Source organism: Rattus norvegicus, chromosome 20 (assembly GCF_036323735.1).
Source record: "Rattus norvegicus strain BN/NHsdMcwi chromosome 20, GRCr8, whole genome shotgun sequence".
Lineage (NCBI taxonomy): Eukaryota > Metazoa > Chordata > Mammalia > Rodentia > Muridae > Rattus > Rattus norvegicus.
This window is the reverse complement of record NC_086038.1, coordinates 25,887,417-25,959,505: the sequence shown is the minus strand read 5'-3', so window position 1 is coordinate 25,959,505 and position 72,089 is coordinate 25,887,417.

Here is a 72,089-nt window from a genome sequence, read left to right as displayed (position 1 = left end):
ATGGGTACGTAAGATTTTCCGCAATTGTAGCTGCAGTTTCTAAGAGAATTCTCTTCCTTCCAAGACAGACTCGACTGTAACAGGTGAAGGAGTTTTGATACAGGCATCGAAATTTTTCACGAACGGAGCTATAGTTTCTAAGCGAATTCTCTTCGTTCTGAGTGGGAAACACTTGTAGTGGCGTATTTTTCATGATATAGCCAGGGAAAGTTTTCCTTTACGGAGCTGCGATTTCTAAGCGAATTCTCTTCATTCCAAGCGGGACTCAATTGTACGAAGTGTAGATTTCAAAATACAGGCAGCGGAAATTTTCGCGATTGGAACTGCACTTTTTAAGGGAATTCTCTTCCTTCCAAGGGGGACTCACTTGCATGAAGCGTAGTTTTTAAGATATAGAGTGTGAAACTTTTCGGATATGGAGCTGTTGTTTCTAAGCGAATACACTACGTTCCAAGGCGGACTCACTTGTATCAGGCATAGTTCACTATATATACCCAGGGAAAATTTTCGCGAATGGAGATGCAGTTTCTAAGCAAATTGTCTTCGTTCGAAGTCGGACTCACTTGTATAAAGTATGGTTTTCAAGATATATTCAGGCCATTTTTTCACAATTGGAGCTGCAGTCTCTAAGCGAATTCTTTTTGTTCCAAGCGGGACTCTATTATAGCAGGCATAGTTTTCTTTATATAGGCAGGGAAGATTTTCGCAATTATGGCTGCATTTTCTAAGAGAATTCTCTTCTTTCCAAGAGGGACTCTTTTGTAACAGGTGTAGTTTTCTTGGTACAGGCAGGGAAATTTTTCACGGATGGAGGTATAATTTCTAAGCGAATTCTCTTCGTTCCAAGTGGGAACCCCTTCTAGCAGGCGTATATTTCATAATATAGGCAGGGAAAGATTTCCCTTATGGAGCTGCAATTTCTAAGGGCATTCTCTTCGTTCCAAGCGGGAGTCACTTGTAGGAAGCATAGATGTCAAGAAATACGCAGGGCAAATTTTCGCGATGGAGACTGCACTGTTTAAGTGAGTTTTCTTGGTTCCAAGCGCGACTCTATTGGAGCAGGAGTAGTTTTCAAGATTTAGGTCAGTGCAGGTTTTCAGGAATGGAGCTGCATATTCTAAGCGAATTCTCTTCCTTTCTAGCGGGATTCACTTGTAGGAAATGTAAGATTACAAGATATGGGAAAGGGAAATTTTCGCGATTGGAAGTGCACTTTTTAAGCGAATTCTCTTCCTTCCAAGTGGGACTCACTTGCAAGAGGCATAGTTTTTAAGATATAGAAGGGGAAACTTTTTGGATATGGAGCTGTTGTTTCTAAGCGAATTCACTACGTTCCAAGGCGGACTCACTTGTATCAGGCATAGTTCACTATATATACCCAGGGAAAAGTTTCGCGAATGGAGATGCAGTTTCTAAGCAAATTGTCTTTGTTGGAAGCGGGCCTCACTTGTATGAGGCATGGTTTTTCAAGATACACTCTGGGCAGTTTTTCACAGTTGGAGCTGCAGTCTCTAAGCGAATTCTCTTCGTTCCAAGCGGGACCCACTTGCAGGAAGCATAGATTTCAAGATATAGTCAGGGGAAATTTTTGCTGTTGGAGCCACACTTTTAAAGCGAATTCTCTTCTTTCCAAGCAGGACTCACTTGCTTGAAGCGTAGTTTTCAAGATATAGAGTGTGAAATCGTCGGAAATGGAGGTATACTTTCTAAGCGAAATCTCTTCGTTTCAGGGGTTACGTTCAAAGGCGGACTCCCTTGTATCAGGCATAGTTCTCTATATATAGCCAGGGAAAATTTTCGCGAATGGAGATGCAGTTTCTAAGTAAATTGTCTTCGTTCGAAGCGGGACTCACTTGTATGAGGCATGGTTTTCAAGATATACTCTGGGCAGTTTTTCACATTTGGAGCTGCAGTCTGTAAGCGAATTCTCTTCATTCCAAGTGGGACTCTATGGCATAGTTTTGTTGATATGGGTACGTAAGATTTTCCGCAATTGTAGCTGCAGTTTCTAAGAGAATTCTCTTCCTTCCAAGACGGACTCGACTGTAACAGGTGAAGGAGTTTTGATACAGGCATCGAAATTTTTCACGAACGGAGCTATAGTTTCTAAGCGAATTCTCTTCGTTCTGAGTGGGAAACACTTGTAGTGGCGTATTTTTCATGCTATAGCCAGGGAAAGTTTTCCTTTACGGAGCTGCGATTTCTAAGCGAATTCTCTTCGTTCCAAGCGGGACTCACTTGTACGAAGTGTAGATTTCAAAATACAGGCAGCGGAAATTTTCGCGATTGGAACTGCACTTTTTAAGGGAATTCTCTTCCTTCCAAGGGGGACTCACTTGCATGAAGCGTAGTTTTTAAGATATAGAGTGTGAAACTTTTCGGATATGGAGCTGTTGTTTCTAAGCGAATACACTACGTTCCAAGGCGGACTCACTTGTATCAGGCATAGTTCACTATATATACCCAGGGAAAATTTTCGCGAATGGAGATGCAGTTTCTAAGCAAATTGTCTTCGTTCGAAGTCGGACTCACTTGTATAAAGTATGGTTTTCAAGATATATTCAGGGCATTTTTTCACAATTGGAGCTGCAGTCTCTAAGCGAATTCTTTTTGTTCCAAGCTGGACTCTATATAGCAGGCATAGTTTTCTTTATATAGGCAGGGAAGATTTTCGCAATTATGGCTGCATTTTCTAAGAGAATTCTCTTCTTTCCAAGAGGGACTCTTTTGTAACAGGCGTAGTTTTCTCGGTACAGGCAGGGAAATTTTTCCCGGATGGAGGTATAATTTCTAAGCGAATTCTCTTCGTTCCAAGTGGGAACCCCTTCTAGCAGGCGTATATTTCATAATATAGGCAGGGAAAGATTTCCCTTATGGAGCTGCAATTTCTAAGGGAATTCTCTTCGTTCCAAGCGGGAGTCACTTGTAGGAAGCATAGATGTCAAGAAATACGCAGGGCAAATTTTCGCGATGGAGACTGCACTGTTTAAGTGAGTTTTCTTGGTTCCAAGCGCGACTCTATTGGAGCAGGAGTAGTTTTCAAGATTTAGGTCAGTGCAGGTTTTCAGGAATGGAGCTGCATATTCTAAGCGAATTCTCTTCCTTTCTAGCGGGATTCACTTGTAGGAAATGTAAGATTACAAGATATGGGCAGGGGAAATTTTCGCGATTGGAAGTGCACTTTTTAAGCGAATTCTCTTCCTTCCAAGTGGGACTCACTTGCAAGAGGCGTAGTTTTTAAGATATAGAGTGGGAAACTTTTCGGATATGGAGCTGTTGTTTCTAAGCGAATTCACTACGTTCCAAAGCGGACTCACTTGTATCAGGCATAGTTCTCTATATATAGCCAGGGAAAATTTTCGCGAATGGAGATGCAGTTTCTAAGTAAATTGTCTTCGTTCGAAGCGGGACTCACTTGTATGAGGCATGGTTTTCAAGATATACTCTGGGCAGTTTTTCACAATTGGAGCTGCAGTCTGTAAGCGAATTCTCTTCATTCCAAGTGGGACTCTATGGCATAGTTTTGTTGATATGGGTAGGTAAGATTTTCCGCAATTGTAGCTGCAGTTTCTAAGAGAATTCTCTTCCTTCCAAGACGGACTCGACTGTAACAGGTGTAGGAGTTTTGATACAGGCATCGAAATTTTTCACGAACGGAGCTATAGTTTCTCAGCGAATTCTCTTCGTTCTGAGTGGGAAACACTTGTAGTGGCGTATTTTTCATGCTATAGCCAGGGAAAGTTTTCCTTTACGGAGCTGCGATTTCTAAGCGAATTCTCTTCGTTCCAAGCGGGACTCACTTGTACGAAGCGTAGATTTCAAAATACAGGCAGCGGAAATTTTCGCGATTGGAACTGCACTTTTTAAGGGAATTCTCTTCCTTCCAAGGGGGACTCACTTGCATGAAGCGTAGTTTTTAAGATATAGAGTGTGAAACTTTTCGGATATGGAGCTGTTGTTTCTAAGCGAATTCACTACGTTCCAAGGCGGACTCACTTGTATCAGGCATAGTTCACTATATATACCCAGGGAAAATTTTCGCGAATGGAGATGCAGTTTCTAAGCAAATTGTCTTCGTTCGAAGTCGGACTCACTTGTATAAAGTATGGTTTTCAAGATATATTCAGGGCATTTTTTCACAATTGGAGCTGCAGTCTCTAAGCGAATTCTCTTTGTTCCAAGCGGGACTCTATTATAGCAGGCATAGTTTTCTTTATATAGGCAGGGAAGATTTTCGCAATTATGGCTGCATTTTCTAAGAGAATTCTCTTCTTTCCAAGAGGGACTCTTTTGTAACAGGCGTAGTTTTCTTGGTACTCTATTGTAGCAGGAGTAGTTTTCAAGATTTAGGTCAGTGCAGGTTTTCAGGAATGGAGCTGCATATTCTAAGCGAATTCTCTTCCTTTCTAGCGGGATTCACTTGTAGGAAATGTAAGATTACAAGATATGGGCAGGGAAATTTTTCACGGATGGAGGTATAATTTCTGAGCGAATTCTCTTCGTTCCAAGTGGGAACCCCTTCTAGCAGGCGTATATTTCATAATATAGGCAGGGAAAGATTTCCCTTATGGAGCTGCAATTTCTAAGGGAATTCTCTTCGTTCCAAGCGGGAGTCACTTGTAGGAAGCATAGATGTCAAGAAATACGCAGGGCAAATTTTCGCGATGGAGACTGCACTGTTTAAGATGAGTTTTCTTGGTTCCAAGCGCGACTCTATTGGAGCAGGAGTAGTTTTCAAGATTTAGGTCAGTGCAGGTTTTCAGGAATGGAGCTGCATATTCTAAGCGAATTCTCTTCCTTTCTAGCGGGATTCACTTGTAGGAAATGTAAGATTACAAGATATGGGCAGGGGAAATTTTCGCGATTGGAAGTGCACTTTTTAAGCGAATTCTCTTCCTTCCAAGTGGGACTCACTTGCAAGAGGCATAGTTTTTAAGATATAGAAGGGGAAACTTTTTGGATATGGAGCTGTTGTTTCTAAGCGAATACACTACGTTCCAAGGCGGACTCACTTGTATCAGGCATAGTTCACTATATATACCCAGGGAAAAGTTTCGCGAATGGAGATGCAGTTTCTAAGCAAATTGTCTTCGTTGGAAGCGGGCCTCACTTGTATGAGGCATGGTTTTTCAAGATACACTCTGGGCAGTTTTTCACAGTTGGAGCTGCAGTCTCTGAGCGAATTCTCTTCGTTCCAAGCGGGACACACTTGCAGGAAGCATAGATTTCAAGATATAGTCAGGGGAAATTTTTGCTGTTGGAGCCGCACTTTTAAAGCGAATTCTCTTCTTTCCAAGCAGGACTCACTTGCTTGAAGCGTAGTTTTCAAGATATAGAGTGTGAAATCGTCGTAAATGGAGGTATACTTTCTAAGCGAAATCTCTTCGTTTCATGGGTTACGTTCAAAGGCGGACTCACTTGTATCAGGCATAGTTCTCTATATATAGCCAGGGAAAATTTTCGCGAATGGAGATGCAGTTTCTAAGTAAATTGTCTTCGTTCGAAGCGGGACTCACTTGTATGAGGCATGGTTTTCAAGATATACTCTGGGCAGTTTTTCACAATTGGAGCTGCAGTCTGTAAGCGAATTCTCTTCATTCCAAGTGGGACTCTATGGCATAGTTTTGTTGATATGGGTAGGGAAGATTTTCCGCAATTGTAGCTGCAGTTTCTAAGAGAATTCTCTTCCTTCCAAGACGGACTCGACTGTAACAGGTGTAGGAGTTTTGATACAGGCATCGAAATTTTTGATGAACGGAGCTATAGTTTCTAAGCGAATTCTCTTCGTTCTGAGTGGGAAACACTTGTAGTGGCGTATTTTTCATGCTATAGCCAGGGAAAGTTTTCCTTTACGGAGCTGCGATTTCTAAGCGAATTCTCTTCGTTCCAAGCGGGACTCACTTGTACGAAGCGTAGATTTCAAAATACAGGCAGCGGAAATTTTCGCGATTGGAACTGCACTTTTTAAGGGAATTCTCTTCCTTCCAAGGGGGACGCACTTGCATGAAGCGTAGTTTTTAAGATATAGAGTGTGAAACTTTTCGGATATGGAGCTGTTGTTTCTAAGCGAGTACACTACGTTCCAAGGCGGACTCACTTGTATCAGGCATAGTTCACTATATATACCCAGGGAAAATTTTCGCGAATGGAGATGCAGTTTCTAAGCAAATTGTCTTCGTTCGAAGTCGGACTCACTTGTATAAAGTATGGTTTTCAAGATATATTCAGGCCATTTTTTCACAATTGGAGCTGCAGTCTCTAAGCGAATTCTCTTTGTTCCAAGCGGGACTCTATTATAGCAGGCATAGTTTTCTTTATATAGGCAGGGAAGATTTTCGCAATTATGGCTGCATTTTCTAAGAGAATTCTCTTCTTTCCAAGAGGGACTCTTTTCTAACAGGCGTAGTTTTCTTGGTACAGGCAGGGAAATTTTTCACGGATGGAGGTATAATTTCTGAGCGAATTCTCTTCGTTCCAAGTGGGAACCCCTTCTAGCAGGCGTATATTTCATAATATAGGCAGGGAAAGATTTCCCTTATGGAGCTGCAATTTCTAACGGAATTCTCTTCGTTCCAAGCGGGAGTCACTTGTAGGAAGCATAGATGTCAAGAAATATGCAGGGCAAATTTCCCGATGGAGACTGCACTGTTTAAGTGAGTTTTCTTGGTTCCAAGCGCGACTCTATTGTAGCAGGATTAGTTTTCAAGATTTAGGTCAGTGCAGGTTTTCAGGAATGCATATTCTAAGCGAATTCTCTTCCTTTCTAGCGGGATTCACTTGTAGGAAATGTAAGATTACAAGATATGGGCAGGGGAAATTTTCGCGATTGGAAGTGCACTTTTTAAGCGAATTCTCTTCCTTCCAAGTGGGACTCACTTGCAAGAAGCATAGTTTTTAAGATATAGAAGGGGAAACTTTTTGGATATGGAGCTGTTGTTTCTAAGCGAATTCACTACGTTCCAAGGCGGACTCACTTGTATCAGGCATAGTTCACTATATATACCCAGGGAAAAGTTTCGCGAATGGACATGCAGTTTCTAAGCAAATTGTCTTCGTTGGAAGCGGGCCTCACTTGTATGAGGCATGGTTTTTCAAGATACACTCTGGGCAGTTTTTCACAGTTGGAGCTGCAGTCTCTAAGCGAATTCTCTTCGTTCCAAGCGGGACTCACTTGCAGGAAGCATAGATTTCAAGATATAGTCAGGGGAAATTTTTGCTGTTGGAGCCGCACTTTTAAAACGAATTCTCTTCTTTCCAAGCAGGACTCACTTGCTTGAAGCGTAGTTTTCAAGATATAGAGTGTGAAATCGTCGGAAATGGAGGTATACTTTCTAAGCGAAATCTCTTCGTTTCATGGGTTACGTTCAAAGTTGGACTCCCTTGTATCAGGCATAGTTCTCTATATATAGCCAGGGAAAATTTTCGCGAATGGAGATGCAGTTTCTAAGTAAATTGTCTTCGTTCGAAGCGGGACTCACTTGTATGAGGCATGGTTTTCAAGATATACTCTGGGCAGTTTTTCACAATTGGAGCTGCAGTCTGTAAGCGAATTCTCTTCATTCCAAGTGGGACTCTATGGCATAGTTTTGTTGATATGGGTAGGTAAGATTTTCCGCAATTGTAGCTGCAGTTTCTAAGAGAATTCTCTTCCTTCCAAGACGGACTCGACTGTAACAGGTGTAGGAGTTTTGATACAGGCATCGAAATTTTTGATGAACCGAGCTATAGTTTCTAAGCGAATTCTCTTCGTTCTGAGTGGGAAACACTTGTAGTGGCGTATTTTTCATGCTATAGCCAGGGAAAGTTTTCCTTTACGGAGCTGCGATTTCTAAGCGAATTCTCTTCGTTCCAAGCGGGACTCACTTGTACGAAGCGTAGATTTCAAAATACAGGCAGCGGAAATGTTCGCGATTGGAACTGCACTTTTTAAGGGAATTCTCTTCCTTCCAAGGGGGACGCACTTGCATGAAGCGTAGTTTTTAAGATATAGAGTGTGAAACTTTTCGGATATGGAGCTGTTGTTTCTAAGCGAATTCACTACGTTCCAAGGCGGACTCACTTGTATCAGGCATAGTTCACTATATATACCCAGGGAAAATTTTCGCGAATGGAGATGCAGTTTCTAAGCAAATTGTCTTCGTTCGAAGTCGGACTCACTTGTATAAAGTATGGTTTTCAAGATATATTCAGGGCATTTTTTCACAATTGGAGCTGCAGTCTCTAAGCGAATTCTCTTTGTTCCAAGCGGGACTCTATTATAGCAGGCATAGTTTTCTTTATATAGGCAGGGAAGATTTTCGCAATTATGGCTGCATTTTCTAAGAGAATTCTCTTCTTTCCAAGAGGGACTCTTTTGTAACAGGCGTAGTTTTCTTGGTACAGGCAGGGAAATTTTTCACGGATGGAGGTATAATTTCTGAGCGAATTCTCTTCGTTCCAAGTGGGAACCCCTTCTAGCAGGCGTATATTTCATAATATAGGCAGGGAAAGATTTCCCTTATGGAGCTGCAATTTCTAAGGGAATTCTCTTCGTTCCAAGCGGGAGTCACTTGTAGGAAGCATAGATGTCAAGAAATACGCAGGGCAAATTTTCGCGATGGAGACTGCACTGTTTAAGTGAGTTTTCTTGGTTCCAAGCGCAACTCTATTGTAGCAGGAGTAGTTTTCAAGATTTAGGTCAGTGCAGGTTTTCAGGAATGGAGCTGCATATTCTAAGCGAATTCTCTTCCTTTCTAGCGGGATTCACTTGTAGGAAATGTAAGATTACAAGATATGGGCAGGGGAAATTTTCGCGATTGGAAGTGCACTTTTTAAGCGAATTCTCTTCCTTCCAAGTGGGACTCACTTGCAAGAGGCATAGTTTTTAAGATATAGAAGGGGAAACTTTTTGGATATGGAGCTGTTGTTTCTAAGCGAATTCACTACGTTCCAAGGCGGACTCACTTGTATCAGGCATAGTTCACTATATATACCCAGGGAAAAGTTTCGCGAATGGAGATGCAGTTTCTAAGCAAATTGTCTTCGTTGGAAGCGGGCCTCACTTGTATGAGGCATGGTTTTTCAAGATACACTCTGGGCAGTTTTTCACAGTTGGAGCTGCAGTCTCTAAGCGAATTCTCTTCGTTCCAAGCGGGACTCACTTGCAGGAAGCATAGATTTCAAGATATAGTCAGGGGAAATTTTTGCTGTTGGAGCCACACTTTTAAAGCGAATTCTCTTCTTTCCAAGCAGGACTCACTTGCTTGAAGCGTAGTTTTCAAGATATAGAGTGTGAAATCGTCGGAAATGGAGGTATTCTTTCTAAGCGAAATCTCTTCGTTTCATGGGTTACGTTCAAAGGCGGACTCCCTTGTATCAGGCATAGTTCTCTATATATAGCCAGGGAAAATTTTCGCGAATGGAGATGCAGTTTCTAAGTAAATTGTCTTCGTTCGAAGCGGGACTCACTTGTATGAGGCATGGTTTTCAAGATATACTCTGGGCAGTTTTTCACAATTGGAGCTGCAGTCTGTAAGCGAATTCTCTTCATTCCAAGTGGGACTCTATGGCATAGTTTTGTTGATATGGGTAGGTAAGATTTTCCGCAATTGTAGCTGCAGTTTCTAAGAGAATTCTCTTCCTTCCAAGACGGACTCGACTGTAACAGGTGTAGGAGTTTTGATACAGGCATCGAAATTTTTGATGAACGGAGCTATAGTTTCTAAGCGAATTCTCTTCGTTCTGAGTGGGAAACACTTGTAGTGGCGTATTTTTCATGATATAGCCAGGGAAAGTTTTCCTTTACGGAGCTGCGATTTCTAAGCGAATTCTCTTCGTTCCAAGCGGGACTCACTTGTACGAAGTGTAGATTTCAAAATACAGGCAGCGGAAATTTTCGCGATTGGAACTGCACTTTTTAAGGGAATTCTCTTCCTTCCAAGGGGGACTCACTTGCATGAAGCGTAGTTTTTAAGATATAGAGTGTGAAACTTTTCGGATATGGAGCTGTTGTTTCTAAGCGAATACACTACGTTCCAAGGCGGACTCACTTGTATCAGGCATAGTTCACTATATATACCCAGGGAAAATTTTCGCGAATGGAGATGCAGTTTCTAAGCAAATTGTCTTCGTTCGAAGTCGGACTCACTTGTATAAAGTATGGTTTTCAAGATATATTCAGGGCATTTTTTCACAATTGGAGCTGCAGTCTCTAAGCGAATTCTCTTTGTTCCAAGCGGGACTCTATTATAGCAGCCATAGTTTTCTTTATATAGACAGGGAAGATTTTCGCAATTATGGCTGCATTTTCTAAGAGAATTCTCTTCTTTCCAAGAGGGACTCTTTTATAACAGGCGTAGTTTTCTTGGTACAGGCAGGGAAATTTTTCCCGGATGGAGGTATAATTTCTAAGCGAATTCTCTTCGTTCCAAGTGGGAACCCCTTCTAGCAGGCGTATATTTCATAATATAGGCAGGGAAAGATTTCCCTTATGGAGCTGCAATTTCTAAGGGCATTCTCTTCGTTCCAAGCGGGAGTCACTTGTAGGAAGCATAGATGTCAAGAAATACGCAGGGCAAATTTTCGCGATGGAGACTGCACTGTTTAAGTGAATTTTCTTGGTTACAAGCGCGACTCTATTGGAGCAGGAGTAGTTTTCAAGATTTAGGTCAGTGCAGGTTTTCAGGAATGGAGCTGCATATTCTAAGCGAATTCTCTTCCTTTCTAGCGGGATTCACTTGTAGGAAATGTAAGATTACAAGATATGGGCAGGGGAAATTTTCGCGATTGGAAGTGCACTTTTTAAGCGAATTCTCTTCCTTCCAAGTGGGACTCACTTGCAAGAGGCATAGTTTTTAAGATATAGAGTGTGAAACTTTTCGGATATGGAGCTGTTGTTTCTAAGCGAATACACTACGTTCCAACGCGGACTCACTTGTATCAGGCATAGTTCACTATATATACCCAGGGAAAATTTTCGCGAATGGAGATGCAGTTTCTAAGCAAATAGTCTTCGTTCGAAGTCGGACTAACTTGTATAAAGTATGGTTTTCAAGATATATTAAGGGCATTTTTTCACAATTGGAGCTGCAGTCTCTAAGCGAATTCTCTTCGTTCCAAGCGGGACTCACTTGCAGGAAGCATAGATTTCAAGATATAGTCAGGGGAAATTTTTGCTATTGGAGCCGCACTTTTAAAGCGAATTCTCTTCTTTCCAAGCAGGACTCACTTGCTTGAAGCGTAGTTTTCAAGATATAGAGTGTGAAATCGTCGGAAATGGAGGTATACTTTCTAAGCGAAATCTCTTCGTTTCATGGGTTACGTTCAAAGGCGGACTCCCTTGTATCAGGCATAGTTCTCTATATATAGCCAGGGAAAATTTTCGCGAATGGAGATGCAGTTTCTAAGTAAATTGTATTCGTTCGAAGCGGGACTCACTTGTATGAGGCATGGTTTTCAAGATATACTCTGGGCAGTTTTTCACAATTGGAGCTGCAGTCTGCAAGCGAATTCTCTTCATTCCAAGTGGGACTCTATGGCATAGTTTTGTTGATATGGGTACGTAAGATTTTCCGCAATTGTAGCTGCAGTTTCTAAGAGAATTCTCTTCCTTCCAAGACGGACTCGACTGTAACAGGTGTAGGAGTTTTGATACAGGCATCGAAATTTTTCACGAACGGAGCTATAGTTTCTAAGCGAATTCTCTTCGTTCTGAGTGGGAAACACTTGTAGTGGCGTATTTTTCATGATATAGCCAGGGAAAGTTTTCCTTTACGGAGCTGCGATTTCTAAGCGAATTCTCTTCGTTCCAAGCGGGACTCACTTGTACGAAGTGTAGATTTCAAAATACAGGCAGCGGAAATTTTCGCGATTGGAACTGCACTTTTTAAGGGAATTCTCTTCCTTCCAAGGGGGACTCACTTGCATGAAGCGTAGTTTTTAAGATATAGAGTGTGAAACTTTTCGGATATGGAGCTGTTGTTTCTAAGCGAATACACTACGTTCCAAGGCGGACTCACTTGTATCAGGCATAGTTCACTATATATACCCAGGGAAAATTTTCGCGAATGGAGATGCAGTTTCTAAGCAAATTGTCTTCGTTCGAAGTCGGACTCACTTGTATAAAGTATGGTTTTCAAGATATATTCAGGGCATTTTTTCACAATTGGAGCTGCAGTCTCTAAGCGAATTCTCTTTGTTCCAAGCGGGACTCTATTATAGCAGCCATAGTTTTCTTTATATAGACAGGGAAGATTTTCGCAATTATGGCTGCATTTTCTAAGAGAATTCTCTTCTTTCCAAGAGGGACTCTTTTATAACAGGCGTAGTTTTCTTGGTACAGGCAGGGAAATTTTTCCCGGATGGAGGTATAATTTCTAAGCGAATTCTCTTCGTTCCAAGTGGGAACCCCTTCTAGCAGGCGTATATTTCATAATATAGGCAGGGAAAGATTTCCCTTATGGAGCTGCAATTTCTAAGGGCATTCTCTTCGTTCCAAGCGGGAGTCACTTGTAGGAAGCATAGATGTCAAGAAATACGCAGGGCAAATTTTCGCGATGGAGACTGCACTGTTTAAGTGAATTTTCTTGGTTCCAAGCGCGACTCTATTGGAGCAGGAGTAGTTTTCAAGATTTAGGTCAGTGCAGGTTTTCAGGAATGGAGCTGCATATTCTAAGCGAATTCTCTTCCTTTCTAGCGGGATTCACTTGTAGGAAATGTAAGATTACAAGATATGGGCAGGGGAAATTTTCGCGATTGGAAGTGCACTTTTTAAGCGAATTCTCTTCCTTCCAAGTGGGACTCACTTGCAAGAGGCATAGTTTTTAAGATATAGAGTGTGAAACTTTTCGGATATGGAGCTGTTGTTTCTAAGCGAATACACTACGTTCCAACGCGGACTCACTTGTATCAGGCATAGTTCACTATATATACCCAGGGAAAATTTTCGCGAATGGAGATGCAGTTTCTAAGCAAATAGTCTTCGTTCGAAGTCGGACTAACTTGTATAAAGTATGGTTTTCAAGATATATTAAGGGCATTTTTTCACAATTGGAGCTGCAGTCTCTAAGCGAATTCTCTTCGTTCCAAGCGGGACTCACTTGCAGGAAGCATAGATTTCAAGATATAGTCAGGGGAAATTTTTGCTATTGGAGCCGCACTTTTAAAGCGAATTCTCTTCTTTCCAAGCAGGACTCACTTGCTTGAAGCGTAGTTTTCAAGATATAGAGTGTGAAATCGTCGGAAATGGAGGTATACTTTCTAAGCGAAATCTCTTCGTTTCATGGGTTACGTTCAAAGGCGGACTCCCTTGTATCAGGCATAGTTCTCTATATATAGCCAGGGAAAATTTTCGCGAATGGAGATGCAGTTTCTAAGTAAATTGTATTCGTTCGAAGCGGGACTCACTTGTATGAGGCATGGTTTTCAAGATATACTCTGGGCAGTTTTTCACAATTGGAGCTGCAGTCTGCAAGCGAATTCTCTTCATTCCAAGTGGGACTCTATGGCATAGTTTTGTTGATATGGGTACGTAAGATTTTCCGCAATTGTAGCTGCAGTTTCTAAGAGAATTCTCTTCCTTCCAAGACGGACTCGACTGTAACAGGTGTAGGAGTTTTGATACAGGCATCGAAATTTTTCACGAACGGAGCTATAGTTTCTAAGCGAATTCTCTTCGTTCTGAGTGGGAAACACTTGTAGTGGCGTATTTTTCATGATATAGCCAGGGAAAGTTTTCCTTTACGGAGCTGCGATTTCTAAGCGAATTCTCTTCGTTCCAAGCGGGACTCACTTGTACGAAGTGTAGATTTCAAAATACAGGCAGCGGAAATTTTCGCGATTGGAACTGCACTTTTTAAGGGAATTCTCTTCCTTCCAAGGGGGACTCACTTGCATGAAGCGTAGTTTTTAAGATATAGAGTGTGAAACTTTTCGGATATGGAGCTGTTGTTTCTAAGCGAATACACTACGTTCCAAGGCGGACTCACTTGTATCAGGCATAGTTCACTATATATACCCAGGGAAAATTTTCGCGAATGGAGATGCAGTTTCTAAGCAAATTGTCTTCGTTCGAAGTCGGACTCACTTGTATAAAGTATGGTTTTCAAGATATATTCAGGCCATTTTTTCACAATTGGAGCTGCAGTCTCTAAGCGAATTCTTTTTGTTCCAAGAGGGACTCTATTATAGCAGGCATAGTTTTCTTTATATAGGCAGGGAAGATTTTCGCAATTATGGCTGCATTTTCTAAGAGAATTCTCTTCTTTCCAAGAGGGACTCTTTTGTAACAGGCGTAGTGTTCTTGGTACAGGCAGGGAAATTTTTCACGGATGGAGGTATAATTTCTAAGCGAATTCTCTTCGTTCCAAGTGGGAACCCCTTCTAGCAGGCGTATATTTCATAATATAGGCAGGGAAAGATTTCCCTTATGGAGCTGCAATTTCTAAGGGCATTCTCTTCGTTCCAAGCGGGAGTCACTTGTAGGAAGCATAGATGTCAAGAAATACGCAGGGCAAATTTTCGCGATGGAGACTGCACTGTTTAAGTGAATTTTCTTGGTTCCAAGCGCGACTCTATTGGAGCAGGAGTAGTTTTCAAGATTTAGGTCAGTGCAGGTTTTCAGGAATGGAGCTGCATATTCTAAGCGAATTCTCTTCCTTTCTAGCGGGATTCACTTGTAGGAAATGTAAGATTACAAGATATGGGCAGGGGAAATTTTCGCGATTGGAAGTGCACTTTTTAAGCGAATTCTCTTCCTTCCAAGTGGGACTCACTTGCAAGAGGCATAGTTTTTAAGATATAGAGTGTGAAACTTTTCGGATATGGAGCTGTTGTTTCTAAGCGAATACACTACGTTCCAACGCGGACTCACTTGTATCAGGCATAGTTCACTATATATACCCAGGGAAAATTTTCGCGAATGGAGATGCAGTTTCTAAGCAAATAGTCTTCGTTCGAAGTCGGACTAACTTGTATAAAGTATGGTTTTCAAGATATATTAAGGGCACTTTTTCACAATTGGAGCTGCAGTCTCTAAGCGAATTCTCTTCGTTCCAAGCGGGACTCACTTGCAGGAAGCATAGATTTCAAGATATAGTCAGGGGAAATTTTTGCTATTGGAGCCGCACTTTTAAAGCGAATTCTCTTCTTTCCAAGCAGGACTCACTTGCTTGAAGCGTAGTTTTCAAGATATAGAGTGTGAAATCGTCGGAAATGGAGGTATACTTTCTAAGCGAAATCTCTTCGTTTCATGGGTTACGTTCAAAGGCGGACTCCCTTGTATCAGGCATAGTTCTCTATATATAGCCAGGGAAAATTTTCGCGAATGGAGATGCAGTTTCTAAGTAAATTGTATTCGTTCGAAGCGGGACTCACTTGTATGAGGCATGGTTTTCAAGATATACTCTGGGCAGTTTTTCACAATTGGAGCTGCAGTCTGCAAGCGAATTCTCTTCATTCCAAGTGGGACTCTATGGCATAGTTTTGTTGATATGGGTACGTAAGATTTTCCGCAATTGTAGCTGCAGTTTCTAAGAGAATTCTCTTCCTTCCAAGACGGACTCGACTGTAACAGGTGTAGGAGTTTTGATACAGGCATCGAAATTTTTCACGAACGGAGCTATAGTTTCTAAGCGAATTCTCTTCGTTCTGAGTGGGAAACACTTGTAGTGGCGTATTTTTCATGATATAGCCAGGGAAAGTTTTCCTTTACGGAGCTGCGATTTCTAAGCGAATTCTCTTCATTCCAAGCGGGACTCAATTGTACGAAGTGTAGATTTCAAAATACAGGCAGCGGAAATTTTCGCGATTGGAACTGCACTTTTTAAGGGAATTCTCTTCCTTCCAAGGGGGACTCACTTGCATGAAGCGTAGTTTTTAAGATATAGAGTGTGAAACTTTTCGGATATGGAGCTGTTGTTTCTAAGCGAATACACTACGTTCCAAGGCGGACTCACTTGTATCAGGCATAGTTCACTATATATACCCAGGGAAAATTTTCGCGAATGGAGATGCAGTTTCTAAGCAAATTGTCTTCGTTCGAAGTCGGACTCACTTGTATAAAGTATGGTTTTCAAGATATATTCAGGGCATTTTTTCACAATTGGAGCTGCAGTCTCTAAGCGAATTCTCTTTGTTCCAAGCGGGACTCTATTATAGCAGGCATAGTTTTCTTTATATAGGCAGGGAAGATTTTCGCAATTATGGCTGCATTTTCTAAGAGAATTCTCTTCTTTCCAAGAGGGACTCTTTTGTAACAGGCGTAGTGTTCTTGGTACAGGCAGGGAAATTTTTCACGGATGGAGGTATAATTTCTAAGCGAATTCTCTTCGTTCCAAGTGGGAACCCCTTCTAGCAGGCGTATATTTCATAATATAGGCAGGGAAAGATTTCCCTTATGGAGCTGCAATTTCTAAGGGCATTCTCTTCGTTCCAAGCGGGAGTCACTTGTAGGAAGCATAGATGTCAAGAAATACGCAGGGCAAATTTTCGCGATGGAGACTGCACTGTTTAAGTGAGTTTTCTTGGTTCCAAGCGCGACTCTATTGGAGCAGGAGTAGTTTTCAAGATTTAGGTCAGTGCAGGTTTTCAGGAATGGAGCTGCATATTCTAAGCGAATTCTCTTCCTTTCTAGCGGGATTCACTTGTAGGAAATGTAAGATTACAAGATATGGGCAGGGGAAATTTTCGCGATTGGAAGTGCACTTTTTAAGCGAATTCTCTTCCTTCCAAGTGGGACTCACTTGCAAGAGGCATAGTTTTTAAGATATAGAAGGGGAAACTTTTTGGATATGGAGCTGTTGTTTCTAAGCGAATACACTACGTTCCAAGGCGGACTCACTTGTATCAGGCATAGTTCACTATATATACCCAGGGAAAAGTTTCGCGAATGGAGATGCAGTTTCTAAGCAAATTGTCTTTGTTGGAAGCGGGCCTCACTTGTATGAGGCATGGTTTTTCAAGATACACTCTGGGCAGTTTTTCACAGTTGGAGCTGCAGTCTCTAAGCGAATTCTCTTCGTTCCAAGCGGGACCCACTTGCAGGAAGCATAGATTTCAAGATATAGTCAGGGGAAATTTTTGCTGTTGGAGCCACACTTTTAAAGCGAATTCTCTTCTTTCCAAGCAGGACTCACTTGCTTGAAGCGTAGTTTTCAAGATATAGAGTGTGAAATCGTCGGAAATGGAGGTATACTTTCTAAGCGAAATCTCTTCGTTTCATGGGTTACGTTCAAAGGCGGACTCCCTTGTATCAGGCATAGTTCTCTATATATAGCCAGGGAAAATTTTCGCGAATGGAGATGCAGTTTCTAAGTAAATTGTCTTCGTTCGAAGCGGGACTCACTTGTATGAGGCATGGTTTTCAAGATATACTCTGGGCAGTTTTTCACAATTGGAGCTGCAGTCTGTAAGCGAATTCTCTTCATTCCAAGTGGGACTCTATGGCATAGTTTTGTTGATATGGGTAGGTAAGATTTTCCGCAATTGTAGCTGCAGTTTCTAAGAGAATTCTCTTCCTTCCAAGACGGACTCGACTGTAACAGGTGTAGGAGTTTTGATACAGGCATCGAAATTTTTCACGAACGGAGCTATAGTTTCTAAGCGAACCCCTTCTAGCAGGCGTATATTTCATAATATAGGCAGGGAAAGATTTCCCTTATGGAGCTGCAATTTCTAAGGGCATTCTCTTCGTTCCAAGCGGGAGTCACTTGTAGGAAGCATAGATGTCAAGAAATACGCAGGGCAAATTTTCGCGATGGAGACTGCACTGTTTAAGTGAGTTTTCTTGGTTCCAAGCGCGACTCTATTGGAGCAGGAGTAGTTTTCAAGATTTAGGTCAGTGCAGGTTTTCAGGAATGGAGCTGCATATTCTAAGCGAATTCTCTTCCTTTCTAGCGGGATTCACTTGTAGGAAATGTAAGATTACAAGATATGGGCAGGGGAAATTTTCGCGATTGGAAGTGCACTTTTTAAGCGAATTCTCTTCCTTCCAAGTGGGACTCACTTGCAAGAGGCATAGTTTTTAAGATATAGAAGGGGAAACTTTTTGGATATGGAGCTGTTGTTTCTAAGCGAATACACTACGTTCCAAGGCGGACTCACTTGTATCAGGCATAGTTCACTATATATACCCAGGGAAAAGTTTCGCGAATGGAGATGCAGTTTCTAAGCAAATTGTCTTTGTTGGAAGCGGGCCTCACTTGTATGAGGCATGGTTTTTCAAGATACACTCTGGGCAGTTTTTCACAGTTGGAGCTGCAGTCTCTAAGCGAATTCTCTTCGTTCCAAGCGGGACCCACTTGCAGGAAGCATAGATTTCAAGATATAGTCAGGGGAAATTTTTGCTGTTGGAGCCACACTTTTAAAGCGAATTCTCTTCTTTCCAAGCAGGACTCACTTGCTTGAAGCGTAGTTTTCAAGATATAGAGTGTGAAATCGTCGGAAATGGAGGTATACTTTCTAAGCGAAATCTCTTCGTTTCATGGGTTACGTTCAAAGGCGGACTCCCTTGTATCAGGCATAGTTCTCTATATATAGCCAGGGAAAATTTTCGCGAATGGAGATGCAGTTTCTAAGTAAATTGTCTTCGTTCGAAGCGGGACTCACTTGTATGAGGCATGGTTTTCAAGATATACTCTGGGCAGTTTTTCACAATTGGAGCTGCAGTCTGTAAGCGAATTCTCTTCATTCCAAGTGGGACTCTATGGCATAGTTTTGTTGATATGGGTAGGTAAGATTTTCCGCAATTGTAGCTGCAGTTTCTAAGAGAATTCTCTTCCTTCCAAGACGGACTCGACTGTAACAGGTGTAGGAGTTTTGATACAGGCATCGAAATTTTTCACGAACGGAGCTATAGTTTCTAAGCGAATTCTCTTCGTTCTGAGTGGGAAACACTTGTAGTGGCGTATTTTTCATGATATAGCCAGGGAAAGTTTTCCTTTACGGAGCTGCGATTTCTAAGCGAATTCTCTTCGTTCCAAGCGGGACTCACTTGTACGAAGCGTAGATTTCAAAATACAGGCAGCGGAAATTTTCGCGATTGGAACTGCACTTTTTAAGGGAATTCTCTTCCTTCCAAGGGGGACTCACTTGCATGAAGCGTAGTTTTTAAGATATAGAGTGTGAAACTTTTCGGATATGGAGCTGTTGTTTCTAAGCGAATACACTACGTTCCAAGGCGGACTCACTTGTATCAGGCATAGTTCACTATATATACCCAGGGAACATTTTCGCGAATGGAGATGCAGTTTCTAAGCAAATTGTCTTCGTTCGAAGTCGGACTCACTTGTATAAAGTATGGTTTTCAAGATATATTCAGGGCATTTTTTCACAATTGGAGCTGCAGTCTCTAAGCGAATTCTCTTTGTTCCAAGCGGGACTCTATTATAGCAGGCATAGTTTTCTTTATATAGGCAGGGAAGATTGTCGCAATTATGGCTGCATTTTCTAAGAGAATTCTCTTCTTTCCAAGAGGGACTCTTTTGTAACAGGCGTAGTTTTCTTGGTACAGGCAGGGAAATTTTTCACGGATGGAGGTATAATTTCTGAGCGAATTCTCTTCGTTCCAAGTGGGAACCCCTTCTAGCAGGCGTATATTTCATAATATAGGCAGGGAAAGATTTCCCTTATGGAGCTGCAATTTCTAAGGGAATTCTCTTCGTTCCAAGCGGGAGTCACTTGTAGGAAGCATAGATGTCAAGAAATACGCAGGGCAAATTTTCGCGATGGAGACTGCACTGTTTAAGTGAGTTTTCTTGGTTCCAAGCGCGACTCTATTGTAGCAGGAGTAGTTTTCAAGATTTAGGTCAGTGCAGGTTTTCAGGAATGGAGCTGCATATTCTAAGCGAATTCTCTTCCTTTCTAGCGGGATTCACTTGTAGGAAATGTAAGATTACAAGATATGGGCAGGGGAAATTTTCGCGATTGGAAGTGCACTTTTTAAGCGAATTCTCTTCCTTCCAAGTGGGACTCACTTGCAAGAGGCATAGTTTTTAAGATATAGAAGGGGAAACTTTTTGGATATGGAGCTGTTGTTTCTAAGCGAATTCACTACGTTCCAAGGCGGACTCACTTGTATCAGGCATAGTTCACTATATATACCCAGGGAAAAGTTTCGCGAATGGAGATGCAGTTTCTAAGCAAATTGTCTTCGTTGGAAGCGGGCCTCACTTGTATGAGGCATGGTTTTTCAAGATACACTCTGGGCAGTTTTTCACAGTTGGAGCTGCAGTCTCTAAGCGAATTCTCTTCGTTGCAAGCGGGACTCACTTGCAGGAAGCATAGATTTCAAGATATAGTCAGGGGAAATTTTTGCTATTGGAGCCGCACTTTTAAAGCGAATTCTCTTCTTTCCAAGCAGGACTCACTTGCTTGAAGCGTAGTTTTCAAGATATAGAGTGTGAAATCGTCGGAAATGGAGGTATACTTTCTAAGCGAAATCTCTTCGTTTCATGGGTTACGTTCAAAGGCAGACTCACTTGTATCAGGCATAGTTCTCTATATAGAGCCAGGGAAAATTTTCGCGAATGGAGATGCAGTTTCTTAGTAAATTGTTTTCGTTCGAAGCGGGACTCACTTGTATGAGGCATGGTTTTCAAGATATACTCTGAGCAGTTTTTCACAATTGGAGCTGCAGTCTGTAAGCGAATTCTCTTCATTCCAAGTGGGACTCTATGGCATAGTTTTGTTGATATGGGTACGTAAGATTTTCCGCAATTGTAGCTGCAGTTTCTAAGAGAATTCTCTTCCTTCCAAGACGGACTCGACTGTAACAGGTGTAGGAGTTTTGATACAGGCATCGAAATTTTTCACGAACGGAGCTATAGTTTCTAAGCGAATTCTCTTCGTTCTGAGTGGGAAACACTTGTAGTGGCGTATTTTTCATGATATAGCCAGGGAAAGTTTTCCTTTACGGAGCTGCGATTTCTAAGCGAATTCTCTTCGTTCCAAGCGGGACTCACTTGTACGAAGCGTAGATTTCAAAATACAGGCAGCGGAAATTTTCGCGATTGGAACTGCATTTTTTAAGGGAATTCTCTTCCTTCCAAGGGGGACTCACTTGCATGAAGCGTAGTTTTTAAGATATAGAGTGTGAAACTTTTCGGATATGGAGCTGTTGTTTCTAAGCGAATACACTACGTTCCAAGGCGGACTCACTTGTATCAGGCATAGTTCACTATATATACCCAGGGAAAATTTTCGCGAATGGAGATGCAGTTTCTAAGCAAATTGTCTTCGTTCGAAGTCGGACTCACTTGTATAAAGTATGGTTTTCAAGATATATTCAGGGCATTTTTTCACAATTGGAGCTGCAGTCTCTAAGCGAATTCTCTTTGTTCCAAGCGGGACTCTATTATAGCAGGCATAGTTTTCTTTATATAGGCAGGGAAGATTTTCGCAATTATGGCTGCATTTTCTAAGAGAATTCTCTTCTTTCCAAGAGGGACTCTTTTATAACAGGCGTAGTTTTCTTGGTACAGGCAGGGAAATTTTTCCCGGATGGAGGTATAATTTCTAAGCGAATTCTCTTCGTTCCAAGTGGGAACCCCTTCTAGCAGGCGTATATTTCATAATATAGGCAGGGAAAGATTTCCCTTATGGAGCTGCAATTTCTAAGGGCATTCTCTTCGTTCCAAGCGGGAGTCACTTGTAGGAAGCATAGATGTCAAGAAATACGCAGGGCAAATTTTCGCGATGGAGACTGCACTGTTTAAGTGAATTTTCTTGGTTCCAAGCGCGACTCTATTGGAGCAGGAGTAGTTTTCAAGATTTAGGTCAGTGCAGGTTTTCAGGAATGGAGCTGCATATTCTAAGCGAATTCTCTTCCTTTCTAGCGGGATTCACTTGTAGGAAATGTAAGATTACAAGATATGGGCAGGGGAAATTTTCGCGATTGGAAGTGCACTTTTTAAGCGAATTCTCTTCCTTCCAAGTGGGACTCACTTGCAAGAGGCATAGTTTTTAAGATATAGAGTGTGAAACTTTTCGGATATGGAGCTGTTGTTTCTAAGCGAATACACTACGTTCCAACGCGGACTCACTTGTATCAGGCATAGTTCACTATATATACCCAGGGAAAATTTTCGCGAATGGAGATGCAGTTTCTAAGCAAATAGTCTTCGTTCGAAGTCGGACTAACTTGTATAAAGTATGGTTTTCAAGATATATTAAGGGCATTTTTTCACAATTGGAGCTGCAGTCTCTAAGCGAATTCTCTTCGTTCCAAGCGGGACTCACTTGCAGGAAGCATAGATTTCAAGATATAGTCAGGGGAAATTTTTGCTATTGGAGCCGCACTTTTAAAGCGAATTCTCTTCTTTCCAAGCAGGACTCACTTGCTTGAAGCGTAGTTTTCAAGATATAGAGTGTGAAATCGTCGGAAATGGAGGTATACTTTCTAAGCGAAATCTCTTCGTTTCATGGGTTACGTTCAAAGGCGGACTCCCTTGTATCAGGCATAGTTCTCTATATATAGCCAGGGAAAATTTTCGCGAATGGAGATGCAGTTTCTAAGTAAATTGTATTCGTTCGAAGCGGGACTCACTTGTATGAGGCATGGTTTTCAAGATATACTCTGGGCAGTTTTTCACAATTGGAGCTGCAGTCTGCAAGCGAATTCTCTTCATTCCAAGTGGGACTCTATGGCATAGTTTTGTTGATATGGGTACGTAAGATTTTCCGCAATTGTAGCTGCAGTTTCTAAGAGAATTCTCTTCCTTCCAAGACGGACTCGACTGTAACAGGTGTAGGAGTTTTGATACAGGCATCGAAATTTTTCACGAACGGAGCTATAGTTTCTAAGCGAATTCTCTTCGTTCTGAGTGGGAAACACTTGTAGTGGCGTATTTTTCATGATATAGCCAGGGAAAGTTTTCCTTTACGGAGCTGCGATTTCTAAGCGAATTCTCTTCATTCCAAGCGGGACTCAATTGTACGAAGTGTAGATTTCAAAATACAGGCAGCGGAAATTTTCGCGATTGGAACTGCACTTTTTAAGGGAATTCTCTTCCTTCCAAGGGGGACTCACTTGCATGAAGCGTAGTTTTTAAGATATAGAGTGTGAAACTTTTCGGATATGGAGCTGTTGTTTCTAAGCGAATACACTACGTTCCAAGGCGGACTCACTTGTATCAGGCATAGTTCACTATATATACCCAGGGAAAATTTTCGCGAATGGAGATGCAGTTTCTAAGCAAATTGTCTTCGTTCGAAGTCGGACTCACTTGTATAAAGTATGGTTTTCAAGATATATTCAGGCCATTTTTTCACAATTGGAGCTGCAGTCTCTAAGCGAATTCTTTTTGTTCCAAGAGGGACTCTATTATAGCAGGCATAGTTTTCTTTATATAGGCAGGGAAGATTTTCGCAATTATGGCTGCATTTTCTAAGAGAATTCTCTTCTTTCCAAGAGGGACTCTTTTGTAACAGGCGTAGTGTTCTTGGTACAGGCAGGGAAATTTTTCACGGATGGAGGTATAATTTCTAAGCGAATTCTCTTCGTTCCAAGTGGGAACCCCTTCTAGCAGGCGTATATTTCATAATATAGGCAGGGAAAGATTTCCCTTATGGAGCTGCAATTTCTAAGGGCATTCTCTTCGTTCCAAGCGGGAGTCACTTGTAGGAAGCATAGATGTCAAGAAATACGCAGGGCAAATTTTCGCGATGGAGACTGCACTGTTTAAGTGAATTTTCTTGGTTCCAAGCGCGACTCTATTGGAGCAGGAGTAGTTTTCAAGATTTAGGTCAGTGCAGGTTTTCAGGAATGGAGCTGCATATTCTAAGCGAATTCTCTTCCTTTCTAGCGGGATTCACTTGTAGGAAATGTAAGATTACAAGATATGGGCAGGGGAAATTTTCGCGATTGGAAGTGCACTTTTTAAGCGAATTCTCTTCCTTCCAAGTGGGACTCACTTGCAAGAGGCATAGTTTTTAAGATATAGAGTGTGAAACTTTTCGGATATGGAGCTGTTGTTTCTAAGCGAATACACTACGTTCCAACGCGGACTCACTTGTATCAGGCATAGTTCACTATATATACCCAGGGAAAATTTTCGCGAATGGAGATGCAGTTTCTAAGCAAATAGTCTTCGTTCGAAGTCGGACTAACTTGTATAAAGTATGGTTTTCAAGATATATTAAGGGCATTTTTTCACAATTGGAGCTGCAGTCTCTAAGCGAATTCTCTTCGTTCCAAGCGGGACTCACTTGCAGGAAGCATAGATTTCAAGATATAGTCAGGGGAAATTTTTGCTATTGGAGCCGCACTTTTAAAGCGAATTCTCTTCTTTCCAAGCAGGACTCACTTGCTTGAAGCGTAGTTTTCAAGATATAGAGTGTGAAATCGTCGGAAATGGAGGTATACTTTCTAAGCGAAATCTCTTCGTTTCATGGGTTACGTTCAAAGGCGGACTCCCTTGTATCAGGCATAGTTCTCTATATATAGCCAGGGAAAATTTTCGCGAATGGAGATGCAGTTTCTAAGTAAATTGTATTCGTTCGAAGCGGGACTCACTTGTATGAGGCATGGTTTTCAAGATATACTCTGGGCAGTTTTTCACAATTGGAGCTGCAGTCTGCAAGCGAATTCTCTTCATTCCAAGTGGGACTCTATGGCATAGTTTTGTTGATATGGGTACGTAAGATTTTCCGCAATTGTAGCTGCAGTTTCTAAGAGAATTCTCTTCCTTCCAAGACGGACTCGACTGTAACAGGTGTAGGAGTTTTGATACAGGCATCGAAATTTTTCACGAACGGAGCTATAGTTTCTAAGCGAATTCTCTTCGTTCTGAGTGGGAAACACTTGTAGTGGCGTATTTTTCATGATATAGCCAGGGAAAGTTTTCCTTTACGGAGCTGCGATTTCTAAGCGAATTCTCTTCATTCCAAGCGGGACTCAATTGTACGAAGTGTAGATTTCAAAATACAGGCAGCGGAAATTTTCGCGATTGGAACTGCACTTTTTAAGGGAATTCTCTTCCTTCCAAGGGGGACTCACTTGCATGAAGCGTAGTTTTTAAGATATAGAGTGTGAAACTTTTCGGATATGGAGCTGTTGTTTCTAAGCGAATACACTACGTTCCAAGGCGGACTCACTTGTATCAGGCATAGTTCACTATATATACCCAGGGAAAATTTTCGCGAATGGAGATGCAGTTTCTAAGCAAATTGTCTTCGTTCGAAGTCGGACTCACTTGTATAAAGTATGGTTTTCAAGATATATTCAGGCCATTTTTTCACAATTGGAGCTGCAGTCTCTAAGCGAATTCTTTTTGTTCCAAGAGGGACTCTATTATAGCAGGCATAGTTTTCTTTATATAGGCAGGGAAGATTTTCGCAATTATGGCTGCATTTTCTAAGAGAATTCTCTTCTTTCCAAGAGGGACTCTTTTGTAACAGGCGTAGTGTTCTTGGTACAGGCAGGGAAATTTTTCACGGATGGAGGTATAATTTCTAAGCGAATTCTCTTCGTTCCAAGTGGGAACCCCTTCTAGCAGGCGTATATTTCATAATATAGGCAGGGAAAGATTTCCCTTATGGAGCTGCAATTTCTAAGGGCATTCTCTTCGTTCCAAGCGGGAGTCACTTGTAGGAAGCATAGATGTCAAGAAATACGCAGGGCAAATTTTCGCGATGGAGACTGCACTGTTTAAGTGAATTTTCTTGGTTCCAAGCGCGACTCTATTGGAGCAGGAGTAGTTTTCAAGATTTAGGTCAGTGCAGGTTTTCAGGAATGGAGCTGCATATTCTAAGCGAATTCTCTTCCTTTCTAGCGGGATTCACTTGTAGGAAATGTAAGATTACAAGATATGGGCAGGGGAAATTTTCGCGATTGGAAGTGCACTTTTTAAGCGAATTCTCTTCCTTCCAAGTGGGACTCACTTGCAAGAGGCATAGTTTTTAAGATATAGAGTGTGAAACTTTTCGGATATGGAGCTGTTGTTTCTAAGCGAATACACTACGTTCCAACGCGGACTCACTTGTATCAGGCATAGTTCACTATATATACCCAGGGAAAATTTTCGCGAATGGAGATGCAGTTTCTAAGCAAATTGTCTTTGTTGGAAGCGGGCCTCACTTGTATGAGGCATGGTTTTTCAAGATACACTCTGGGCAGTTTTTCACAGTTGGAGCTGCAGTCTCTAAGCGAATTCTCTTCGTTCCAAGCGGGACCCACTTGCAGGAAGCATAGATTTCAAGATATAGTCAGGGGAAATTTTTGCTGTTGGAGCCACACTTTTAAAGCGAATTCTCTTCTTTCCAAGCAGGACTCACTTGCTTGAAGCGTAGTTTTCAAGATATAGAGTGTGAAATCGTCGGAAATGGAGGTATACTTTCTAAGCGAAATCTCTTCGTTTCATGGGTTACGTTCAAAGGCGGACTCCCTTGTATCAGGCATAGTTCTCTATATATAGCCAGGGAAAATTTTCGCGAATGGAGATGCAGTTTCTAAGTAAATTGTCTTCGTTCGAAGCGGGACTCACTTGTATGAGGCATGGTTTTCAAGATATACTCTGGGCAGTTTTTCACAATTGGAGCTGCAGTCTGTAAGCGAATTCTCTTCATTCCAAGTGGGACTCTATGGCATAGTTTTGTTGATATGGGTAGGTAAGATTTTCCGCAATTGTAGCTGCAGTTTCTAAGAGAATTCTCTTCCTTCCAAGACGGACTCGACTGTAACAGGTGTAGGAGTTTTGATACAGGCATCGAAATTTTTCACGAACGGAGCTATAGTTTCTAAGCGAATTCTCTTCGTTCTGAGTGGGAAACACTTGTAGTGGCGTATTTTTCATGATATAGCCAGGGAAAGTTTTCCTTTACGGAGCTGCGATTTCTAAGCGAATTCTCTTCGTTCCAAGCGGGACTCACTTGTACGAAGCGTAGATTTCAAAATACAGGCAGCGGAAATTTTCGCGATTGGAACTGCACTTTTTAAGGGAATTCTCTTCCTTCCAAGGGGGACTCACTTGCATGAAGCGTAGTTTTTAAGATATAGAGTGTGAAACTTTTCGGATATGGAGCTGTTGTTTCTAAGCGAATACACTACGTTCCAAGGCGGACTCACTTGTATCAGGCATAGTTCACTATATATACCCAGGGAACATTTTCGCGAATGGAGATGCAGTTTCTAAGCAAATTGTCTTCGTTCGAAGTCGGACTCACTTGTATAAAGTATGGTTTTCAAGATATATTCAGGGCATTTTTTCACAATTGGAGCTGCAGTCTCTAAGCGAATTCTCTTTGTTCCAAGCGGGACTCTATTATAGCAGGCATAGTTTTCTTTATATAGGCAGGGAAGATTGTCGCAATTATGGCTGCATTTTCTAAGAGAATTCTCTTCTTTCCAAGAGGGACTCTTTTGTAACAGGCGTAGTTTTCTTGGTACAGGCAGGGAAATTTTTCACGGATGGAGGTATAATTTCTGAGCGAATTCTCTTCGTTCCAAGTGGGAACCCCTTCTAGCAGGCGTATATTTCATAATATAGGCAGGGAAAGATTTCCCTTATGGAGCTGCAATTTCTAAGGGAATTCTCTTCGTTCCAAGCGGGAGTCACTTGTAGGAAGCATAGATGTCAAGAAATACGCAGGGCAAATTTTCGCGATGGAGACTGCACTGTTTAAGTGAGTTTTCTTGGTTCCAAGCGCGACTCTATTGTAGCAGGAGTAGTTTTCAAGATTTAGGTCAGTGCAGGTTTTCAGGAATGGAGCTGCATATTCTAAGCGAATTCTCTTCCTTTCTAGCGGGATTCACTTGTAGGAAATGTAAGATTACAAGATATGGGCAGGGGAAATTTTCGCGATTGGAAGTGCACTTTTTAAGCGAATTCTCTTCCTTCCAAGTGGGACTCACTTGCAAGAGGCATAGTTTTTAAGATATAGAAGGGGAAACTTTTTGGATATGGAGCTGTTGTTTCTAAGCGAATTCACTACGTTCCAAGGCGGACTCACTTGTATCAGGCATAGTTCACTATATATACCCAGGGAAAAGTTTCGCGAATGGAGATGCAGTTTCTAAGCAAATTGTCTTCGTTGGAAGCGGGCCTCACTTGTATGAGGCATGGTTTTTCAAGATACACTCTGGGCAGTTTTTCACAGTTGGAGCTGCAGTCTCTAAGCGAATTCTCTTCGTTGCAAGCGGGACTCACTTGCAGGAAGCATAGATTTCAAGATATAGTCAGGGGAAATTTTTGCTATTGGAGCCGCACTTTTAAAGCGAATTCTCTTCTTTCCAAGCAGGACTCACTTGCTTGAAGCGTAGTTTTCAAGATATAGAGTGTGAAATCGTCGGAAATGGAGGTATACTTTCTAAGCGAAATCTCTTCGTTTCATGGGTTACGTTCAAAGGCAGACTCACTTGTATCAGGCATAGTTCTCTATATAGAGCCAGGGAAAATTTTCGCGAATGGAGATGCAGTTTCTTAGTAAATTGTTTTCGTTCGAAGCGGGACTCACTTGTATGAGGCATGGTTTTCAAGATATACTCTGAGCAGTTTTTCACAATTGGAGCTGCAGTCTGTAAGCGAATTCTCTTCATTCCAAGTGGGACTCTATGGCATAGTTTTGTTGATATGGGTACGTAAGATTTTCCGCAATTGTAGCTGCAGTTTCTAAGAGAATTCTCTTCCTTCCAAGACGGACTCGACTGTAACAGGTGTAGGAGTTTTGATACAGGCATCGAAATTTTTCACGAACGGAGCTATAGTTTCTAAGCGAATTCTCTTCGTTCTGAGTGGGAAACACTTGTAGTGGCGTATTTTTCATGATATAGCCAGGGAAAGTTTTCCTTTACGGAGCTGCGATTTCTAAGCGAATTCTCTTCGTTCCAAGCGGGACTCACTTGTACGAAGCGTAGATTTCAAAATACAGGCAGCGGAAATTTTCGCGATTGGAACTGCATTTTTTAAGGGAATTCTCTTCCTTCCAAGGGGGACTCACTTGCATGAAGCGTAGTTTTTAAGATATAGAGTGTGAAACTTTTCGGATATGGAGCTGTTGTTTCTAAGCGAATACACTACGTTCCAAGGCGGACTCACTTGTATCAGGCATAGTTCACTATATATACCCAGGGAAAATTTTCGCGAATGGAGATGCAGTTTCTAAGCAAATTGTCTTCGTTCGAAGTCGGACTCACTTGTATAAAGTATGGTTTTCAAGATATATTCAGGGCATTTTTTCACAATTGGAGCTGCAGTCTCTAAGCGAATTCTCTTTGTTCCAAGCGGGACTCTATTATAGCAGGCATAGTTTTCTTTATATAGGCAGGGAAGATTTTCGCAATTATGGCTGCATTTTCTAAGAGAATTCTCTTCTTTCCAAGAGGGACTCTTTTATAACAGGCGTAGTTTTCTTGGTACAGGCAGGGAAATTTTTCCCGGATGGAGGTATAATTTCTAAGCGAATTCTCTTCGTTCCAAGTGGGAACCCCTTCTAGCAGGCGTATATTTCATAATATAGGCAGGGAAAGATTTCCCTTATGGAGCTGCAATTTCTAAGGGCATTCTCTTCGTTCCAAGCGGGAGTCACTTGTAGGAAGCATAGATGTCAAGAAATACGCAGGGCAAATTTTCGCGATGGAGACTGCACTGTTTAAGTGAATTTTCTTGGTTCCAAGCGCGACTCTATTGGAGCAGGAGTAGTTTTCAAGATTTAGGTCAGTGCAGGTTTTCAGGAATGGAGCTGCATATTCTAAGCGAATTCTCTTCCTTTCTAGCGGGATTCACTTGTAGGAAATGTAAGATTACAAGATATGGGCAGGGGAAATTTTCGCGATTGGAAGTGCACTTTTTAAGCGAATTCTCTTCCTTCCAAGTGGGACTCACTTGCAAGAGGCATAGTTTTTAAGATATAGAGTGTGAAACTTTTCGGATATGGAGCTGTTGTTTCTAAGCGAATACACTACGTTCCAACGCGGACTCACTTGTATCAGGCATAGTTCACTATATATACCCAGGGAAAATTTTCGCGAATGGAGATGCAGTTTCTAAGCAAATAGTCTTCGTTCGAAGTCGGACTAACTTGTATAAAGTATGGTTTTCAAGATATATTAAGGGCATTTTTTCACAATTGGAGCTGCAGTCTCTAAGCGAATTCTCTTCGTTCCAAGCGGGACTCACTTGCAGGAAGCATAGATTTCAAGATATAGTCAGGGGAAATTTTTGCTATTGGAGCCGCACTTTTAAAGCGAATTCTCTTCTTTCCAAGCAGGACTCACTTGCTTGAAGCGTAGTTTTCAAGATATAGAGTGTGAAATCGTCGGAAATGGAGGTATACTTTCTAAGCGAAATCTCTTCGTTTCATGGGTTACGTTCAAAGGCGGACTCCCTTGTATCAGGCATAGTTCTCTATATATAGCCAGGGAAAATTTTCGCGAATGGAGATGCAGTTTCTAAGTAAATTGTATTCGTTCGAAGCGGGACTCACTTGTATGAGGCATGGTTTTCAAGATATACTCTGGGCAGTTTTTCACAATTGGAGCTGCAGTCTGCAAGCGAATTCTCTTCATTCCAAGTGGGACTCTATGGCATAGTTTTGTTGATATGGGTACGTAAGATTTTCCGCAATTGTAGCTGCAGTTTCTAAGAGAATTCTCTTCCTTCCAAGACGGACTCGACTGTAACAGGTGTAGGAGTTTTGATACAGGCATCGAAATTTTTCACGAACGGAGCTATAGTTTCTAAGCGAATTCTCTTCGTTCTGAGTGGGAAACACTTGTAGTGGCGTATTTTTCATGATATAGCCAGGGAAAGTTTTCCTTTACGGAGCTGCGATTTCTAAGCGAATTCTCTTCATTCCAAGCGGGACTCAATTGTACGAAGTGTAGATTTCAAAATACAGGCAGCGGAAATTTTCGCGATTGGAACTGCACTTTTTAAGGGAATTCTCTTCCTTCCAAGGGGGACTCACTTGCATGAAGCGTAGTTTTTAAGATATAGAGTGTGAAACTTTTCGGATATGGAGCTGTTGTTTCTAAGCGAATACACTACGTTCCAAGGCGGACTCACTTGTATCAGGCATAGTTCACTATATATACCCAGGGAAAATTTTCGCGAATGGAGATGCAGTTTCTAAGCAAATTGTCTTCGTTCGAAGTCGGACTCACTTGTATAAAGTATGGTTTTCAAGATATATTCAGGCCATTTTTTCACAATTGGAGCTGCAGTCTCTAAGCGAATTCTTTTTGTTCCAAGAGGGACTCTATTATAGCAGGCATAGTTTTCTTTATATAGGCAGGGAAGATTTTCGCAATTATGGCTGCATTTTCTAAGAGAATTCTCTTCTTTCCAAGAGGGACTCTTTTGTAACAGGCGTAGTGTTCTTGGTACAGGCAGGGAAATTTTTCACGGATGGAGGTATAATTTCTAAGCGAATTCTCTTCGTTCCAAGTGGGAACCCCTTCTAGCAGGCGTATATTTCATAATATAGGCAGGGAAAGATTTCCCTTATGGAGCTGCAATTTCTAAGGGCATTCTCTTCGTTCCAAGCGGGAGTCACTTGTAGGAAGCATAGATGTCAAGAAATACGCAGGGCAAATTTTCGCGATGGAGACTGCACTGTTTAAGTGAATTTTCTTGGTTCCAAGCGCGACTCTATTGGAGCAGGAGTAGTTTTCAAGATTTAGGTCAGTGCAGGTTTTCAGGAATGGAGCTGCATATTCTAAGCGAATTCTCTTCCTTTCTAGCGGGATTCACTTGTAGGAAATGTAAGATTACAAGATATGGGCAGGGGAAATTTTCGCGATTGGAAGTGCACTTTTTAAGCGAATTCTCTTCCTTCCAAGTGGGACTCACTTGCAAGAGGCATAGTTTTTAAGATATAGAGTGTGAAACTTTTCGGATATGGAGCTGTTGTTTCTAAGCGAATACACTACGTTCCAACGCGGACTCACTTGTATCAGGCATAGTTCACTATATATACCCAGGGAAAATTTTCGCGAATGGAGATGCAGTTTCTAAGCAAATAGTCTTCGTTCGAAGTCGGACTAACTTGTATAAAGTATGGTTTTCAAGATATATTAAGGGCATTTTTTCACAATTGGAGCTGCAGTCTCTAAGCGAATTCTCTTCGTTCCAAGCGGGACTCACTTGCAGGAAGCATAGATTTCAAGATATAGTCAGGGGAAATTTTTGCTATTGGAGCCGCACTTTTAAAGCGAATTCTCTTCTTTCCAAGCAGGACTCACTTGCTTGAAGCGTAGTTTTCAAGATATAGAGTGTGAAATCGTCGGAAATGGAGGTATACTTTCTAAGCGAAATCTCTTCGTTTCATGGGTTACGTTCAAAGGCGGACTCCCTTGTATCAGGCATAGTTCTCTATATATAGCCAGGGAAAATTTTCGCGAATGGAGATGCAGTTTCTAAGTAAATTGTATTCGTTCGAAGCGGGACTCACTTGTATGAGGCATGGTTTTCAAGATATACTCTGGGCAGTTTTTCACAATTGGAGCTGCAGTCTGCAAGCGAATTCTCTTCATTCCAAGTGGGACTCTATGGCATAGTTTTGTTGATATGGGTACGTAAGATTTTCCGCAATTGTAGCTGCAGTTTCTAAGAGAATTCTCTTCCTTCCAAGACGGACTCGACTGTAACAGGTGTAGGAGTTTTGATACAGGCATCGAAATTTTTCACGAACGGAGCTATAGTTTCTAAGCGAATTCTCTTCGTTCTGAGTGGGAAACACTTGTAGTGGCGTATTTTTCATGATATAGCCAGGGAAAGTTTTCCTTTACGGAGCTGCGATTTCTAAGCGAATTCTCTTCATTCCAAGCGGGACTCAATTGTACGAAGTGTAGATTTCAAAATACAGGCAGCGGAAATTTTCGCGATTGGAACTGCACTTTTTAAGGGAATTCTCTTCCTTCCAAGGGGGACTCACTTGCATGAAGCGTAGTTTTTAAGATATAGAGTGTGAAACTTTTCGGATATGGAGCTGTTGTTTCTAAGCGAATACACTACGTTCCAAGGCGGACTCACTTGTATCAGGCATAGTTCACTATATATACCCAGGGAAAATTTTCGCGAATGGAGATGCAGTTTCTAAGCAAATTGTCTTCGTTCGAAGTCGGACTCACTTGTATAAAGTATGGTTTTCAAGATATATTCAGGCCATTTTTTCACAATTGGAGCTGCAGTCTCTAAGCGAATTCTTTTTGTTCCAAGAGGGACTCTATTATAGCAGGCATAGTTTTCTTTATATAGGCAGGGAAGATTTTCGCAATTATGGCTGCATTTTCTAAGAGAATTCTCTTCTTTCCAAGAGGGACTCTTTTGTAACAGGCGTAGTGTTCTTGGTACAGGCAGGGAAATTTTTCACGGATGGAGGTATAATTTCTAAGCGAATTCTCTTCGTTCCAAGTGGGAACCCCTTCTAGCAGGCGTATATTTCATAATATAGGCAGGGAAAGATTTCCCTTATGGAGCTGCAATTTCTAAGGGCATTCTCTTCGTTCCAAGCGGGAGTCACTTGTAGGAAGCATAGATGTCAAGAAATACGCAGGGCAAATTTTCGCGATGGAGACTGCACTGTTTAAGTGAATTTTCTTGGTTCCAAGCGCGACTCTATTGGAGCAGGAGTAGTTTTCAAGATTTAGGTCAGTGCAGGTTTTCAGGAATGGAGCTGCATATTCTAAGCGAATTCTCTTCCTTTCTAGCGGGATTCACTTGTAGGAAATGTAAGATTACAAGATATGGGCAGGGGAAATTTTCGCGATTGGAAGTGCACTTTTTAAGCGAATTCTCTTCCTTCCAAGTGGGACTCACTTGCAAGAGGCATAGTTTTTAAGATATAGAGTGTGAAACTTTTCGGATATGGAGCTGTTGTTTCTAAGCGAATACACTACGTTCCAACGCGGACTCACTTGTATCAGGCATAGTTCACTATATATACCCAGGGAAAATTTTCGCGAATGGAGATGCAGTTTCTAAGCAAAGAGTCTTCGTTCGAAGTCGGACTAACTTGTATAAAGTATGGTTTTCAAGATATATTAAGGGCATTTTTTCACAATTGGAGCTGCAGTCTCTAAGCGAATTCTCTTCGTTCCAAGCGGGACTCACTTGCAGGAAGCATAGATTTCAAGATATAGTCAGGGGAAATTTTTGCTATTGGAGCCGCACTTTTAAAGCGAATTCTCTTCTTTCCAAGCAGGACTCACTTGCTTGAAGCGTAGTTTTCAAGATATAGAGTGTGAAATCGTCGGAAATGGAGGTATACTTTCTAAGCGAAATCTCTTCGTTTCATGGGTTACGTTCAAAGGCGGACTCCCTTGTATCAGGCATAGTTCTCTATATATAGCCAGGGAAAATTTTCGCGAATGGAGATGCAGTTTCTAAGTAAATTGTATTCGTTCGAAGCGGGACTCACTTGTATGAGGCATGGTTTTCAAGATATACTCTGGGCAGTTTTTCACAATTGGAGCTGCAGTCTGCAAGCGAATTCTCTTCATTCCAAGTGGGACTCTATGGCATAGTTTTGTTGATATGGGTACGTAAGATTTTCCGCAATTGTAGCTGCAGTTTCTAAGAGAATTCTCTTCCTTCCAAGACGGACTCGACTGTAACAGGTGTAGGAGTTTTGATACAGGCATCGAAATTTTTCACGAACGGAGCTATAGTTTCTAAGCGAATTCTCTTCGTTCTGAGTGGGAAACACTTGTAGTGGCGTATTTTTCATGATATAGCCAGGGAAAGTTTTCCTTTACGGAGCTGCGATTTCTAAGCGAATTCTCTTCATTCCAAGCGGGACTCAATTGTACGAAGTGTAGATTTCAAAATACAGGCAGCGGAAATTTTCGCGATTGGAACTGCACTTTTTAAGGGAATTCTCTTCCTTCCAAGGGGGACTCACTTGCATGAAGCGTAGTTTTTAAGATATAGAGTGTGAAACTTTTCGGATATGGAGCTGTTGTTTCTAAGCGAATACACTACGTTCCAAGGCGGACTCACTTGTATCAGGCATAGTTCACTATATATACCCAGGGAAAATTTTCGCGAATGGAGATGCAGTTTCTAAGCAAATTGTCTTCGTTCGAAGTCGGACTCACTTGTATAAAGTATGGTTTTCAAGATATATTCAGGCCATTTTTTCACAATTGGAGCTGCAGTCTCTAAGCGAATTCTTTTTGTTCCAAGAGGGACTCTATTATAGCAGGCATAGTTTTCTTTATATAGGCAGGGAAGATTTTCGCAATTATGGCTGCATTTTCTAAGAGAATTCTCTTCTTTCCAAGAGGGACTCTTTTGTAACAGGCGTAGTGTTCTTGGTACAGGCAGGGAAATTTTTCACGGATGGAGGTATAATTTCTAAGCGAATTCTCTTCGTTCCAAGTGGGAACCCCTTCTAGCAGGCGTATATTTCATAATATAGGCAGGGAAAGATTTCCCTTATGGAGCTGCAATTTCTAAGGGCATTCTCTTCGTTCCAAGCGGGAGTCACTTGTAGGAAGCATAGATGTCAAGAAATACGCAGGGCAAATTTTCGCGATGGAGACTGCACTGTTTAAGTGAATTTTCTTGGTTCCAAGCGCGACTCTATTGGAGCAGGAGTAGTTTTCAAGATTTAGGTCAGTGCAGGTTTTCAGGAATGGAGCTGCATATTCTAAGCGAATTCTCTTCCTTTCTAGCGGGATTCACTTGTAGGAAATGTAAGATTACAAGATATGGGCAGGGGAAATTTTCGCGATTGGAAGTACACTTTTTAAGCGAATTCTCTTCCTTCCAAGTGGGACTCACTTGCAAGAGGCATAGTTTTTAAGATATAGAGTGTGAAACTTTTCGGATATGGAGCTGTTGTTTCTAAGCGAATACACTACGTTCCAACGCGGACTCACTTGTATCAGGCATAGTTCACTATATATACCCAGGGAAAATTTTCGCGAATGGAGATGCAGTTTCTAAGCAAATAGTCTTCGTTCGAAGTCGGACTAACTTGTATAAAGTATGGTTTTCAAGATATATTAAGGGCACTTTTTCACAATTGGAGCTGCAGTCTCTAAGCGAATTCTCTTCGTTCCAAGCGGGACTCACTTGCAGGAAGCATAGATTTCAAGATATAGTCAGGGGAAATTTTTGCTATGGAGCCGCACTTTTAAAGCGAATTCTCTTCTTTCCAAGCAGGACTCACTTGCTTGAAGCGTAGTTTTCAAGATATAGAGTGTGAAATCGTCGGAAATGGAGGTATACTTTCTAAGCGAAATCTCTTCGTTTCATGGGTTACGTTCAAAGGCGGACTCCCTTGTATCAGGCATAGTTCTCTATATATAGCCAGGGAAAATTTTCGCGAATGGAGATGCAGTTTCTAAGTAAATTGTATTCGTTCGAAGCGGGACTCACTTGTATGAGGCATGGTTTTCAAGATATACTCTGGGCAGTTTTTCACAATTGGAGCTGCAGTCTGCAAGCGAATTCTCTTCATTCCAAGTGGGACTCTATGGCATAGTTTTGTTGATATGGGTACGTAAGATTTTCCGCAATTGTAGCTGCAGTTTCTAAGAGAATTCTCTTCCTTCCAAGACGGACTCGACTGTAACAGGTGTAGGAGTTTTGATACAGGCATCGAAATTTTTCACGAACGGAGCTATAGTTTCTAAGCGAATTCTCTTCGTTCTGAGTGGGAAACACTTGTAGTGGCGTATTTTTCATGATATAGCCAGGGAAAGTTTTCCTTTACGGAGCTGCGATTTCTAAGCGAATTCTCTTCGTTCCAAGCGGGACTCACTTGTACGAAGTGTAGATTTCAAAATACAGGCAGCGGAAATTTTCGCGATTGGAACTGCACTTTTTAAGGGAATTCTCTTCCTTCCAAGGGGGACTCACTTGCATGAAGCGTAGTTTTTAAGATATAGAGTGTGAAACTTTTCGGATATGGAGCTGTTGTTTCTAAGCGAATACACTACGTTCCAAGGCGGACTCACTTGTATCAGGCATAGTTCACTATATATACCCAGGGAAAATTTTCGCGAATGGAGATGCAGTTTCTAAGCAAATTGTCTTCGTTCGAAGTCGGACTCACTTGTATAAAGTATGGTTTTCAAGATATATTCAGGGCATTTTTTCACAATTGGAGCTGCAGTCTCTAAGCGAATTCTCTTTGTTCCAAGCGGGACTCTATTATAGCAGGCATAGTTTTCTTTATATAGGCAGGGAAGATTTTCGCAATTATGGCTGCATTTTCTAAGAGAATTCTCTTCTTTCCAAGAGGGACTCTTTTGTAACAGGCGTAGTGTTCTTGGTACAGGCAGGGAAATTTTTCACGGATGGAGGTATAATTTCTAAGCGAATTCTCTTCGTTCCAAGTGGGAACCCCTTCTAGCAGGCGTATATTTCATAATATAGGCAGGGAAAGATTTCCCTTATGGAGCTGCAATTTCTAAGGGCATTCTCTTCGTTCCAAGCGGGAGTCACTTGTAGGAAGCATAGATGTCAAGAAATACGCAGGGCAAATTTTCGCGATGGAGACTGCACTGTTTAAGTGAGTTTTCTTGGTTCCAAGCGCGACTCTATTGGAGCAGGAGTAGTTTTCAAGATTTAGGTCAGTGCAGGTTTTCAGGAATGGAGCTGCATATTCTAAGCGAATTCTCTTCCTTTCTAGCGGGATTCACTTGTAGGAAATGTAAGATTACAAGATATGGGCAGGGGAAATTTTCGCGATTGGAAGTGCACTTTTTAAGGGAATTCTCTTCCTTCCAAGTGGGACTCACTTGCAAGAGGCATAGTTTTTAAGATATAGAAGGGGAAACTTTTTGGATATGGAGCTGTTGTTTCTAAGCGAATACACTACGTTCCAAGGCGGACTCACTTGTATCAGGCATAGTTCACTATATATACCCAGGGAAAAGTTTCGCGAATGCAGATGCAGTTTCTAAGCAAATTGTCTTTGTTGGAAGCGGGCCTCACTTGTATGAGGCATGGTTTTTCAAGATACACTCTGGGCAGTTTTTCACAGTTGGAGCTGCAGTCTCTAAGCGAATTCTCTTCGTTCCAAGCGGGACCCACTTGCAGGAAGCATAGATTTCAAGATATAGTCAGGGGAAATTTTTGCTGTTGGAGCCACACTTTTAAAGCGAATTCTCTTCTTTCCAAGCAGGACTCACTTGCTTGAAGCGTAGTTTTCAAGATATAGAGTGTGAAATCGTCGGAAATGGAGGTATACTTTCTAAGCGAAATCTCTTCGTTTCATGGGTTACGTTCAAAGGCGGACTCCCTTGTATCAGGCATAGTTCTCTATATATAGCCAGGGAAAATTTTCGCGAATGGAGATGCAGTTTCTAAGTAAATTGTCTTCGTTCGAAGCGGGACTCACTTGTATGAGGCATGGTTTTCAAGATATACTCTGGGCAGTTTTTCACAATTGGAGCTGCAGTCTGTAAGCGAATTCTCTTCATTCCAAGTGGGACTCTATGGCATAGTTTTGTTGATATGGGTAGGTAAGATTTTCCGCAATTGTAGCTGCAGTTTCTAAGAGAATTCTCTTCCTTCCAAGACGGACTCGACTGTAACAGGTGTAGGAGTTTTGATACAGGCATCGAAATTTTTCACGAACGGAGCTATAGTTTCTAAGCGAACACCTTCTAGCAGGCGTATATTTCATAATATAGGCAGGGAAAGATTTCCCTTATGGAGCTGCAATTTCTAAGGGCATTCTCTTCGTTCCAAGCGGGAGTCACTTGTAGGAAGCATAGATGTCAAGAAATACGCAGGGCAAATTTTCGCGATGGAGACTGCACTGTTTAAGTGAGTTTTCTTGGTTCCAAGCGCGACTCTATTGGAGCAGGAGTAGTTTTCAAGATTTAGGTCAGTGCAGGTTTTCAGGAATGGAGCTGCATATTCTAAGCGAATTCTCTTCCTTTCTAGCGGGATTCACTTGTAGGAAATGTAAGATTACAAGATATGGGCAGGGGAAATTTTCGCGATTGGAAGTGCACTTTTTAAGCGAATTCTCTTCCTTCCAAGTGGGACTCACTTGCAAGAGGCATAGTTTTTAAGATATAGAAGGGGAAACTTTTTGGATATGGAGCTGTTGTTTCTAAGCGAATACACTACGTTCCAAGGCGGACTCACTTGTATCAGGCATAGTTCACTATATATACCCAGGGAAAAGTTTCGCGAATGGAGATGCAGTTTCTAAGCAAATTGTCTTTGTTGGAAGCGGGCCTCACTTGTATGAGGCATGGTTTTTCAAGATACACTCTGGGCAGTTTTTCACAGTTGGAGCTGCAGTCTCTAAGCGAATTCTCTTCGTTGCAAGCGGGACTCACTTGCAGGAAGCATAGATTTCAAGATATAGTCAGGGGAAATTTTTGCTATTGGAGCCGCACTTTTAAAGCGAATTCTCTTCTTTCCAAGCAGGACTCACTTGCTTGAAGCGTAGTTTTCAAGATATAGAGTGTGAAATCGTCGGAAATGGAGGTATACTTTCTAAGCGAAATCTCTTCGTTTCATGGGTTACGTTCAAAGGCAGACTCACTTGTATCAGGCATAGTTCTCTATATAGAGCCAGGGAAAATTTTCGCGAATGGAGATGCAGTTTCTTAGTAAATTGTTTTCGTTCGAAGCGGGACTCACTTGTATGAGGCATGGTTTTCAAGATATACTCTGAGCAGTTTTTCACAATTGGAGCTGCAGTCTGTAAGCGAATTCTCTTCATTCCAAGTGGGACTCTATGGCATAGTTTTGTTGATATGGGTACGTAAGATTTTCCGCAATTGTAGCTGCAGTTTCTAAGAGAATTCTCTTCCTTCCAAGACGGACTCGACTGTAACAGGTGTAGGAGTTTTGATACAGGCATCGAAATTTTTCACGAACGGAGCTATAGTTTCTAAGCGAATTCTCTTCGTTCTGAGTGGGAAACACTTGTAGTGGCGTATTTTTCATGATATAGCCAGGGAAAGTTTTCCTTTACGGAGCTGCGATTTCTAAGCGAATTCTCTTCGTTCCAAGCGGGACTCACTTGTACGAAGCGTAGATTTCAAAATACAGGCAGCGGAAATTTTCGCGATTGGAACTGCACTTTTTAAGGGAATTCTCTTCCTTCCAAGGGGGACTCACTTGCATGAAGCGTAGTTTTTAAGATATAGAGTGTGAAACTTTTCGGATATGGAGCTGTTGTTTCTAAGCGAATACACTACGTTCCAAGGCGGACTCACTTGTATCAGGCATAGTTCACTATATATACCCAGGGAACATTTTCGCGAATGGAGATGCAGTTTCTAAGCAAATTGTCTTCGTTCGAAGTCGGACTCACTTGTATAAAGTATGGTTTTCAAGATATATTCAGGGCATTTTTTCACAATTGGAGCTGCAGTCTCTAAGCGAATTCTCTTTGTTCCAAGCGGGACTCTATTATAGCAGGCATAGTTTTCTTTATATAGGCAGGGAAGATTTTCGCAATTATGGCTGCATTTTCTAAGAGAATTCTCTTCTTTCCAAGAGGGACTCTTTTATAACAGGCGTAGTTTTCTTGGTACAGGCAGGGAAATTTTTCCCGGATGGAGTTATAATTTCTAAGCGAATTCTCTTCGTTCCAAGTGGGAACCCCTTCTAGCAGGCGTATATTTCATAATATAGGCAGGGAAAGATTTCCCTTATGGAGCTGCAATTTCTAAGGGCATTCTCTTCGTTCCAAGCGGGAGTCACTTGTAGGAAGCATAGATGTCAAGAAATACGCAGGGCAAATTTTCGCGATGGAGACTGCACTGTTTAAGTGAATTTTCTTGGTTCCAAGCGCGACTCTATTGGAGCAGGAGTAGTTTTCAAGATTTAGGTCAGTGCAGGTTTTCAGGAATGGAGCTGCATATTCTAAGCGAATTCTCTTCCTTTCTAGCGGGATTCACTTGTAGGAAATGTAAGATTACAAGATATGGGCAGGGGAAATTTTCGCGATTGGAAGTGCACTTTTTAAGCGAATTCTCTTCCTTCCAAGTGGGACTCACTTGCAAGAGGCATAGTTTTTAAGATATAGAGTGTGAAACTTTTCGGATATGGAGCTGTTGTTTCTAAGCGAATACACTACGTTCCAACGCGGACTCACTTGTATCAGGCATAGTTCACTATATATACCCAGGGAAAATTTTCGCGAATGGAGATGCAGTTTCTAAGCAAATAGTCTTCGTTCGAAGTCGGACTCACTTGTATAAAGTATGGTTTTCAAGATATATTAAGGGCATTTTTTCACAATTGGAGCTGCAGTCTCTAAGCGAATTCTCTTCGTTCCAAGCGGGACTCACTTGCAGGAAGCATAGATTTCAAGATATAGTCAGGGGAAATTTTTGCTATTGGAGCCGCACTTTTAAAGCGAATTCTCTTCTTTCCAAGCAGGACTCACTTGCTTGAAGCGTAGTTTTCAAGATATAGAGTGTGAAATCGTCGGAAATGGAGGTATACTTTCTAAGCGAAATCTCTTCGTTTCATGGGTTACGTTCAAAGGCGGACTCCCTTGTATCAGGCATAATTCTCTACATATAGCCAGGGAAAATTTTCGCGAATGGAGATGCAGTTTCTAAGTAAATTGTCTTCGTTCGAAGCGGGACTCACTTGTATGAGGCATGGTTTTCAAGATATACTCTGGGCAGTTTTTCACAATTGGAGCTGCAGTCTGTAAGCGAATTCTCTTCATTCCAAGTGGGACTCTATGGCATAGTTTTGTTGATATGGGTACGTAAGATTTTCCGCAATTGTAGCTGCAGTTTCTAAGAGAATTCTCTTCCTTCCAAGACGGACTCGACTGTAACAGGTGAAGGAGTTTTGATACAGGCATCGAAATTTTTCACGAACGGAGCTATAGTTTCTAAGCGAATTCTCTTCGTTCTGAGTGGGAAACACTTGTAGTGGCGTATTTTTCATGATATAGCCAGGGAAAGTTTTCCTTTACGGAGCTGCGATTTCTAAGCGAATTCTCTTCATTCCAAGCGGGACTCAATTGTACGAAGTGTAGATTTCAAAATACAGGCAGCGGAAATTTTCGCGATTGGAACTGCACTTTTTAAGGGAATTCTCTTCCTTCCAAGGGGGACTCACTTGCATGAAGCGTAGTTTTTAAGATATAGAGTGTGAAACTTTTCGGATATGGAGCTGTTGTTTCTAAGCGAATACACTACGTTCCAAGGCGGACTCACTTGTATCAGGCATAGTTCACTATATATACCCAGGGAAAATTTTCGCGAATGGAGATGCAGTTTCTAAGCAAATTGTCTTCGTTCGAAGTCGGACTCACTTGTATAAAGTATGGTTTTCAAGATATATTCAGGCCATTTTTTCACAATTGGAGCTGCAGTCTCTAAGCGAATTCTTTTTGTTCCAAGCGGGACTCTATTATAGCAGGCATAGTTTTCTTTATATAGGCAGGGAAGATTTTCGCAATTATGGCTGCATTTTCTAAGAGAATTCTCTTCTTTCCAAGAGGGACTCTTTTGTAACAGGTGTAGTTTTCTTGGTACAGGCAGGGAAATTTTTCACGGATGGAGGTATAATTTCTAAGCGAATTCTCTTCGTTCCAAGTGGGAACCCCTTCTAGCAGGCGTATATTTCATAATATAGGCAGGGAAAGATTTCCCTTATGGAGCTGCAATTTCTAAGGGAATTCTCTTCGTTCCAAGCGGGAGTCACTTGTAGGAAGCATAGATGTCAAGAAATACGCAGGGCAAATTTTCGCGATGGAGACTGCACTGTTTAAGTGAGTTTTCTTGGTTCCAAGCGCGACTCTATTGGAGCAGGAGTAGTTTTCAAGATTTAGGTCAGTGCAGGTTTTCAGGAATGGAGCTGCATATTCTAAGCGAATTCTCTTCCTTTCTAGCAGGATTCACTTGTAGGAAATGTAAGATTACAAGATATGGGCAGGGGAAATTTTCGCGATTGGAAGTGCACTTTTTAAGCGAATTCTCTTCCTTCCAAGTGGGACTCACTTGCAAGAGGCATAGTTTTTAAGATATAGAAGGGGAAACTTTTTGGATATGGAGCTGTTGTTTCTAAGCGAATTCACTACGTTCCAAGGCGGACTCACTTGTATCAGGCATAGTTCACTATATATACCCAGGGAAAAGTTTCGCGAATGGAGATGCAGTTTCTAAGCAAATTGTCTTTGTTGGAAGCGGGCCTCACTTGTATGAGGCATGGTTTTTCAAGATACACTCTGGGCAGTTTTTCACAGTTGGAGCTGCAGTCTCTAAGCGAATTCTCTTCGTTCCAAGCGGGACCCACTTGCAGGAAGCATAGATTTCAAGATATAGTCAGGGGAAATTTTTGCTGTTGGAGCCACACTTTTAAAGCGAATTCTCTTCTTTCCAAGCAGGACTCACTTGCTTGAAGCGTAGTTTTCAAGATATAGAGTGTGAAATCGTCGGAAATGGAGGTATACTTTCTAAGCGAAATCTCTTCGTTTCAGGGGTTACGTTCAAAGGCGGACTCCCTTGTATCAGGCATAGTTCTCTATATATAGCCAGGGAAAATTTTCGCGAATGGAGATGCAGTTTCTAAGTAAATTGTCTTCGTTCGAAGCGGGACTCACTTGTATGAGGCATGGTTTTCAAGATATACTCTGGGCAGTTTTTCACAATTGGAGCTGCAGTCTGTAAGCGAATTCTCTTCATTCCAAGTGGGACTCTATGGCATAGTTTTGTTGATATGGGTAGGTAAGATTTTCCGCAATTGTAGCTGCAGTTTCTAAGAGAATTCTCTTCCTTCCAAGACGGACTCGACTGTAACAGGTGAAGGAGTTTTGATACAGGCATCGAAATTTTTCACGAACGGAGCTATAGTTTCTAAGCGAATTCTCTTCGTTCTGAGTGGGAAACACTTGTAGTGGCGTATTTTTCATGCTATAGCCAGGGAAAGTTTTCCTTTACGGAGCTGCGATTTCTAAGCGAATTCTCTTCGTTCCAAGCGGGACTCACTTGTACGAAGTGTAGATTTCAAAATACAGGCAGCGGAAATTTTCGCGATTGGAACTGCACTTTTTAAGGGAATTCTCTTCCTTCCAAGGGGGACTCACTTGCATGAAGCGTAGTTTTTAAGATATAGAGTGTGAAACTTTTCGGATATGGAGCTGTTGTTTCTAAGCGAATACACTACGTTCCAAGGCGGACTCACTTGTATCAGGCATAGTTCACTATATATACCCAGGGAAAATTTTCGCGAATGGAGATGCAGTTTCTAAGCAAATTGTCTTCGTTCGAAGTCGGACTCACTTGTATAAAGTATGGTTTTCAAGATATATTCAGGGCATTTTTTCACAATTGGAGCTGCAGTCTCTAAGCGAATTCTCTTTGTTCCAAGCGGGACTCTATTATAGCAGGCATAGTTTTCTTTATATAGGCAGGGAAGATTTTCGCAATTATGGCTGCATTTTCTAAGAGAATTCTCTTCTTTCCAAGAGGGACTCTTTTATAACAGGCGTAGTTTTCTCGGTACAGGCAGGGAAATTTTTCCCGGATGGAGGTATAATTTCTAAGCGAATTCTCTTCGTTCCAAGTGGGAACCCCTTCTAGCAGGCGTATATTTCATAATATAGGCAGGGAAAGATTTCCCTTATGGAGCTGCAATTTCTAAGGGCATTCTCTTCGTTCCAAGCGGGAGTCACTTGTAGGAAGCATAGATGTCAAGAAATACGCAGGGCAAATTTTCGCGATGGAGACTGCACTGTTTAAGTGAATTTTCTTGGTTCCAAGCGCGACTCAATTGGAGCAGGAGTAGTTTTCAAGATTTAGGTCAGTGCAGGTTTTCAGGAATGGAGCTGCATATTCTAAGCGAATTCTCTTCCTTTCTAGCGGGATTCACTTGTAGGAAATGTAAGATTACAAGATATGGGCAGGGGAAATTTTCGCGATTGGAAGTGCACTTTTTAAGCGAATTCTCTTCCTTCCAAGTGGGACTCACTTGCAAGAGGCATAGTTTTTAAGATATAGAGTGTGAAACTTTTCGGATATGGAGCTGTTGTTTCTAAGCGAATACACTACGTTCCAACGCGGACTCACTTGTATCAGGCATAGTTCACTATATATACCCAGGGAAAATTTTCGCGAATGGAGATGCAGTTTCTAAGCAAATAGTCTTCGTTCGAAGTCGGACTCACTTGTATAAAGTATGGTTTTCAAGATATATTAAGGGCATTTTTTCACAATTGGAGCTGCAGTCTCTAAGCGAATTCTCTTCGTTCCAAGCGGGACTCACTTGCAGGAAGCATAGATTTCAAGATATAGTCAGGGGAAATTTTTGCTATTGGAGCCGCACTTTTAAAGCGAATTCTCTTCTTTCCAAGCAGGACTCACTTGCTTGAAGCGTAGTTTTCAAGATATAGAGTGTGAAATCGTCGGAAATGGAGGTATACTTTCTAAGCGAAATCTCTTCGTTTCATGGGTTACGTTCAAAGGCGGACTCCCTTGTATCAGGCATAATTCTCTACATATAGCCAGGGAAAATTTTCGCGAATGGAGATGCAGTTTCTAAGTAAATTGTCTTCGTTCGAAGCGGGACTCACTTGTATGAGGCATGGTTTTCAAGATATACTCTGGGCAGTTTTTCACAATTGGAGCTGCAGTCTGTAAGCGAATTCTCTTCATTCCAAGTGGGACTCTATGGCATAGTTTTGTTGATATGGGTACGTAAGATTTTCCGCAATTGTAGCTGCAGTTTCTAAGAGAATTCTCTTCCTTCCAAGACGGACTCGACTGTAACAGGTGAAGGAGTTTTGATACAGGCATCGAAATTTTTCACGAACGGAGCTATAGTTTCTCAGCGAATTCTCTTCGTTCTGAGTGGGAAACACTTGTAGTGGCGTATTTTTCATGCTATAGCCAGGGAAAGTTTTCCTTTACGGAGCTGCGATTTCTAAGCGAATTCTCTTCGTTCCAAGCGGGACTCACTTGTACGAAGCGTAGATTTCAAAATACAGGCAGCGGAAATTTTCGCGATTGGAACTGCACTTTTTAAGGGAATTCTCTTCCTTCCAAGGGGGACTCACTTGCATGAAGCGTAGTTTTTAAGATATAGAGTGTGAAACTTTTCGGATATGGAGCTGTTGTTTCTAAGCGAATTCACTACGTTCCAAGGCGGACTCACTTGTATCAGGCATAGTTCACTATATATACCCAGGGAAAATTTTCGCGAATGGAGATGCAGTTTCTAAGCAAATTGTCTTCGTTCGAAGTCGGACTCACTTGTATAAAGTATGGTTTTCAAGATATATTCAGGGCATTTTTTCACAATTGGAGCTGCAGTCTCTAAGCGAATTCTCTTCGTTCCAAGCGGGACTCACTTGCAGGAAGCATAGATTTCAAGATATAGTCAGGGGAAATTTTTGCTATTGGAGCCGCACTTTTAAAGCGAATTCTCTTCTTTCCAAGCAGGACTCACTTGCTTGAAGCGTAGTTTTCAAGATATAGAGTGTGAAATCGTCGGAAATGGAGGTATACTTTCTAAGCGAAATCTCTTCGTTTCATGGGTTACGTTCAAAGGCGGACTCCCTTGTATCAGGCATAGTTCTCTATATATAGCCAGGGAAAATTTTCGCGAATGGAGATGCAGTTTCTAAGTAAATTGTATTCGTTCGAAGCGGGACTCACTTGTATGAGGCATGGTTTTCAAGATATACTCTGGGCAGTTTTTCACAATTGGAGCTGCAGTCTGCAAGCGAATTCTCTTCATTCCAAGTGGGACTCTATGGCATAGTTTTGTTGATATGGGTACGTAAGATTTTCCGCAATTGTAGCTGCAGTTTCTAAGAGAATTCTCTTCCTTCCAAGACGGACTCGACTGTAACAGGTGTAGGAGTTTTGATACAGGCATCGAAATTTTTCACGAACGGAGCTATAGTTTCTAAGCGAATTCTCTTCGTTCTGAGTGGGAAACACTTGTAGTGGCGTATTTTTCATGATATAGCCAGGGAAAGTTTTCCTTTACGGAGCTGCGATTTCTAAGCGAATTCTCTTCATTCCAAGCGGGACTCAATTGTACGAAGTGTAGATTTCAAAATACAGGCAGCGGAAATTTTCGCGATTGGAACTGCACTTTTTAAGGGAATTCTCTTCCTTCCAAGGGGGACTCACTTGCATGAAGCGTAGTTTTTAAGATATAGAGTGTGAAACTTTTCGGATATGGAGCTGTTGTTTCTAAGCGAATACACTACGTTCCAAGGCGGACTCACTTGTATCAGGCATAGTTCACTATATATACCCAGGGAAAATTTTCGCGAATGGAGATGCAGTTTCTAAGCAAATTGTCTTCGTTCGAAGTCGGACTCACTTGTATAAAGTATGGTTTTCAAGATATATTCAGGCCATTTTTTCACAATTGGAGCTGCAGTCTCTAAGCGAATTCTTTTTGTTCCAAGAGGGACTCTATTATAGCAGGCATAGTTTTCTTTATATAGGCAGGGAAGATTTTCGCAATTATGGCTGCATTTTCTAAGAGAATTCTCTTCTTTCCAAGAGGGACTCTTTTGTAACAGGCGTAGTGTTCTTGGTACAGGCAGGGAAATTTTTCACGGATGGAGGTATAATTTCTAAGCGAATTCTCTTCGTTCCAAGTGGGAACCCCTTCTAGCAGGCGTATATTTCATAATATAGGCAGGGAAAGATTTCCCTTATGGAGCTGCAATTTCTAAGGGCATTCTCTTCGTTCCAAGCGGGAGTCACTTGTAGGAAGCATAGATGTCAAGAAATACGCAGGGCAAATTTTCGCGATGGAGACTGCACTGTTTAAGTGAATTTTCTTGGTTCCAAGCGCGACTCTATTGGAGCAGGAGTAGTTTTCAAGATTTAGGTCAGTGCAGGTTTTCAGGAATGGAGCTGCATATTCTAAGCGAATTCTCTTCCTTTCTAGCGGGATTCACTTGTAGGAAATGTAAGATTACAAGATATGGGCAGGGGAAATTTTCGCGATTGGAAGTGCACTTTTTAAGCGAATTCTCTTCCTTCCAAGTGGGACTCACTTGCAAGAGGCATAGTTTTTAAGATATAGAGTGTGAAACTTTTCGGATATGGAGCTGTTGTTTCTAAGCGAATACACTACGTTCCAACGCGGACTCACTTGTATCAGGCATAGTTCACTATATATACCCAGGGAAAATTTTCGCGAATGGAGATGCAGTTTCTAAGCAAAGAGTCTTCGTTCGAAGTCGGACTAACTTGTATAAAGTATGGTTTTCAAGATATATTAAGGGCATTTTTTCACAATTGGAGCTGCAGTCTCTAAGCGAATTCTCTTCGTTCCAAGCGGGACTCACTTGCAGGAAGCATAGATTTCAAGATATAGTCAGGGGAAATTTTTGCTATTGGAGCCGCACTTTTAAAGCGAATTCTCTTCTTTCCAAGCAGGACTCACTTGCTTGAAGCGTAGTTTTCAAGATATAGAGTGTGAAATCGTCGGAAATGGAGGTATACTTTCTAAGCGAAATCTCTTCGTTTCATGGGTTACGTTCAAAGGCGGACTCCCTTGTATCAGGCATAGTTCTCTATATATAGCCAGGGAAAATTTTCGCGAATGGAGATGCAGTTTCTAAGTAAATTGTATTCGTTCGAAGCGGGACTCACTTGTATGAGGCATGGTTTTCAAGATATACTCTGGGCAGTTTTTCACAATTGGAGCTGCAGTCTGCAAGCGAATTCTCTTCATTCCAAGTGGGACTCTATGGCATAGTTTTGTTGATATGGGTACGTAAGATTTTCCGCAATTGTAGCTGCAGTTTCTAAGAGAATTCTCTTCCTTCCAAGACGGACTCGACTGTAACAGGTGTAGGAGTTTTGATACAGGCATCGAAATTTTTCACGAACGGAGCTATAGTTTCTAAGCGAATTCTCTTCGTTCTGAGTGGGAAACACTTGTAGTGGCGTATTTTTCATGATATAGCCAGGGAAAGTTTTCCTTTACGGAGCTGCGATTTCTAAGCGAATTCTCTTCATTCCAAGCGGGACTCAATTGTACGAAGTGTAGATTTCAAAATACAGGCAGCGGAAATTTTCGCGATTGGAACTGCACTTTTTAAGGGAATTCTCTTCCTTCCAAGGGGGACTCACTTGCATGAAGCGTAGTTTTTAAGATATAGAGTGTGAAACTTTTCGGATATGGAGCTGTTGTTTCTAAGCGAATACACTACGTTCCAAGGCGGACTCACTTGTATCAGGCATAGTTCACTATATATACCCAGGGAAAATTTTCGCGAATGGAGATGCAGTTTCTAAGCAAATTGTCTTCGTTCGAAGTCGGACTCACTTGTATAAAGTATGGTTTTCAAGATATATTCAGGCCATTTTTTCACAATTGGAGCTGCAGTCTCTAAGCGAATTCTTTTTGTTCCAAGAGGGACTCTATTATAGCAGGCATAGTTTTCTTTATATAGGCAGGGAAGATTTTCGCAATTATGGCTGCATTTTCTAAGAGAATTCTCTTCTTTCCAAGAGGGACTCTTTTGTAACAGGCGTAGTGTTCTTGGTACAGGCAGGGAAATTTTTCACGGATGGAGGTATAATTTCTAAGCGAATTCTCTTCGTTCCAAGTGGGAACCCCTTCTAGCAGGCGTATATTTCATAATATAGGCAGGGAAAGATTTCCCTTATGGAGCTGCAATTTCTAAGGGCATTCTCTTCGTTCCAAGCGGGAGTCACTTGTAGGAAGCATAGATGTCAAGAAATACGCAGGGCAAATTTTCGCGATGGAGACTGCACTGTTTAAGTGAATTTTCTTGGTTCCAAGCGCGACTCTATTGGAGCAGGAGTAGTTTTCAAGATTTAGGTCAGTGCAGGTTTTCAGGAATGGAGCTGCATATTCTAAGCGAATTCTCTTCCTTTCTAGCGGGATTCACTTGTAGGAAATGTAAGATTACAAGATATGGGCAGGGGAAATTTTCGCGATTGGAAGTACACTTTTTAAGCGAATTCTCTTCCTTCCAAGTGGGACTCACTTGCAAGAGGCATAGTTTTTAAGATATAGAGTGTGAAACTTTTCGGATATGGAGCTGTTGTTTCTAAGCGAATACACTACGTTCCAACGCGGACTCACTTGTATCAGGCATAGTTCACTATATATACCCAGGGAAAATTTTCGCGAATGGAGATGCAGTTTCTAAGCAAATAGTCTTCGTTCGAAGTCGGACTAACTTGTATAAAGTATGGTTTTCAAGATATATTAAGGGCACTTTTTCACAATTGGAGCTGCAGTCTCTAAGCGAATTCTCTTCGTTCCAAGCGGGACTCACTTGCAGGAAGCATAGATTTCAAGATATAGTCAGGGGAAATTTTTGCTATTGGAGCCGCACTTTTAAAGCGAATTCTCTTCTTTCCAAGCAGGACTCACTTGCTTGAAGCGTAGTTTTCAAGATATAGAGTGTGAAATCGTCGGAAATGGAGGTATACTTTCTAAGCGAAATCTCTTCGTTTCATGGGTTACGTTCAAAGGCGGACTCCCTTGTATCAGGCATAGTTCTCTATATATAGCCAGGGAAAATTTTCGCGAATGGAGATGCAGTTTCTAAGTAAATTGTATTCGTTCGAAGCGGGACTCACTTGTATGAGGCATGGTTTTCAAGATATACTCTGGGCAGTTTTTCACAATTGGAGCTGCAGTCTGCAAGCGAATTCTCTTCATTCCAAGTGGGACTCTATGGCATAGTTTTGTTGATATGGGTACGTAAGATTTTCCGCAATTGTAGCTGCAGTTTCTAAGAGAATTCTCTTCCTTCCAAGACGGACTCGACTGTAACAGGTGTAGGAGTTTTGATACAGGCATCGAAATTTTTCACGAACGGAGCTATAGTTTCTAAGCGAATTCTCTTCGTTCTGAGTGGGAAACACTTGTAGTGGCGTATTTTTCATGATATAGCCAGGGAAAGTTTTCCTTTACGGAGCTGCGATTTCTAAGCGAATTCTCTTCGTTCCAAGCGGGACTCACTTGTACGAAGTGTAGATTTCAAAATACAGGCAGCGGAAATTTTCGCGATTGGAACTGCACTTTTTAAGGGAATTCTCTTCCTTCCAAGGGGGACTCACTTGCATGAAGCGTAGTTTTTAAGATATAGAGTGTGAAACTTTTCGGATATGGAGCTGTTGTTTCTAAGCGAATACACTACGTTCCAAGGCGGACTCACTTGTATCAGGCATAGTTCACTATATATACCCAGGGAAAATTTTCGCGAATGGAGATGCAGTTTCTAAGCAAATTGTCTTCGTTCGAAGTCGGACTCACTTGTATAAAGTATGGTTTTCAAGATATATTCAGGGCATTTTTTCACAATTGGAGCTGCAGTCTCTAAGCGAATTCTCTTTGTTCCAAGCGGGACTCTATTATAGCAGGCATAGTTTTCTTTATATAGGCAGGGAAGATTTTCGCAATTATGGCTGCATTTTCTAAGAGAATTCTCTTCTTTCCAAGAGGGACTCTTTTGTAACAGGCGTAGTGTTCTTGGTACAGGCAGGGAAATTTTTCACGGATGGAGGTATAATTTCTAAGCGAATTCTCTTCGTTCCAAGTGGGAACCCCTTCTAGCAGGCGTATATTTCATAATATAGGCAGGGAAAGATTTCCCTTATGGAGCTGCAATTTCTAAGGGCATTCTCTTCGTTCCAAGCGGGAGTCACTTGTAGGAAGCATAGATGTCAAGAAATACGCAGGGCAAATTTTCGCGATGGAGACTGCACTGTTTAAGTGAGTTTTCTTGGTTCCAAGCGCGACTCTATTGGAGCAGGAGTAGTTTTCAAGATTTAGGTCAGTGCAGGTTTTCAGGAATGGAGCTGCATATTCTAAGCGAATTCTCTTCCTTTCTAGCGGGATTCACTTGTAGGAAATGTAAGATTACAAGATATGGGCAGGGGAAATTTTCGCGATTGGAAGTGCACTTTTTAAGGGAATTCTCTTCCTTCCAAGTGGGACTCACTTGCAAGAGGCATAGTTTTTAAGATATAGAAGGGGAAACTTTTTGGATATGGAGCTGTTGTTTCTAAGCGAATACACTACGTTCCAAGGCGGACTCACTTGTATCAGGCATAGTTCACTATATATACCCAGGGAAAAGTTTCGCGAATGCAGATGCAGTTTCTAAGCAAATTGTCTTTGTTGGAAGCGGGCCTCACTTGTATGAGGCATGGTTTTTCAAGATACACTCTGGGCAGTTTTTCACAGTTGGAGCTGCAGTCTCTAAGCGAATTCTCTTCGTTCCAAGCGGGACCCACTTGCAGGAAGCATAGATTTCAAGATATAGTCAGGGGAAATTTTTGCTGTTGGAGCCACACTTTTAAAGCGAATTCTCTTCTTTCCAAGCAGGACTCACTTGCTTGAAGCGTAGTTTTCAAGATATAGAGTGTGAAATCGTCGGAAATGGAGGTATACTTTCTAAGCGAAATCTCTTCGTTTCATGGGTTACGTTCAAAGGCGGACTCCCTTGTATCAGGCATAGTTCTCTATATATAGCCAGGGAAAATTTTCGCGAATGGAGATGCAGTTTCTAAGTAAATTGTCTTCGTTCGAAGCGGGACTCACTTGTATGAGGCATGGTTTTCAAGATATACTCTGGGCAGTTTTTCACAATTGGAGCTGCAGTCTGTAAGCGAATTCTCTTCATTCCAAGTGGGACTCTATGGCATAGTTTTGTTGATATGGGTAGGTAAGATTTTCCGCAATTGTAGCTGCAGTTTCTAAGAGAATTCTCTTCCTTCCAAGACGGACTCGACTGTAACAGGTGTAGGAGTTTTGATACAGGCATCGAAATTTTTCACGAACGGAGCTATAGTTTCTAAGCGAACACCTTCTAGCAGGCGTATATTTCATAATATAGGCAGGGAAAGATTTCCCTTATGGAGCTGCAATTTCTAAGGGCATTCTCTTCGTTCCAAGCGGGAGTCACTTGTAGGAAGCATAGATGTCAAGAAATACGCAGGGCAAATTTTCGCGATGGAGACTGCACTGTTTAAGTGAGTTTTCTTGGTTCCAAGCGCGACTCTATTGGAGCAGGAGTAGTTTTCAAGATTTAGGTCAGTGCAGGTTTTCAGGAATGGAGCTGCATATTCTAAGCGAATTCTCTTCCTTTCTAGCGGGATTCACTTGTAGGAAATGTAAGATTACAAGATATGGGCAGGGGAAATTTTCGCGATTGGAAGTGCACTTTTTAAGCGAATTCTCTTCCTTCCAAGTGGGACTCACTTGCAAGAGGCATAGTTTTTAAGATATAGAAGGGGAAACTTTTTGGATATGGAGCTGTTGTTTCTAAGCGAATACACTACGTTCCAAGGCGGACTCACTTGTATCAGGCATAGTTCACTATATATACCCAGGGAAAAGTTTCGCGAATGGAGATGCAGTTTCTAAGCAAATTGTCTTTGTTGGAAGCGGGCCTCACTTGTATGAGGCATGGTTTTTCAAGATACACTCTGGGCAGTTTTTCACAGTTGGAGCTGCAGTCTCTAAGCGAATTCTCTTCGTTGCAAGCGGGACTCACTTGCAGGAAGCATAGATTTCAAGATATAGTCAGGGGAAATTTTTGCTATTGGAGCCGCACTTTTAAAGCGAATTCTCTTCTTTCCAAGCAGGACTCACTTGCTTGAAGCGTAGTTTTCAAGATATAGAGTGTGAAATCGTCGGAAATGGAGGTATACTTTCTAAGCGAAATCTCTTCGTTTCATGGGTTACGTTCAAAGGCAGACTCACTTGTATCAGGCATAGTTCTCTATATAGAGCCAGGGAAAATTTTCGCGAATGGAGATGCAGTTTCTTAGTAAATTGTTTTCGTTCGAAGCGGGACTCACTTGTATGAGGCATGGTTTTCAAGATATACTCTGAGCAGTTTTTCACAATTGGAGCTGCAGTCTGTAAGCGAATTCTCTTCATTCCAAGTGGGACTCTATGGCATAGTTTTGTTGATATGGGTACGTAAGATTTTCCGCAATTGTAGCTGCAGTTTCTAAGAGAATTCTCTTCCTTCCAAGACGGACTCGACTGTAACAGGTGTAGGAGTTTTGATACAGGCATCGAAATTTTTCACGAACGGAGCTATAGTTTCTAAGCGAATTCTCTTCGTTCTGAGTGGGAAACACTTGTAGTGGCGTATTTTTCATGATATAGCCAGGGAAAGTTTTCCTTTACGGAGCTGCGATTTCTAAGCGAATTCTCTTCGTTCCAAGCGGGACTCACTTGTACGAAGCGTAGATTTCAAAATACAGGCAGCGGAAATTTTCGCGATTGGAACTGCACTTTTTAAGGGAATTCTCTTCCTTCCAAGGGGGACTCACTTGCATGAAGCGTAGTTTTTAAGATATAGAGTGTGAAACTTTTCGGATATGGAGCTGTTGTTTCTAAGCGAATACACTACGTTCCAAGGCGGACTCACTTGTATCAGGCATAGTTCACTATATATACCCAGGGAACATTTTCGCGAATGGAGATGCAGTTTCTAAGCAAATTGTCTTCGTTCGAAGTCGGACTCACTTGTATAAAGTATGGTTTTCAAGATATATTCAGGGCATTTTTTCACAATTGGAGCTGCAGTCTCTAAGCGAATTCTCTTTGTTCCAAGCGGGACTCTATTATAGCAGGCATAGTTTTCTTTATATAGGCAGGGAAGATTTTCGCAATTATGGCTGCATTTTCTAAGAGAATTCTCTTCTTTCCAAGAGGGACTCTTTTATAACAGGCGTAGTTTTCTTGGTACAGGCAGGGAAATTTTTCCCGGATGGAGTTATAATTTCTAAGCGAATTCTCTTCGTTCCAAGTGGGAACCCCTTCTAGCAGGCGTATATTTCATAATATAGGCAGGGAAAGATTTCCCTTATGGAGCTGCAATTTCTAAGGGCATTCTCTTCGTTCCAAGCGGGAGTCACTTGTAGGAAGCATAGATGTCAAGAAATACGCAGGGCAAATTTTCGCGATGGAGACTGCACTGTTTAAGTGAATTTTCTTGGTTCCAAGCGCGACTCTATTGGAGCAGGAGTAGTTTTCAAGATTTAGGTCAGTGCAGGTTTTCAGGAATGGAGCTGCATATTCTAAGCGAATTCTCTTCCTTTCTAGCGGGATTCACTTGTAGGAAATGTAAGATTACAAGATATGGGCAGGGGAAATTTTCGCGATTGGAAGTGCACTTTTTAAGCGAATTCTCTTCCTTCCAAGTGGGACTCACTTGCAAGAGGCATAGTTTTTAAGATATAGAGTGTGAAACTTTTCGGATATGGAGCTGTTGTTTCTAAGCGAATACACTACGTTCCAACGCGGACTCACTTGTATCAGGCATAGTTCACTATATATACCCAGGGAAAATTTTCGCGAATGGAGATGCAGTTTCTAAGCAAATAGTCTTCGTTCGAAGTCGGACTCACTTGTATAAAGTATGGTTTTCAAGATATATTAAGGGCATTTTTTCACAATTGGAGCTGCAGTCTCTAAGCGAATTCTCTTCGTTCCAAGCGGGACTCACTTGCAGGAAGCATAGATTTCAAGATATAGTCAGGGGAAATTTTTGCTATTGGAGCCGCACTTTTAAAGCGAATTCTCTTCTTTCCAAGCAGGACTCACTTGCTTGAAGCGTAGTTTTCAAGATATAGAGTGTGAAATCGTCGGAAATGGAGGTATACTTTCTAAGCGAAATCTCTTCGTTTCATGGGTTACGTTCAAAGGCGGACTCCCTTGTATCAGGCATAATTCTCTACATATAGCCAGGGAAAATTTTCGCGAATGGAGATGCAGTTTCTAAGTAAATTGTCTTCGTTCGAAGCGGGACTCACTTGTATGAGGCATGGTTTTCAAGATATACTCTGGGCAGTTTTTCACAATTGGAGCTGCAGTCTGTAAGCGAATTCTCTTCATTCCAAGTGGGACTCTATGGCATAGTTTTGTTGATATGGGTACGTAAGATTTTCCGCAATTGTAGCTGCAGTTTCTAAGAGAATTCTCTTCCTTCCAAGACGGACTCGACTGTAACAGGTGAAGGAGTTTTGATACAGGCATCGAAATTTTTCACGAACGGAGCTATAGTTTCTAAGCGAATTCTCTTCGTTCTGAGTGGGAAACACTTGTAGTGGCGTATTTTTCATGATATAGCCAGGGAAAGTTTTCCTTTACGGAGCTGCGATTTCTAAGCGAATTCTCTTCATTCCAAGCGGGACTCAATTGTACGAAGTGTAGATTTCAAAATACAGGCAGCGGAAATTTTCGCGATTGGAACTGCACTTTTTAAGGGAATTCTCTTCCTTCCAAGGGGGACTCACTTGCATGAAGCGTAGTTTTTAAGATATAGAGTGTGAAACTTTTCGGATATGGAGCTGTTGTTTCTAAGCGAATACACTACGTTCCAAGGCGGACTCACTTGTATCAGGCATAGTTCACTATATATACCCAGGGAAAATTTTCGCGAATGGAGATGCAGTTTCTAAGCAAATTGTCTTCGTTCGAAGTCGGACTCACTTGTATAAAGTATGGTTTTCAAGATATATTCAGGCCATTTTTTCACAATTGGAGCTGCAGTCTCTAAGCGAATTCTTTTTGTTCCAAGCGGGACTCTATTATAGCAGGCATAGTTTTCTTTATATAGGCAGGGAAGATTTTCGCAATTATGGCTGCATTTTCTAAGAGAATTCTCTTCTTTCCAAGAGGGACTCTTTTGTAACAGGTGTAGTTTTCTTGGTACAGGCAGGGAAATTTTTCACGGATGGAGGTATAATTTCTAAGCGAATTCTCTTCGTTCCAAGTGGGAACCCCTTCTAGCAGGCGTATATTTCATAATATAGGCAGGGAAAGATTTCCCTTATGGAGCTGCAATTTCTAAGGGAATTCTCTTCGTTCCAAGCGGGAGTCACTTGTAGGAAGCATAGATGTCAAGAAATACGCAGGGCAAATTTTCGCGATGGAGACTGCACTGTTTAAGTGAGTTTTCTTGGTTCCAAGCGCGACTCTATTGGAGCAGGAGTAGTTTTCAAGATTTAGGTCAGTGCAGGTTTTCAGGAATGGAGCTGCATATTCTAAGCGAATTCTCTTCCTTTCTAGCAGGATTCACTTGTAGGAAATGTAAGATTACAAGATATGGGCAGGGGAAATTTTCGCGATTGGAAGTGCACTTTTTAAGCGAATTCTCTTCCTTCCAAGTGGGACTCACTTGCAAGAGGCATAGTTTTTAAGATATAGAAGGGGAAACTTTTTGGATATGGAGCTGTTGTTTCTAAGCGAATTCACTACGTTCCAAGGCGGACTCACTTGTATCAGGCATAGTTCACTATATATACCCAGGGAAAAGTTTCGCGAATGGAGATGCAGTTTCTAAGCAAATTGTCTTTGTTGGAAGCGGGCCTCACTTGTATGAGGCATGGTTTTTCAAGATACACTCTGGGCAGTTTTTCACAGTTGGAGCTGCAGTCTCTAAGCGAATTCTCTTCGTTCCAAGCGGGACCCACTTGCAGGAAGCATAGATTTCAAGATATAGTCAGGGGAAATTTTTGCTGTTGGAGCCACACTTTTAAAGCGAATTCTCTTCTTTCCAAGCAGGACTCACTTGCTTGAAGCGTAGTTTTCAAGATATAGAGTGTGAAATCGTCGGAAATGGAGGTATACTTTCTAAGCGAAATCTCTTCGTTTCAGGGGTTACGTTCAAAGGCGGACTCCCTTGTATCAGGCATAGTTCTCTATATATAGCCAGGGAAAATTTTCGCGAATGGAGATGCAGTTTCTAAGTAAATTGTCTTCGTTCGAAGCGGGACTCACTTGTATGAGGCATGGTTTTCAAGATATACTCTGGGCAGTTTTTCACAATTGGAGCTGCAGTCTGTAAGCGAATTCTCTTCATTCCAAGTGGGACTCTATGGCATAGTTTTGTTGATATGGGTAGGTAAGATTTTCCGCAATTGTAGCTGCAGTTTCTAAGAGAATTCTCTTCCTTCCAAGACGGACTCGACTGTAACAGGTGAAGGAGTTTTGATACAGGCATCGAAATTTTTCACGAACGGAGCTATAGTTTCTAAGCGAATTCTCTTCGTTCTGAGTGGGAAACACTTGTAGTGGCGTATTTTTCATGCTATAGCCAGGGAAAGTTTTCCTTTACGGAGCTGCGATTTCTAAGCGAATTCTCTTCGTTCCAAGCGGGACTCACTTGTACGAAGTGTAGATTTCAAAATACAGGCAGCGGAAATTTTCGCGATTGGAACTGCACTTTTTAAGGGAATTCTCTTCCTTCCAAGGGGGACTCACTTGCATGAAGCGTAGTTTTTAAGATATAGAGTGTGAAACTTTTCGGATATGGAGCTGTTGTTTCTAAGCGAATACACTACGTTCCAAGGCGGACTCACTTGTATCAGGCATAGTTCACTATATATACCCAGGGAAAATTTTCGCGAATGGAGATGCAGTTTCTAAGCAAATTGTCTTCGTTCGAAGTCGGACTCACTTGTATAAAGTATGGTTTTCAAGATATATTCAGGGCATTTTTTCACAATTGGAGCTGCAGTCTCTAAGCGAATTCTCTTTGTTCCAAGCGGGACTCTATTATAGCAGGCATAGTTTTCTTTATATAGGCAGGGAAGATTTTCGCAATTATGGCTGCATTTTCTAAGAGAATTCTCTTCTTTCCAAGAGGGACTCTTTTATAACAGGCGTAGTTTTCTCGGTACAGGCAGGGAAATTTTTCCCGGATGGAGGTATAATTTCTAAGCGAATTCTCTTCGTTCCAAGTGGGAACCCCTTCTAGCAGGCGTATATTTCATAATATAGGCAGGGAAAGATTTCCCTTATGGAGCTGCAATTTCTAAGGGCATTCTCTTCGTTCCAAGCGGGAGTCACTTGTAGGAAGCATAGATGTCAAGAAATACGCAGGGCAAATTTTCGCGATGGAGACTGCACTGTTTAAGTGAATTTTCTTGGTTCCAAGCGCGACTCAATTGGAGCAGGAGTAGTTTTCAAGATTTAGGTCAGTGCAGGTTTTCAGGAATGGAGCTGCATATTCTAAGCGAATTCTCTTCCTTTCTAGCGGGATTCACTTGTAGGAAATGTAAGATTACAAGATATGGGCAGGGGAAATTTTCGCGATTGGAAGTGCACTTTTTAAGCGAATTCTCTTCCTTCCAAGTGGGACTCACTTGCAAGAGGCATAGTTTTTAAGATATAGAGTGTGAAACTTTTCGGATATGGAGCTGTTGTTTCTAAGCGAATACACTACGTTCCAACGCGGACTCACTTGTATCAGGCATAGTTCACTATATATACCCAGGGAAAATTTTCGCGAATGGAGATGCAGTTTCTAAGCAAATAGTCTTCGTTCGAAGTCGGACTCACTTGTATAAAGTATGGTTTTCAAGATATATTAAGGGCATTTTTTCACAATTGGAGCTGCAGTCTCTAAGCGAATTCTCTTCGTTCCAAGCGGGACTCACTTGCAGGAAGCATAGATTTCAAGATATAGTCAGGGGAAATTTTTGCTATTGGAGCCGCACTTTTAAAGCGAATTCTCTTCTTTCCAAGCAGGACTCACTTGCTTGAAGCGTAGTTTTCAAGATATAGAGTGTGAAATCGTCGGAAATGGAGGTATACTTTCTAAGCGAAATCTCTTCGTTTCATGGGTTACGTTCAAAGGCGGACTCCCTTGTATCAGGCATAATTCTCTACATATAGCCAGGGAAAATTTTCGCGAATGGAGATGCAGTTTCTAAGTAAATTGTCTTCGTTCGAAGCGGGACTCACTTGTATGAGGCATGGTTTTCAAGATATACTCTGGGCAGTTTTTCACAATTGGAGCTGCAGTCTGTAAGCGAATTCTCTTCATTCCAAGTGGGACTCTATGGCATAGTTTTGTTGATATGGGTACGTAAGATTTTCCGCAATTGTAGCTGCAGTTTCTAAGAGAATTCTCTTCCTTCCAAGACGGACTCGACTGTAACAGGTGAAGGAGTTTTGATACAGGCATCGAAATTTTTCACGAACGGAGCTATAGTTTCTCAGCGAATTCTCTTCGTTCTGAGTGGGAAACACTTGTAGTGGCGTATTTTTCATGCTATAGCCAGGGAAAGTTTTCCTTTACGGAGCTGCGATTTCTAAGCGAATTCTCTTCGTTCCAAGCGGGACTCACTTGTACGAAGCGTAGATTTCAAAATACAGGCAGCGGAAATTTTCGCGATTGGAACTGCACTTTTTAAGGGAATTCTCTTCCTTCCAAGGGGGACTCACTTGCATGAAGCGTAGTTTTTAAGATATAGAGTGTGAAACTTTTCGGATATGGAGCTGTTGTTTCTAAGCGAATTCACTACGTTCCAAGGCGGACTCACTTGTATCAGGCATAGTTCACTATATATACCCAGGGAAAATTTTCGCGAATGGAGATGCAGTTTCTAAGCAAATTGTCTTCGTTCGAAGTCGGACTCACTTGTATAAAGTATGGTTTTCAAGATATATTCAGGGCATTTTTTCACAATTGGAGCTGCAGTCTCTAAGCGAATTCTCTTTGTTCCAAGCGGGACTCTATTATAGCAGGCATAGTTTTCTTTATATAGGCAGGGAAGATTTTCGCAATTATGGCTGCATTTTCTAAGAGAATTCTCTTCTTTCCAAGAGGGACTCTTTTGTAACAGGCGTAGTTTTCTTGGTACTCTATTGTAGCAGGAGTAGTTTTCAAGATTTAGGTCAGTGCAGGTTTTCAGGAATGGAGCTGCATATTCTAAGCGAATTCTCTTCCTTTCTAGCGGGATTCACTTGTAGGAAATGTAAGATTACAAGATATGGGCAGGGAAATTTTTCACGGATGGAGGTATAATTTCTGAGCGAATTCTCTTCGTTCCAAGTGGGAACCCCTTCTAGCAGGCGTATATTTCATAATATAGGCAGGGAAAGATTTCCCTTATGGAGCTGCAATTTCTAAGGGAATTCTCTTCGTTCCAAGCGGGAGTCACTTGTAGGAAGCATAGATGTCAAGAAATACGCAGGGCAAATTTTCGCGATGGAGACTGCACTGTTTAAGATGAGTTTTCTTGGTTCCAAGCGCGACTCTATTGGAGCAGGAGTAGTTTTCAAGATTTAGGTCAGTGCAGGTTTTCAGGAATGGAGCTGCATATTCTAAGCGAATTCTCTTCCTTTCTAGCGGGATTCACTTGTAGGAAATGTAAGATTACAAGATATGGGCAGGGGAAATTTTCGCGATTGGAAGTGCACTTTTTAAGCGAATTCTCTTCCTTCCAAGTGGGACTCACTTGCAAGAGGCATAGTTTTTAAGATATAGAAGGGGAAACTTTTTGGATATGGAGCTGTTGTTTCTAAGCGAATACACTACGTTCCAAGGCGGACTCACTTGTATCAGGCATAGTTCACTATATATACCCAGGGAAAAGTTTCGCGAATGGAGATGCAGTTTCTAAGCAAATTGTCTTCGTTGGAAGCGGGCCTCACTTGTATGAGGCATGGTTTTTCAAGATACACTCTGGGCAGTTTTTCACAGTTGGAGCTGCAGTCTCTGAGCGAATTCTCTTCGTTCCAAGCGGGACACACTTGCAGGAAGCATAGATTTCAAGATATAGTCAGGGGAAATTTTTGCTGTTGGAGCCGCACTTTTAAAGCGAATTCTCTTCTTTCCAAGTAGGACTCACTTGCTTGAAGCGTAGTTTTCAAGATATAGAGTGTGAAATCGTCGTAAATGGAGGTATACTTTCTAAGCGAAATCTCTTCGTTTCATGGGTTACGTTCAAAGGCGGACTCACTTGTATCAGGCATAGTTCTCTATATATAGCCAGGGAAAATTTTCGCGAATGGAGATGCAGTTTCTAAGTAAATTGTCTTCGTTCGAAGCGGGACTCACTTGTATGAGGCATGGTTTTCAAGATATACTCTGGGCAGTTTTTCACAATTGGAGCTGCAGTCTGTAAGCGAATTCTCTTCATTCCAAGTGGGACTCTATGGCATAGTTTTGTTGATATGGGTAGGGAAGATTTTCCGCAATTGTAGCTGCAGTTTCTAAGAGAATTCTCTTCCTTCCAAGACGGACTCGACTGTAACAGGTGTAGGAGTTTTGATACAGGCATCGAAATTTTTGATGAACGGAGCTATAGTTTCTAAGCGAATTCTCTTCGTTCTGAGTGGGAAACACTTGTAGTGGCGTATTTTTCATGCTATAGCCAGGGAAAGTTTTCCTTTACGGAGCTGCGATTTCTAAGCGAATTCTCTTCGTTCCAAGCGGGACTCACTTGTACGAAGCGTAGATTTCAAAATACAGGCAGCGGAAATTTTCGCGATTGGAACTGCACTTTTTAAGGGAATTCTCTTCCTTCCAAGGGGGACGCACTTGCATGAAGCGTAGTTTTTAAGATATAGAGTGTGAAACTTTTCGGATATGGAGCTGTTGTTTCTAAGCGAGTACACTACGTTCCAAGGCGGACTCACTTGTATCAGGCATAGTTCACTATATATACCCAGGGAAAATTTTCGCGAATGGAGATGCAGTTTCTAAGCAAATTGTCTTCGTTCGAAGTCGGACTCACTTGTATAAAGTATGGTTTTCAAGATATATTCAGGGCATTTTTTCACAATTGGAGCTGCAGTCTCTAAGCGAATTCTCTTTGTTCCAAGCGGGACTCTATTATAGCAGGCATAGTTTTCTTTATATAGGCAGGGAAGATTTTCGCAATTATGGCTGCATTTTCTAAGAGAATTCTCTTCTTTCCAAGAGGGACTCTTTTGTAACAGGCGTAGTTTTCTTGGTACAGGCAGGGAAATTTTTCAGGGATGGAGGTATAATTTCTGAGCGAATTCTCTTCGTTCCAAGTGGGAACCCCTTCTAGCAGGCGTATATTTCATAATATAGGCAGGGAAAGATTTCCCTTATGGAGCTGCAATTTCTAACGGAATTCTCTTCGTTCCAAGCGGGAGTCACTTGTAGGAAGCATAGATGTCAAGAAATATGCAGGGCAAATTTCCCGATGGAGACTGCACTGTTTAAGTGAGTTTTCTTGGTTCCAAGCGCGACTCTATTGTAGCAGGATTAGTTTTCAAGATTTAGGTCAGTGCAGGTTTTCAGGAATGCATATTCTAAGCGAATTCTCTTCCTTTCTAGCGGGATTCACTTGTAGGAAATGTAAGATTACAAGATATGGGCAGGGGAAATTTTCGCGATTGGAAGTGCACTTTTTAAGCGAATTCTCTTCCTTCCAAGTGGGACTCACTTGCAAGAGGCATAGTTTTTAAGATATAGAAGGGGAAACTTTTTGGATATGGAGCTGTTGTTTCTAAGCGAATTCACTACGTTCCAAGGCGGACTCACTTGTATCAGGCATAGTTCACTATATATACCCAGGGAAAAGTTTCGCGAATGGACATGCAGTTTCTAAGCAAATTGTCTTCGTTGGAAGCGGGCCTCACTTGTATGAGGCATGGTTTTTCAAGATACACTCTGGGCAGTTTTTCACAGTTGGAGCTGCAGTCTCTAAGCGAATTCTCTTCGTTCCAAGCGGGACTCACTTGCAGGAAGCATAGATTTCAAGATATAGTCAGGGGAAATTTTTGCTGTTGGAGCCGCACTTTTAAAACGAATTCTCTTCTTTCCAAGCAGGACTCACTTGCTTGAAGCGTAGTTTTCAAGATATAGAGTGTGAAATCGTCGGAAATGGAGGTATACTTTCTAAGCGAAATCTCTTCGTTTCATGGGTTACGTTCAAAGTTGGACTCCCTTGTATCAGGCATAGTTCTCTATATATAGCCAGGGAAAATTTTCGCGAATGGAGATGCAGTTTCTAAGTAAATTGTCTTCGTTCGAAGCGGGACTCACTTGTATGAGGCATGGTTTTCAAGATATACTCTGGGCAGTTTTTCACAATTGGAGCTGCAGTCTGTAAGCGAATTCTCTTCATTCCAAGTGGGACTCTATGGCATAGTTTTGTTGATATGGGTAGGTAAGATTTTCCGCAATTGTAGCTGCAGTTTCTAAGAGAATTCTCTTCCTTCCAAGACGGACTCGACTGTAACAGGTGTAGGAGTTTTGATACAGGCATCGAAATTTTTCACGAACGGAGCTATAGTTTCTAAGCGAATTCTCTTCGTTCTGAGTGGGAAACACTTGTAGTGGCGTATTTTTCATGATATAGCCAGGGAAAGTTTTCCTTTACGGAGCTGCGATTTCTAAGCGAATTCTCTTCGTTCCAAGCGGGACTCACTTGTACGAAGCGTAGATTTCAAAATACAGGCAGCGGAAATTTTCGCGATTGGAACTGCACTTTTTAAGGGAATTCTCTTCCTTCCAAGGGGGACGCACTTGCATGAAGCGTAGTTTTTAAGATATAGAGTGTGAAACTTTTCGGATATGGAGCTGTTGTTTCTAAGCGAATTCACTACGTTCCAAGGCGGACTCACTTGTATCAGGCATAGTTCACTATATATACCCAGGGAAAATTTTCGCGAATGGAGATGCAGTTTCTAAGCAAATTGTCTTCGTTCGAAGTCGGACTCACTTGTATAAAGTATGGTTTTCAAGATATATTCAGGGCATTTTTTCACAATTGGAGCTGCAGTCTCTAAGCGAATTCTCTTTGTTCCAAGCGGGACTCTATTATAGCAGGCATAGTTTTCTTTATATAGGCAGGGAAGATTTTCGCAATTATGGCTGCATTTTCTAAGAGAATTCTCTTCTTTCCAAGAGGGACTCTTTTGTAACAGGCGTAGTTTTCTTGGTACAGGCAGGGAAATTTTTCACGGATGGAGGTATAATTTCTGAGCGAATTCTCTTCGTTCCAAGTGGGAACCCCTTCTAGCAGGCGTATATTTCATAATATAGGCAGGGAAAGATTTCCCTTATGGAGCTGCAATTTCTAAGGGAATTCTCTTCGTTCCAAGCGGGAGTCACTTGTAGGAAGCATAGATGTCAAGAAATACGCAGGGCAAATTTTCGCGATGGAGACTGCACTGTTTAAGTGAGTTTTCTTGGTTCCAAGCGCAACTCTATTGTAGCAGGAGTAGTTTTCAAGATTTAGGTCAGTGCAGGTTTTCAGGAATGGAGCTGCATATTCTAAGCGAATTCTCTTCCTTTCTAGCGGGATTCACTTGTAGGAAATGTAAGATTACAAGATATGGGCAGGGGAAATTTTCGCGATTGGAAGTGCACTTTTTAAGCGAATTCTCTTCCTTCCAAGTGGGACTCACTTGCAAGAGGCATAGTTTTTAAGATATAGAAGGGGAAACTTTTTGGATATGGAGCTGTTGTTTCTAAGCGAATTCACTACGTTCCAAGGCGGACTCACTTGTATCAGGCATAGTTCACTATATATACCCAGGGAAAAGTTTCGCGAATGGAGATGCAGTTTCTAAGCAAATTGTCTTCGTTGGAAGCGGGCCTCACTTGTATGAGGCATGGTTTTTCAAGATACACTCTGGGCAGTTTTTCACAGTTGGAGCTGCAGTCTCTAAGCGAATTCTCTTCGTTCCAAGCGGGACTCACTTGCAGGAAGCATAGATTTCAAGATATAGTCAGGGGAAATTTTTGCTGTTGGAGCCACACTTTTAAAGCGAATTCTCTTCTTTCCAAGCAGGACTCACTTGCTTGAAGCGTAGTTTTCAAGATATAGAGTGTGAAATCGTCGGAAATGGAGGTATTCTTTCTAAGCGAAATCTCTTCGTTTCATGGGTTACGTTCAAAGGCGGACTCCCTTGTATCAGGCATAGTTCTCTATATATAGCCAGGGAAAATTTTCGCGAATGGAGATGCAGTTTCTAAGTAAATTGTCTTCGTTCGAAGCGGGACTCACTTGTATGAGGCATGGTTTTCAAGATATACTCTGGGCAGTTTTTCACAATTGGAGCTGCAGTCTGTAAGCGAATTCTCTTCATTCCAAGTGGGACTCTATGGCATAGTTTTGTTGATATGGGTAGGTAAGATTTTCCGCAATTGTAGCTGCAGTTTCTAAGAGAATTCTCTTCCTTCCAAGACGGACTCGACTGTAACAGGTGTAGGAGTTTTGATACAGGCATCGAAATTTTTCACGAACGGAGCTATAGTTTCTAAGCGAATTCTCTTCGTTCTGAGTGGGAAACACTTGTAGTGGCGTATTTTTCATGATATAGCCAGGGAAAGTTTTCCTTTACGGAGCTGCGATTTCTAAGCGAATTCTCTTCGTTCCAAGCGGGACTCACTTGTACGAAGCGTAGATTTCAAAATACAGGCAGCGGAAATTTTCGCGATTGGAACTGCACTTTTTAAGGGAATTCTCTTCCTTCCAAGGGGGACTCACTTGCATGAAGCGTAGTTTTTAAGATATAGAGTGTGAAACTTTTCGGATATGGAGCTGTTGTTTCTAAGCGAATACACTACGTTCCAAGGCGGACTCACTTGTATCAGGCATAGTTCACTATATATACCCAGGGAAAATTTTCGCGAATGGAGATGCAGTTTATAAGCAAATTGTCTTAGTTCGAAGTCGGACTCACTTGTATAAAGTATGGTTTTCAAGATATATTCAGGGCATTTTTTCACAATTGGAGCTGCAGTCTCTAAGCGAATTCTCTTTGTTCCAAGCGGGACTCTATTATAGCAGCCATAGTTTTCTTTATATAGACAGGGAAGATTTTCGCAATTATGGCTGCATTTTCTAAGAGAATTCTCTTCTTTCCAAGAGGGACTCTTTTATAACAGGCGTAGTTTTCTTGGTACAGGCAGGGAAATTTTTCCCGGATGGAGGTATAATTTCTAAGCGAATTCTCTTCGTTCCAAGTGGGAACCCCTTCTAGCAGGCGTATATTTCATAATATAGGCAGGGAAAGATTTCCCTTATGGAGCTGCAATTTCTAAGGGCATTCTCTTCGTTCCAAGCGGGAGTCACTTGTAGGAAGCATAGATGTCAAGAAATACGCAGGGCAAATTTTCGCGATGGAGACTGCACTGTTTAAGTGAATTTTCTTGGTTACAAGCGCGACTCTATTGGAGCAGGAGTAGTTTTCAAGATTTAGGTCAGTGCAGGTTTTCAGGAATGGAGCTGCATATTCTAAGCGAATTCTCTTCCTTTCTAGCGGGATTCACTTGTAGGAAATGTAAGATTACAAGATATGGGCAGGGGAAATTTTCGCGATTGGAAGTGCACTTTTTAAGCGAATTCTCTTCCTTCCAAGTGGGACTCACTTGCAAGAGGCATAGTTTTTAAGATATAGAGTGTGAAACTTTTCGGATATGGAGCTGTTGTTTCTAAGCGAATACACTACGTTCCAACGCGGACTCACTTGTATCAGGCATAGTTCACTATATATACCCAGGGAAAATTTTCGCGAATGGAGATGCAGTTTCTAAGCAAATAGTCTTCGTTCGAAGTCGGACTAACTTGTATAAAGTATGGTTTTCAAGATATATTAAGGGCATTTTTTCACAATTGGAGCTGCAGTCTCTAAGCGAATTCTCTTCGTTCCAAGCGGGACTCACTTGCAGGAAGCATAGATTTCAAGATATAGTCAGGGGAAATTTTTGCTATTGGAGCCGCACTTTTAAAGCGAATTCTCTTCTTTCCAAGCAGGACTCACTTGCTTGAAGCGTAGTTTTCAAGATATAGAGTGTGAAATCGTCGGAAATGGAGGTATACTTTCTAAGCGAAATCTCTTCGTTTCATGGGTTACGTTCAAAGGCGGACTCCCTTGTATCAGGCATAGTTCTCTATATATAGCCAGGGAAAATTTTCGCGAATGGAGATGCAGTTTCTAAGTAAATTGTATTCGTTCGAAGCGGGACTCACTTGTATGAGGCATGGTTTTCAAGATATACTCTGGGCAGTTTTTCACAATTGGAGCTGCAGTCTGCAAGCGAATTCTCTTCATTCCAAGTGGGACTCTATGGCATAGTTTTGTTGATATGGGTACGTAAGATTTTCCGCAATTGTAGCTGCAGTTTCTAAGAGAATTCTCTTCCTTCCAAGACGGACTCGACTGTAACAGGTGTAGGAGTTTTGATACAGGCATCGAAATTTTTCACGAACGGAGCTATAGTTTCTAAGCGAATTCTCTTCATTCTGAGTGGGAAACACTTGTAGTGGCGTATTTTTCATGATATAGCCAGGGAAAGTTTTCCTTTACGGAGCTGCGATTTCTAAGCGAATTCTCTTCATTCCAAGCGGGACTCAATTGTACGAAGTGTAGATTTCAAAATACAGGCAGCGGAAATTTTCGCGATTGGAACTGCACTTTTTAAGGGAATTCTCTTCCTTCCAAGGGGGACTCACTTGCATGAAGCGTAGTTTTTAAGATATAGAGTGTGAAACTTTTCGGATATGGAGCTGTTGTTTCTAAGCGAATACACTACGTTCCAAGGCGGACTCACTTGTATCAGGCATAGTTCACTATATATACCCAGGGAAAATTTTCGCGAATGGAGATGCAGTTTCTAAGCAAATTGTCTTCGTTCGAAGTCGGACTCACTTGTATAAAGTATGGTTTTCAAGATATATTCAGGCCATTTTTTCACAATTGGAGCTGCAGTCTCTAAGCGAATTCTTTTTGTTCCAAGCGGGACTCTATTATAGCAGGCATAGTTTTCTTTATATAGGCAGGGAAGATTTTCGCAATTATGGCTGCATTTTCTAAGAGAATTCTCTTCTTTCCAAGAGGGACTCTTTTGTAACAGGCGTAGTGTTCTTGGTACAGGCAGGGAAATTTTTCACGGATGGAGGTATAATTTCTAAGCGAATTCTCTTCGTTCCAAGTGGGAACCCCTTCTAGCAGGCGTATATTTCATAATATAGGCAGGGAAAGATTTCCCTTATGGAGCTGCAATTTCTAAGGGCATTCTCTTCGTTCCAAGCGGGAGTCACTTGTAGGAAGCATAGATGTCAAGAAATACGCAGGGCAAATTTTCGCGATGGAGACTGCACTGTTTAAGTGAATTTTCTTGGTTCCAAGCGCGACTCTATTGGAGCAGGAGTAGTTTTCAAGATTTAGGTCAGTGCAGGTTTTCAGGAATGGAGCTGCATATTCTAAGCGAATTCTCTTCCTTTCTAGCGGGATTCACTTGTAGGAAATGTAAGATTACAAGATATGGGCAGGGGAAATTTTCGCGATTGGAAGTGCACTTTTTAAGCGAATTCTCTTCCTTCCAAGTGGGACTCACTTGCAAGAGGCATAGTTTTTAAGATATAGAGTGTGAAACTTTTCGGATATGGAGCTGTTGTTTCTAAGCGAATACACTACGTTCCAACGCGGACTCACTTGTATCAGGCATAGTTCACTATATATACCCAGGGAAAATTTTCGCGAATGGAGATGCAGTTTCTAAGCAAATAGTCTTCGTTCGAAGTCGGACTAACTTGTATAAAGTATGGTTTTCAAGATATATTAAGGGCACTTTTTCACAATTGGAGCTGCAGTCTCTAAGCGAATTCTCTTCGTTCCAAGCGGGACTCACTTGCAGGAAGCATAGATTTCAAGATATAGTCAGGGGAAATTTTTGCTATTGGAGCCGCACTTTTAAAGCGAATTCTCTTCTTTCCAAGCAGGACTCACTTGCTTGAAGCGTAGTTTTCAAGATATAGAGTGTGAAATCGTCGGAAATGGAGGTATACTTTCTAAGCGAAATCTCTTCGTTTCATGGGTTACGTTCAAAGGCGGACTCCCTTGTATCAGGCATAGTTCTCTATATATAGCCAGGGAAAATTTTCGCGAATGGAGATGCAGTTTCTAAGTAAATTGTATTCGTTCGAAGCGGGACTCACTTGTATGAGGCATGGTTTTCAAGATATACTCTGGGCAGTTTTTCACAATTGGAGCTGCAGTCTGCAAGCGAATTCTCTTCATTCCAAGTGGGACTCTATGGCATAGTTTTGTTGATATGGGTACGTAAGATTTTCCGCAATTGTAGCTGCAGTTTCTAAGAGAATTCTCTTCCTTCCAAGACGGACTCGACTGTAACAGGTGTAGGAGTTTTGATACAGGCATCGAAATTTTTCACGAACGGAGCTATAGTTTCTAAGCGAATTCTCTTCGTTCTGAGTGGGAAACACTTGTAGTGGCGTATTTTTCATGATATAGCCAGGGAAAGTTTTCCTTTACGGAGCTGCGATTTCTAAGCGAATTCTCTTCATTCCAAGCGGGACTCAATTGTACGAAGTGTAGATTTCAAAATACAGGCAGCGGAAATTTTCGCGATTGGAACTGCACTTTTTAAGGGAATTCTCTTCCTTCCAAGGGGGACTCACTTGCATGAAGCGTAGTTTTTAAGATATAGAGTGTGAAACTTTTCGGATATGGAGCTGTTGTTTCTAAGCGAATACACTACGTTCCAAGGCGGACTCACTTGTATCAGGCATAGTTCACTATATATACCCAGGGAAAATTTTCGCGAATGGAGATGCAGTTTCTAAGCAAATTGTCTTCGTTCGAAGTCGGACTCACTTGTATAAAGTATGGTTTTCAAGATATATTCAGGCCATTTTTTCACAATTGGAGCTGCAGTCTCTAAGCGAATTCTTTTTGTTCCAAGAGGGACTCTATTATAGCAGGCATAGTTTTCTTTATATAGGCAGGGAAGATTTTCGCAATTATGGCTGCATTTTCTAAGAGAATTCTCTTCTTTCCAAGAGGGACTCTTTTGTAACAGGCGTAGTGTTCTTGGTACAGGCAGGGAAATTTTTCACGGATGGAGGTATAATTTCTAAGCGAATTCTCTTCGTTCCAAGTGGGAACCCCTTCTAGCAGGCGTATATTTCATAATATAGGCAGGGAAAGATTTCCCTTATGGAGCTGCAATTTCTAAGGGCATTCTCTTCGTTCCAAGCGGGAGTCACTTGTAGGAAGCATAGATGTCAAGAAATACGCAGGGCAAATTTTCGCGATGGAGACTGCACTGTTTAAGTGAGTTTTCTTGGTTCCAAGCGCGACTCTATTGGAGCAGGAGTAGTTTTCAAGATTTAGGTCAGTGCAGGTTTTCAGGAATGGAGCTGCATATTCTAAGCGAATTCTCTTCCTTTCTAGCGGGATTCACTTGTAGGAAATGTAAGATTACAAGATATGGGCAGGGGAAATTTTCGCGATTGGAAGTGCACTTTTTAAGCGAATTCTCTTCCTTCCAAGTGGGACTCACTTGCAAGAGGCATAGTTTTTAAGATATAGAAGGGGAAACTTTTTGGATATGGAGCTGTTGTTTCTAAGCGAATACACTACGTTCCAAGGCGGACTCACTTGTATCAGGCATAGTTCACTATATATACCCAGGGAAAAGTTTCGCGAATGCAGATGCAGTTTCTAAGCAAATTGTCTTTGTTGGAAGCGGGCCTCACTTGTATGAGGCATGGTTTTTCAAGATACACTCTGGGCAGTTTTTCACAGTTGGAGCTGCAGTCTCTAAGCGAATTCTCTTCGTTCCAAGCGGGACCCACTTGCAGGAAGCATAGATTTCAAGATATAGTCAGGGGAAATTTTTGCTGTTGGAGCCACACTTTTAAAGCGAATTCTCTTCTTTCCAAGCAGGACTCACTTGCTTGAAGCGTAGTTTTCAAGATATAGAGTGTGAAATCGTCGGAAATGGAGGTATACTTTCTAAGCGAAATCTCTTCGTTTCATGGGTTACGTTCAAAGGCGGACTCCCTTGTATCAGGCATAGTTCTCTATATATAGCCAGGGAAAATTTTCGCGAATGGAGATGCAGTTTCTAAGTAAATTGTCTTCGTTCGAAGCGGGACTCACTTGTATGAGGCATGGTTTTCAAGATATACTCTGGGCAGTTTTTCACAATTGGAGCTGCAGTCTGTAAGCGAATTCTCTTCATTCCAAGTGGGACTCTATGGCATAGTTTTGTTGATATGGGTAGGTAAGATTTTCCGCAATTGTAGCTGCAGTTTCTAAGAGAATTCTCTTCCTTCCAAGACGGACTCGACTGTAACAGGTGTAGGAGTTTTGATACAGGCATCGAAATTTTTCACGAACGGAGCTATAGTTTCTAAGCGAATTCTCTTCGTTCTGAGTGGGAAACACTTGTAGTGGCGTATTTTTCATGATATAGCCAGGGAAAGTTTTCCTTTACGGAGCTGCGATTTCTAAGCGAATTCTCTTCGTTCCAAGCGGGACTCACTTGTACGAAGCGTAGATTTCAAAATACAGGCAGCGGAAATTTTCGCGATTGGAACTGCACTTTTTAAGGGAATTCTCTTCCTTCCAAGGGGGACTCACTTGCATGAAGCGTAGTTTTTAAGATATAGAGTGTGAAACTTTTCGGATATGGAGCTGTTGTTTCTAAGCGAATACACTACG